General features: G+C 38.6%; 2 protein-coding genes, 1 long non-coding RNA gene and 1 pseudogene across 3 annotated transcripts; 3 read left to right on the top strand and 1 right to left on the bottom strand.

The window, feature by feature from the left end:
- Positions 1-19,960: 19,960 nt before the first annotated feature.
- On the bottom strand, positions 19,961-44,267 carry LOC128746111 (uncharacterized). The gene is made up of 7 exons (XM_053843163.1): positions 44,082-44,267; positions 23,375-23,830; positions 22,977-23,309; positions 22,694-22,912; positions 22,230-22,625; positions 21,820-22,158; positions 19,961-21,750 (listed from the first exon to the last, which is right to left on the bottom strand). The coding sequence occupies exons 1-7, from the start codon at positions 44,116-44,118 to the stop codon at positions 21,302-21,304; spliced, it is 2,229 nt and encodes a 742-aa protein (XP_053699138.1). The 5' UTR covers positions 44,119-44,267; the 3' UTR covers positions 19,961-21,301.
- A 6,309-nt stretch (positions 44,268-50,576) lies between these two features.
- Positions 50,577-51,196, top strand: LOC128745804 (uncharacterized; annotated as a pseudogene).
- Positions 51,197-66,026: 14,830 nt separating this feature from the next.
- On the top strand, positions 66,027-67,090 carry LOC128738811 (uncharacterized). The gene is made up of 3 exons (XR_008412128.1): positions 66,027-66,346; positions 66,420-66,560; positions 66,623-67,090. It is a non-coding gene; the product is annotated as an uncharacterized LOC128738811 (long non-coding RNA).
- Positions 67,091-67,632: 542 nt separating this feature from the next.
- LOC128738802 (protein SEC13 homolog) lies at positions 67,633-69,057 on the top strand. Its single transcript, XM_053834207.1, has 2 exons — positions 67,633-67,915; positions 67,992-69,057. Exon 2 carries the CDS (start codon positions 67,999-68,001, stop codon positions 68,971-68,973), a length of 975 nt encoding a protein of 324 aa, XP_053690182.1. The 5' UTR covers positions 67,633-67,915; positions 67,992-67,998; the 3' UTR covers positions 68,974-69,057.
- The last annotated feature ends 3,032 nt before the right edge of the window (positions 69,058-72,089 follow it).

Genomic DNA, 72,089 nt, shown 5'->3' with positions numbered 1-72,089 from the left:
CGGATTCTATAGAGCGTAAATTAAATACAATCAAAACCCATAGCTCATTTCGTATATATTTCTGTCATCTGTGCTAGGGAAGCATTGGCGTGGGAAGGCAAAAACATGAAATTAATGAAATAATGAATATAGTCTAATATTTTCTCAATTATTAAACGTCTGTTTGGAAAACATGGAATCTATTGTATTGTTATGGATTTTTTGAAAAATTTCCAATCGATTGATACCAATATCTCTAGAATCTGTTGACGGATGACTGAGTTATAAGCGTGCAAACCATAACCACTTTTCGTTACATGTTCCCTTTTCGTTTTTCTAAAGTGCACCCCAATATAGAAATCAAAGAAGTAGTCCTACTTCAAAAGTGATCGACTATCAAAAATTTGGATTTCTCAACCTTCCAAACCATTTTAACATTGATTAACATTGTTTAACATTGATATCATCATTACATCTATCACATTGTGTTTGATGCTGAACAGAGATTAGCGCTATTAACATTCATTTAAAAATAATCAAATTTTTTCAACCTGCAGTTAGTCTCAACAAACCCTGTAACGTATGCATTAAAAAAATGTACTTTTTTCGAATGGTGATAAAAAAAATACTAAAACAGCTAATTAACTACAAAAACTATTTTTATGCCAACGTAAGAACCGATAACACAATATTTAGTGAACGGGACATAACACTAATAGTTCTTACAAACGGATAGTTTACCTTTTAAACCGACCGGTTTTCCGGATAAACTGACACGACTAGTCAGAACTACATTGGAACGAGTGATGTGTTTCGCACGTCTCGGGGACACACTCGAGTCCCTTCGGGACGCGGCGAGTGTTAGGACAAGGTGACAGCTTATCCAGTATGCTGTTCAACATCACTCTTGAGGCGGCGTTCCGACCAGCGGGTATCGAAACGAGAGGCATGATTTCCATCAAGGGTAGAAGTATATGAATCACGACATACTTTCACTGCTTGAGAATCCCAGAGACTCTCATGTACATCTGACGAAAGTCGGTAAGCTACGGTGGGCCGGGCTTTTCAACAACCTCACCGGCACCGGAAACACGAAGACTCAATACGCAAGATGGCTTGACCAAGTCGAAAGTGATTTATGACTTTTGAGACGACTGGGAAATATGCGACGAATGGCCCAAGATCGCGTTGAATAGAGACGACTGCTTGAAACAGCACGAGCCACCCCGACTCTAGGCTACTGATGCGACAACGACGACATATTGTGTCACTCCCGTCTATCGTAGACAACTACTGACCATTAACTTTAATCCAACTGATTTTTCTAACGGGACGACGTAACTGTATCAGTAAGCATCAATGACTGCGAAACCTTACTGATACTTAGTGATATTATTGCTTACTGATAACTATCAGTAGTTAATGATAGTTTTCCCATCCCTATTTTTCATATTTAACGCTCTACCCAGATATTTTTTTCAATTCAGATATATTACAAAATTGAAGTAAAGCATGTAAATCACTCATAAAAAAACTAAGTTCAATAATTTTGCTCTAGATGACCTTTTTCTTCAAAAGTAAAAAAGGTAAAATTTACAGAACAATTTTTTCGCAAATTTTCTGAATTCTTGTTTTTAAAAAATGATAACTCTTGAACATATCAATTTCAAAACAAATTTCGTATGTGGCTCTTAGACTTCAAAACCGAAGGCTGTATACAGCCGCTAGAGCGTTAACGGAAACTTTGAAAACAAGGACACAGAGAACAGACATCCAAGCGAAAGGTCACCACTTGGATAAAACTTATGTCGAATTAGTTGGGAAACTATAGTGATGATGTCGCTAAAGGCGCATAAAATTCTACGCTAAACTCACAACAGCTAGCTTCTGGCGCTAGCATAACGCTTATAGTCCATATATACTAGCGCCAGAGGAGCCAAAGGTTGTCAGTGTGCAAATCAAAAGAATCAGTTAGTTGAGAAACTATAATGGTGGTGACGCTGACGAGATCTGAGATGCTTTTTTTCATTGAAGAATTCCTAGCAGCCAAATTTCCAACGTTTTTTCGTGCGACGAAGAAGAAAATGTCGACTAATCGTTTCAATTTCCGTCATTCATAAATTGAAAATAACTCACGCTACGCTTTGTTGTTATTCTGCAGCCGGGACAACTTGTATAACCTACAGAAATTTTGCAGAATAACGTTTGTCATGCTGTCCTACACAAATACATGCACACTAGCTTTCGTAAACATTATTGTGATTTTTAGTTCGGACAATGAAAAATTTTGATGGAGGGATTTTAAAACGGTACGACGAATTTAAGATATAAAGTCAGTTGCGTAATTTCAATCAAATGCTTTATTAATCGCTTTTTAGTGAATTCAAAGGGCACGGATCGGAAGGTAAGTGTGTTTGAGTCAAATCAGCAGCAAAGCTTTTGGAGTATTCATTAAATCCACCTAAGAAATGATGAAAATTAGAGCGGCTTTCCTTACTACGACGGTAATTAGAAATAAACCCTATTCCCGATTAAAAAAAAGTGAAAAACGATTTTTGTCTAAATCGCTCAACGCACTGTGCGGCGGGATACCGTTCTGGTAGCTTACTTACAAAAGCTTAGCTTACTTGCAAAAAAAAATCTACAGCTCAATCAGTCGAACTGTAACTGTGATGGCGAAAACAGTAAAGCTACCAGAACGGTATCCCGCCGCACAGTGCGTTGAGCGATTTAGACAAAAATCGTTTTTCACTTTTTTTTTAATCGGGAATAGGGTTTATTTCTAATTACCGTCGTAGTAAGGAAAGCCACTCTAATTTTCATCATTTCTTAGGTGGATTTAATGAATACTCCAAAAGCTTACTACAAAAGCTTAGCTTACTTGCAAAAAAAAATCTACAGCTCAATCAGTCGAACTGTAACTGTGATGGCGAAAACAGTAAAGCTACCAGAACGGTATCCCGCCGCACAGTGCGTTGAGCGATTTAGACAAAAATCGTTTTTCACTTTTTTTTAATCGGGAATAGGGTTTATTTCTAATTACCGTCGTAGTAAGGAAAGCCACTCTAATTTTCATCATTTCTTAGGTGGATTTAATGAATACTCCAAAAGCTTTGCTGCTGATTTGACTCAAACACACTTACCTTCCGATCCGTGCCCTTTGAATTCACTAAAAAGCGATTAATAAAGCATTTGATTGAAATTACGCAACTGACTTTATATCTTAAATTCGTCGTACCGTTTTAAAATCCCTCCATCAAAATTTTTCATTGTCCGAACTAAAAATCACAATAATGTTTCCGAAAGCTAGTGTGCATGTATTTGTGTAGGACAGCATGACAAACGTTATTCTGCAAAATTTCTGTAGGTTATATAAGTTGTCCTGGCTGCAGAATAACAACAAAGCGTAGCGTGAGTTATTTTCAATTTATGAATGACGGAAATTGAAACGATTAGTCGACATTTTCTTCTTCGTCGCACGAAAAAACGTTGGAAATTTGGCTGCTAGGAATTCTTCAATGAAAAAAAGCATCTCAGATCTCGTCAGCGTCACCACCATTATAGTTTCTCAACTAACTGATTCTTTTGATTTGCACACTGACAACCTTTGGCTCCTCTGGCGCTAGTATATATGGACTATAAGCGTTATGCTAGCGCCAGAAGCTAGCTGTTGTGAGTTTAGCGTAGAATTTTATGCGCCTTTAGCGACATCATCACTATAGTTTCCCAACTAATTCGACATAAGTTTTATCCAAGTGGTGACCTTTCACTTGGATGTCTGTTCTCTGTGTCCTTGTTTTCAAAGTTTCCGTTAACGCTCTAGCGGCTGTATACAGCCTTCGGTTTTGAAGTCTAAGAGCCACATACGAAATTTGTTTTGAAATTGATATGTTCAAGAGTTATCATTTTTTAAAAACAAGAATTCAGAAAATTTGCGAAAAAATTGTTCTGTAAATTTTACCTTTTTTACTTTTGAAGAAAAAGGTCATCTAGAGCAAAATTATTGAACTAAGTTTTTTTATGAGTGATTTACATGCTTTACTTCAATTTTGTAATATATCTGAATTGAAAAAAATATCTGGGTAGAGCGTTAAATATGAAAAATAGGGATGGGAAAACTATCATTAACTACTGATAGCTATCAGTAAGCAATAATATCACTAAGTATCAGTAAGGTTTCGCAGTCATTGATGCTTACTGATACAGTTACGTCGTCCCGTTAGAAAAATCAGTTGGATTAAAGTTAATGGTCAGTAGTTGTCTACGATAGACGAGAGTGACACAATATGTCGTCGTTGTCGCATCAGTAGCCTAGAGTCGGGGTGGCTCGTGCTGTTTCAAGCAGTCGTCTCTATTCAACGCGATCTTGGGCCATTCGTCGCATCCCAGATAACACAAAATCGTAATAGAAAGTTCACATTAAATCGTTTTCATGTCAATTTCACATTGGAATTGTATAATGATTAGAGTATGTCAAATCGAAGTGAACATTAAGTTGTTTTGCAGTCGTGCGTGTCCTCATATACAATTCATGACTGTGAATTATAAAGCAGTGTAGACAATTGCAATATTTGATTATATCTTAATCATATATTCAGGAGTATTTAGTTGCGTGTTATAAAAACTACGCAAAATAGAATTACAAATAGTTGTCAAAATTTTCGCACGTATATCGCCTCCACTTTGGTACATATATGTTCTTATATGGCGTGAAATATAACTTTTTCGTTCAAATATGATTTCGTACATCTCAGTTGCAATCGAGATATACAAACCAAATGGTTTACTGGGATATTTCCCAGTCGTCTCAAATAGTGATGTCCGATTACTTCTCGATTAATCGAACTAATCGATTAAGAGCTAAAATATTCGATTAATTTTTAATCGATTGCTTTATGTTCCGATTATTAAATAATCGATTAACTGGCCGATCGATTATGCCGGATTATTTAAAATTTTATTGTTTGACAATTCCTAACAAATTTAATTATTACAGTGGCAGGCGCTTACCTTCTAAATTAACCACACGCAATCAACCAGTTCGTTGGTTTCGAGGTACGATGCTGATCTAAGAAACCAGTAGTTATATGTTCAAATCTCAGCTAGGCGGTGCTCCTAGATAGAGTCAGTAGGATTGTTGCAATAGCCCCGTAACCCAGTAAACCATTTGGTTTGTATATCTCGATTGCAACTGGGGTATACGGGATCATATCTGAACGAAAAAGTTATATTTCACGCCATATAAGAACATATATGTACCAAAGTGGAGGCGATATACGTGAGAAAATTTTGACAACTATTTGTAATTTTATTTTGCGCAGTTTTTATAACACGCAACAAAATACTCCTGAATATATGATTAAGATGTAGAGGATGTGCCAGATAGTTAATATGACATTGAGAAATTCATGAAATCAGCCATCACGAATGATTTGCTTTACAAATTTATTTCAGTGGATTTTATACATAACATAAAGTTACACCGACTTCTGCTTGACCTTTTCCGAGAACCTCGAGCGAAAATAATGTATAGCGTGTAGAATATGAGGTTTCGTCTTACGTATGCGGAGATTAACCGTCAATATGAGGGCGTGTGCGTGTGTAGTCTGCTTGAAAATATGAGAGAACGAGAGAGTAAGAGAAACAGGTTGCTATGCAACATTGTGCAAACGTGTGCGTATGTGTGATGCAGACATGGTATTACGAGCGAGAGCCAGCAAAGAGCGACAGAGTGAGGTAAGCCAAAATGCTGTGCAAGACAGAATAATCAGTTTTTGGAGGACTGATGTAGAAACGATCGGTTGTGGTCGCGAGTAGGCGGCTTGTGAAAGCGCAAGGTTATTCAGTCAGTCACGACATACAGGGTGGCCACAGACTCGGGAAAAGCGGGAAATGCGGGAAAAAGTCGGGAATTGGAACCTGTCGGGAAAAAGTCGGGAATTTGGTGAAAATTGCTATAAATCGGGAATTCATTAATTTACGTAAAGATGTTCAAGTTGAACACCTTGATAGAATCTGGAAGACCATGTCGACACCCCTACAATTCTGAAACACATGAATCTTTAGACCTCAAACGAAATCTTCGTACCAGGAATTTTCTCCACCTGCAAAGACGAACTGAAAACCGTCTGTAACTGTGAGCGTATGGCACTCTCTGTATCAGCTTTTTCGTAATAGTGGTGTGTGGAGGGTACAGCCTTCCAGTTGGTTTCAAGGAACGTCGCTGGACTTGATCCCTTTGTTCTGCTGAACAACAAGCCAACGGATGAACACATCAGAAATTAAGTCATCAGCAACAAGATAAAAACGGGGAATATTACAATATTTAAAAATACTGGACGCAGTGGTTCAGTTCAGCAACAGAAGAAGAGAGCTCCATTTTTTGCTAACCGTCTCCTTTCAGTTGGCCTCTTGGTTATTAAAAAATTTTAATACTTCTTTCCGCACGTATAACAATTTTTACTGAATAACAATTTGTATAAGTTAAGCGCTTTATATTTTTACCTTAAAGTAGTCAGCTTTGATCTGTAGATTTTTTTACGAGAGATGTTTGAAATCAAAAAACGGGTAGCAAAAAGCAAACGTGCAAAGTACACCAACTGTGCCCACCTGGCTACAAGCAAGTGATCATTTGCTTGTGAGATCTTATGTGTGATTAGTGAAATGCCAGTGTCATGTCAGTTCGTCAGTGACTTGGCCTCCTAATGTTGTGTTTGATATGCTTTGTGGTCAACTGTTAGTGTGTAGCAAAATTGATAGGTTCGATCATACGACGACTGGCTTATTTGATCAGTATCGTACCACGAGACCAACTGGGAGGAGACGATTAGTAATAAATAGAGCTTTCTTCTTCTGTTGCGGAGCTGATCCACTGCGTCCAATATTTTGAATTATTGTAATATTCCCCGTTTTTATCTTGTTGCTGATGACTTAATTACTGATGTGTTCATGTCCGTTGGTTTCTGGTTCGGCAGAACAAAGGTATCAAGTCTGGTTGGTGGACGGTTATCTGCCATGGTTTTCTGCCATCTGCCACATGTCGCCAGGTGAGGTTCCAATAATAATCTGAATACAGTTAGCAAGACCACGCCGGCGCCGTCAGTAGCTTCTGGATCTGCTTCCTCTGCTCTCCTGTTGAGTGTCTTCCTGCCGATTTCGTTCGCCCCTCTTCTCAAAATATGTCAGATCCTTCTCCACTTACGCTTCCGAATCTCTGTTTCTATGTGGTGATATTGACGATAAGGTTCCTAATTGGAAATCCAACTGTGAGACCACGAATCCTGAATGATGCAGAACGAAGACCTGCAGTTGCCTCCACCGACACGGACCACGTCTAGCATGCAATCGAACGAATTTCACGTTTCAATTGAAAATTCGTATTAGGATCGGTACGGTAATCTGATTTGTGTGTCGAGCCCCAATTCCCAAATTCCTTAGTCCCAAATCCCTGGCCATCCTGATCTAACTTTGAAATTGGATGGATTAATAATTTTTAATCTCACTGACTTGGTCGACGCGACGTTGAATATGAGACCTACTATCTTGGAGTTGTCATCAAGGTTGTTCTGCACATCATATTGTCGTCAGCAGAGCAAGAGAATGTCGTCGGCCAAAGTCAAAAGCAAAGCAATAGCAAAGTCTTGGGCTTAAACCGTCTTTAGATATTATTCTTCTTTATCAACAGATTTCGCAGCGGGCCAGTGTAACAATCCTACTGACTCTATCTAGCAAGCACCGCCTAGCCGAGATTCGAACATACGACGACTGGCTTGTTAAACCAGCATCGTACCTCGAAGCTAACTGGGCGGAAAGTGAAAAGACCCCAGGGTAATCTTCGGTCTGGTTCACTATCAATGGTTCCAATTAAAATCTGGTCCATCACAACGAGGAGCAGTTGCGGTGACAGTATATATGTAGCCTTATGTCACTCCTGCAGTAACACTATAGGGACCGACAGGAGGCCATCGTGCAGTAATTTGCACTAAAACAATGAGATAGACTACTTTATCAGGAACTCATCTACGCCTTAGTACGCCCCAGGTGTTTTCATGTTTCGGTCGAATGCTTTCTCGAAATCAACAAGTACCAGAAGAAAACAGGTCATAATTTCGATGACTTGCTCCAACATAATACGGAAAGTCGTATTATATCGATTGGCAGGGAATCTAGTTTGCTATTGCCGGAGAGCGGCGTCGATTTTCTCTCGGATCCGGTTGAGGATTACCTTACAGAGTACTTTGAGAGTAATTTATTTATTTATTTATTTATTTATTTATTTATTTCAAAAAATCCATCTGACTGTTTGTCTTAATGAATAAAATAATTCTGGCTTCTATTGAAAACATTGACTAGTCGCTCTCGAAAGACATGAACTGGAACATTGAAGTCAAATAACTCAAACACTTCATTGAAACGTTGGCACATAATTCTGACAGGTTCATGAGCGCCAAATTGGCGGTTCCGCGGCTCTAGGTACAGGAAATTCCTTTGACGTAACTGCCTAACAGGAGCGTATATGTTCAACTGCTCCAGTAGCGAAGGACAGTCTACGTGGTTGGATAGAAGCTTCGCAGCGAAGACAGCTTGGGCAATTCGTCGTCTCAACTCCAAAGGCTGAATACCAAGAAGTCGGCAGCGATCTTCGTATGATGGCAAGTTCAGCGGGTCACTCCAAGGCAAATGGCGAAGCGCGTAGCGGATAAATTTCTTCTGCACCATTTCTATTCTGTTGCACCAGTTAGCGTGAAATGGGCACCAAACAACAGAATTAGTTTCTAGGATCGATCTCACAAGAGAGCAATAGAGCGATTTAAGGCAGAGAGGATCACGAAACTCATCGGCAATTTTGAAAATAAATCCAAGCTGGCGGTTAGCTCTTGAGATGATACTTTCATAGTGGCTCCTGAATGTTAACTCGTTATCTAGCAGCACTCCCAGGTCTTTGACACATTGCACACGGTGGAGACAGTGGCCCGAAATAGTGTAGTTATGTTCGATTGGCGCACGCTTCCGGTGAAACGAAATTATGTTGCACTTGTCTATACTTAAAGTTAGACAGTTTGTTGCACACCAGCTTACAAAAGAGTTCAGGTATTCCTGTAGTTCCACGCAGTCGCTTTGGCACGTGATGACTCTAAAGATTTTTGTATCGTCAGCATAAAACAACCGACAGTCCTGCGGAAGCAAAAGCGCGACATCGTTTATGAAAATCGAGAAAAGAAGCGGGCCCAGGTTGCTGCCTTGTGGAACTCCAGATCGATTGGAGAAGCAGTTGGAAACAGTAGATCCTACTTTGACACATAAATTTCGCTTCGTTAAGTAAGATCTAAACCAGCAGATGGCGTCCGTAGATACACCCAGTCGCTCCATTTTCCCTAGCAGTATTCCGTGGTCTACACGGTCAAAAGCAGCTTTCAGGTCTAGATAGATAGCATCAGTTTGCAGGCTAGAGTCCAAGCTTTGCATACAGCGGGAAACAAACTGCATCAAATTTGTGGTTACCGATCTTTTTGGAAAAAATCCATGCTGCTCAGCATCAATGTAGAATTTACAACAAGCAAACATAGCGTCATTAACAATTATCTCGAAAAGTTTTGAGCAAGCGCACAGGGACGTGATCCCGCGATAATTAGTTATGTCACGTTTATCGCCTTTTTTATGTATTGGAAAAAGATAAGATTTCCATCGGTCAGGGAATTTGCATTGCTGTATCGACATATGCAAAAGCTTGGCGATAGGAGAACTAAGTGCAGAACCGCATCGCTTCAATACCGCAGAATGCAGTAATGCAAAGCAACGTGATGCCACGCCAGTTACCGCATTCAGTTAGTTTCTTAGGGACTTTGACCAATATGCCCTGCATCCAGTCCATCGGAAAAGTTGCAGTTTCCTTATTGCTAACATATTGCTAAAAAGCTGATGCATCATCTGAGCTAACAAAGATGGGTTTGCCCAGGCTTCATTTTGCTCATCTTGTGCATACAGAGGCAGAGTAATCTGCTTCTCACAACGATCAAATTGCTTTCGTTTTCTGTTCAACCGTTTCCTCTCCCTTCGAACTATGCCTAAATACTGTTTACTCTTACGACCACTCATCTTGCGCAGAAGGCGGACAACGACAAGCAGAGCTAGTATTATCTTCGCACGCTGGAGACACGAGGCTATTTGCTCCGTGTCCCAAAGAGAATATGCGTTAGGTAATTATATGGACTGGAACGATTTGTCCCGTGACCTTGAGAACATGCATTCGGTAGCGCTCCGGCAGAAAAAGAAAGATGACACCAAACTGATGCTCACTCGCCGGCAGAGCAAAGCATTGCAAAAGCAAAACAAAACTCGACGAAGGTAACATTCGACTGAGAGAGAGCAAATCGATTCGTCTTCTGTGCTTTGCCAGGAAAACGCCGAGAATTGAGATATTTTGCAGAGCACGACAGAAGCCTGCGAAAATTTGCCACTAGCGGAAGGGTGTAAAAAGTAACGTCGTCATTCATCAGCTAGATATTTGACCCTGGCTCTCTAGTCCTGCTTACAAGACTTCTTAACAGCCCTCCCCAGGTTGGCGTATCATTGACGGACTGCTGTCTGAGCTGATCCTTGTTTCGCTAGGCTGTCAAGCTTATTACTCTCGTTTCCGTAGTGTCCAGGCACCCTGAATAATGAAACTTTATTTTGGCGGGAAAGTTCCCTTCGTTGTGCTGCACTGTTGTGCTCCATAAAGATACCTGATTTTCGGCTACTACATTATTTGAACTTCCACTTCTGTTTCGTGGCAGAATCGACGAGTACACTCCGTAGACTCACAGTAAAGTGATAGTTTCGATCCTTGAGCTCTGCTCTGCAAACTGCAATATACACAGCATATGTTACCTTTATTTTATAACGGAAAAATGAAGGAAGTTTCTGTCGGGAAAAACTTGAATCCGATCGGGAAAATATCGGGAAAAAGTCGGGAATTTTTTTTCAAGAAGTTCTGTGGCCACCCTGGATATACGATATAATCAAATATTGCAATTGTCTATCCTGCTTTATAATTCACAGTCATGAATTGTATATGAAGACACGCACGACTGCAAAACAACTTATTATTCATTTCGATTTGACATACTCTAATCATTATGCAATTCCAATGTTAAATTGACATGAAAACGTTTTAATGTGAACTTTCTATTACGATTTTGTGTTATCTGGGAACTGTCTTGTACTCTAATAGCTGGCTGTGAAGTCTGTCGATAAAGATGGGTCAAATCTTAGAAAGGATGTTTAACCCCAAGGCTTTGCATTTAATCATCCAGTTTGCACGCAGTAGGCCGGTTTAAATACCACGCTGAAGCCTAAAAACAAAACTAAACTTAATCTAGATATTAACCGTGCCACCGTCAAAAGATAATTCGAAATTTGTCAGTCTGTCAGACACGGAATTTTGTAAGCAATTTTTAGAAAACTGGGTAATACTCTTCGTCTTTTTCTATACAAAAACCAAAAAATGCGGTCTCCTCGATTTCTATGTAACTAGCCTAAGTCTGACTGCACATTCCAAAACACTCGTGGACAGTACTACGGGACGCAAAGCTATTTTTTTGTGTCGGGGACTGTAACGAGGTTACAAAATAAATAAAATAAATAAATAAATCACTAAAAGCCTGTTCGCGTTACCTGCCGTTATCCCCGAAAAAAGGTTAGGGTACCGCGACAGTAAACAAACCCTGCTAATGCCCACCGGATGGAACCTGGCGAAACTAACCGAAGCTGAATCGTCGGTCCCGTCGTAAAGTCCTGTGCTTGACAGGCACTTCAGTCTGGGGAATGAGTGATTTTAAACACAACCACCTAAGAGACGACACGCAAGATTGGAAAGAGCTAGAAGTTAGAAGACGCAAAGTGAGACATGAGAAGACGAAAAGTGAAGTAAACTAGTATTCGGAAAAGACACAATAAGTAGAAGTAAAGTGGAAAAAACACGGGTAGAAAATATAGGCGCTAAAGCAAGGTTAGATTACCTAGTGGAACAAAGCAAAAGATCACCAGCACCCTCCTTCAAACGGAGGTCTTCCCTTAGGGCTTGAGAGCGCGACCGTCGTCAGTCGGCCTCAACACGTGTCGACCATGAGTGCGTGATCCGATTCTCCGAGCAACACACCGAGCGAGCAGGCAGTTGCTACCATCGGTGGCCCTATACACCACCGATCATAGGAACCGATCGCCGAAGAGCCAACCGTATGCTATACCGACCACATAAGCAATCCTTACTGTCCGTAGATTACCACCGTTCGTACCGGCTACCGGATGTCGGACCCGGTCGAACTAAAAAATTCGTCCCACCATTTGCCACCCACCCCGTATCTGATGCGGGCTATCTGTAAGCGGTCTACGAAACTGCTATTCTAGCACAGTCACCTGTTCATCGGAACATCAGAGACCCTTCGTCGACAAGAAGCAGCAGGCCGTAAGAAAAACTGAAGAAAACTAACCACTAGATTAAGTCAAACGTGTAAATGAAGATCTGTTAGCCCTCGAAATGGTGTTTGCTACGATATGTGTCCTCGGAAAGTGTGAGTCCCCGAATGTGCTCCCCCCCCAGATCGGTTCGCGAGTTAGCCCCCGGTAGGTTAGTGTAGGATGCCTAGGGGACACTAGTCGATGGTTGCTCTTGTCCTCCTGTTGAGTCGGCCGAACGGATTCAACCGATTTTAGGTTCGTCGGCATTTCGTTCGTAAGTTTATAGTTGCGCGTTTGATGGACGTGCCCTGAGGTATTCTAGCCGGACCGGGATTGTATCGCTAAACACGCTCCTTCACGGCAAGTTAATCCTTGCCTGGCGCTTAAGTGAAGGTTGTCACTGCTCCCTACCCCAAAACCCATCCCGCCCCGTTACAGGCCGTAAAGGTTATAACCAATCGATTATGCAGCGCCGATTAATCGATGTCGATTATTGGCCGCCTAAAAAGTAATCGATTATTAACTAATCGATTAACTGAAAAAATCGGACATCACTAGTCTCAAAAGTAGCCGGTACGAACGGTGGTAATCTACGGACAGTAAGGATTGCTTATGTGGTCGGTATAGCATACGGTTGGCTCTTCGGCGATCGGTTCCTATGATCGGTGGTGTATAGGGCCACCGATGGTAGCAACTGCCTGCTCGCTCGGTGTGTTGCTCGGAGAATCGGATCACGCACTCATGGTCGACACGTGTTGAGGCCGACTGACGACGGTCGCGCTCTCAAGCCCTAAGGGAAGACCTCCGTTTGAAGGAGGGTGCTGGTGATCTTTTGCTTTGTTCCACTAGGTAATCTAACCTTGCTTTAGCGCCTATATTTTCTACCCGTGTTTTTTCCACTTTACTTCTACTTATTGTGTCTTTTCCGAATACTAGTTTACTTCACTTTTCGTCTTCTCATGTCTCACTTTGCGTCTTCTAACTTCTAGCTCTTTCCAATCTTGCGTGTCGTCTCTTAGGTGGTTGTCTTTAAAATCACTCATTCCCCAGACTGAAGTGCCTGTCAAGCACAGGACTTTACGACGGGACCGACGATTCAGCTTCGGTTAGTTTCGCCAGGTTCCATCCGGTGGGCATTAGCAGGGTTTGTTTACTGTCGCGGTACCCTAACCTTTTTTCGGGGATTACGGCAGGTAACGCGAACAGGCTTTTAGTGATTTATTTATTTATTTATTTATTTTATTTATTTTGTAACCTCGTTACTGTCCCCGACACAAAAAAATAGCTTTGCGTCCCGTAGTACTGTCCACGAGTGTTTTGGAATGTGCAGTCAGACTTAGGCTAGTTACATAGAAATCGAGGAGACCGCATTTTTTGGTTTTTGTATAGAAAAAGACGAAGAGTATTACCCAGTTTTCTAAAAATTGCTTACAAAATTCCGTGTCTGACAGACTGACAAATTTCGAATTATCTTTTGACGGTGGCACGGTTAATATCTAGATTAAGTTTAGTTTTGTTTTTAGGCTTCAGCGTGGTATTTAAACCGGCCTACTGCGTGCAAACTGGATGATTAAATGCAAAGCCTTGGGGTTAAACATCCTTTCTAAGATTTGACCCATCTTTATCGACAGACTTCACAGCCAGCTATTAGAGTACAAGACAGTTCCCAGATAACACAAAATCGTAATAGAAAGTTCACATTAAAACGTTTTCATGTCAATTTAACATTGGAATTGCATAATGATTAGAGTATGTCAAATCGAAATGAATAATAAGTTGTTTTGCAGTCGTGCGTGTCTTCATATACAATTCATGACTGTGAATTATAAAGCAGGATAGACAATTGCAATATTTGATTATATCGTATGTCGTGACTGACTGAATAACCTTGCGCTTTCACAAGCCGCCTACTCGCGACCACAACCGATCGTTTCTACATCAGCCCTCCAAAAACTGATTATTCTGTCTTGCACAGCATTTTGGCTTACCTCACTCTGTCGCTCTTTGCTGGCTCTCGCTCGTAATACCATGTCTGCATCACACATACGCACACGTTTGCACAATGTTGCATAGCAACCTGTTTCTCTTACTCTCTCGTTCTCTCATATTTTCAAGCAGACTACACACGCACACGCCCTCATATTGACGGTTAATCTCCGCATACGTAAGACGAATCCTCATATTCTACACGCTATACATTATTTTCGCTCGAGGTTCTCGGAAAAGGTCAAGCAGAAGTCGGTGTAACTTTATGTTATGTATAAAATCCACTGAAATAAATTTGTAAAGCAAATCATTCGTGATGGCTGATTTCATGAATTTCTCAATGTCATATTAACTATCTGGCACATCCTCTACATCTTAATCATATATTCAGGAGTATTTTGTTGCGTGTTATAAAAACTGCGCAAAATAAAATTACAAATAGTTGTCAAAATTTTCTCACGTATATCGCCTCCACTTTGGTACATATATGTTCTTATATGGCGTGAAATATAACTTTTTCGTTCAGATATGATCCCGTATACCCCAGTTGCAATCGAGATATACAAACCAAATGGTTTACTGGGTTACGGGGCTATTGCAACAATCCTACTGACTCTATCTAGGAGCACCGCCTAGCTGAGATTTGAACATATAACTACTGGTTTCTTAGATCAGCATCGTACCTCGAAACCAACGAACTGGTTGATTGCGTGTGGTTAATTTAGAAGGTAAGCGCCTGCCACTGTAATAATTAAATTTGTTAGGAATTGTCAAACAATAAAATTTTAAATAATCCGGCATAATCGATCGGCCAGTTAATCGATTATTTAATAATCGGAACATAAAGCAATCGATTAAAAATTAATCGAATATTTTAGCTCTTAATCGATTAGTTCGATTAATCGAGAAGTAATCGGACATCACTATCTCTGGGATTCTCAAGCAGTGAAAGTATGTCGTGATTCATATACTTCTACCCTTGATGGAAATCATGCCTCTCGTTTCGATACCCGCTGGTCGGAACGCCGCCTCAAGAGTGATGTTGAACAGCATACTGGATAAGCTGTCACCTTGTCCCAACACTCGCCGCGTCCCGAAGGGACTCGAGTGTGTCCCCGAGACGTGCGAAACACATCACTCGTTCCAATGTAGTTCTGATTAGTCGTGTCAGTTTATCCGGAAAACTGGTTTCGTGCATTATGTGCCATAGCTGGTCTCGATGGACTGTATCGTATGTTGCTTTGAAATCAATAAAGATGTGATCCGAGGACACGATGTACCCTCAACATTTCTGCAAAATCTGTCGGATGATAAAAATCTGGTTGGTAGTTGCGCGAGCCCCATGAAGTTCACCTGATAAATTACAATGTAAAATTACAATGAATAATGCGGTTATTATAATTTCCTATTTTTTTGCTACAATGCCGTGATGGGTAAAATTACTGATATTTACTGATAGGTATCAGTAACGTACTGAAACTACTGATAGTTATCAGAAACGATTTTTAATGATAGTTCCCATCCCTACTGAAGTGGCGAGATAAAAAAAATCTGAAAGGCCCCCTGAAGATTTTGATCAAAAAATGCAACTATTGAAAAAAAACTTGTCAGGAGGGTAGTTCCCGGTTTATTTATGAAATTCCCGGCTTTTTCCCGGTTTTTCCCGACTGTTAGTGATTCCAGGCAATCAAATTTGTAGCGTACAGTTCATAAAATCGCCTAAATGTTGAACTCGAAAAAATATTGTTGGAACTTTTTCTAGCAACATTGAACAGAGTCACGCACAACAATCATCGTTGAGCAAATTAGATTTAATGTTTACTAAAGAAACTGACTAGTTAAAGAAACTGACTAAAGAAAAGACACTGGAGCTCAGTCACTCGCGGCCTCCTGTCATCATTAAACCTGATTTGCTCAACGATGATTGTTGTGCGTGACTCTGTTCAAAGTTGCTAGGAAAAGTTCGAACAATATTTTTTCGAGTTCAACATTTAGGCGATTTTATGAACTGTACGATACAAATTTGATTGCCTGGTGTTTTCGTTAGGCAGCACGGATCGATTTCGTGATGATACGATGATATTTGTTGCCGGTCATTAGCAGTCATTAATTTCTCCCGCGTTGATCGACTGATACTTCGCAAGTTTTCGAGCAAAAGATTCAGAAGGTTTCATCGAGATTCATGCGCACTTGGTTTCGACGAAACGAAAATGAGTTACCTGTCACTTCTTTAGTCAGTTTCTTTATGACTAGTGACTAAAGAAATGACATCGGAGCTCAGTCACTCGCGGCCTCCTGTCATCATTAAACCTAATTTGCTCAACGATGATTGTTGTTCGTGACTCTGTTCAAAGTTGCTAGAAAAAGTTCCAACAATATTTTTTCGAGTTCAACATTTAGGCGATTTTATGAACGGTACGATACAAATTTGATTGCCTGGTGTTTTCGTTAGGCAGCACGGATCGATTTCCCAATGATACGATAATATTTGTTGCCGTTTGCTTGCAGTCAATATTTTTTGCCGCGTTCATCGACTGATACTCCACAAGTTTTCGAGCAAAATATTCAGAAGTTGTCGTCGAGATTCATGCGCACTTGGTTTCGACGAACCGAAAATGAGTTACCTGGCACGTAAAGAAACTGACTAAAGAAGTGACAGGTAACTCATTTTCGTTTCGTCGAAACCAAGTGCGCATGAATCTCGATGAAACCTTCTGAATCTTTTGCTCGAAAACTTGCGAAGTATCAGTCGATCAACGCGGGAGAAATTAATGACTGCTAATGACCGGCAACAAATATCATCGTATCATCACGAAATCGATCCGTGCTGCCTAACGAAAACACCAGGCAATCAAATTTGTATCGTACAGTTCATAAAATCGCCTAAATGTTGAACTCGAAAAAATATTGTTCGAACTTTTACTAGCAACTTTGAACAGAGTCACGCACAACAATCATCGTTGAGCAAATCAGGTTCAATGATGACAGGAGGCCGCGAGTGACTGAGCTCCAGTGTCTTTTCTTTAGTCAGTTTCTTTAATGATGACAGGTGGTCGTAAAGAAACTGACTAAAGAACTGACATAGGAACTCATATCCCATTCGTCGAAACCAAGTGCGCATGAATCTCGATGAAACCTTCTGAATCTTTTGCTCGAAAACTTGCGGAGTATCAGTCGATGAACGCGACTGAAAATAATGACTGTAAGCAAACGGCAACAAATAACATCGTAACATCACGAAATCGATCCGTGCTGCCTAACGAAAACACCAGGCAATCAAATTTGTATCGTACAGTTCATAAAATCGCCTAAATGTTGAACTCGAAAAAATATTGTTCGAACTTTTCCTAGCAACTTTGAACAGAGTCACGCACAACAATCATCGTTGAGCAAATCAGGTTTAATGATGACAGGAGGCCGTGAGTGACTGAGCTCCAGTGTCTTTTCTTTAGTCAGTTTCTTTAGGTGGTCGCGAGTGACTGAGCTCCAGTATCATTTGTCGACTAACATTTGAAAGGGGCGGATTAAAGAAACTGACTAAAGAAGTGACAGGTAACTCATTTTCGTTTCGTCGAAACCAAGTGCGCATGAATCTCGATGAAACCTTCTGAATCTTTTGCTCGAAAACTTGCGAAGTATCAGTCGATCAACGCGGGAGAAATTAATGACTGCTAATGACCGGCAACAAATATCATCGTATCATCACGAAATCGATCCGTGCTGCCTAACGAAAACACCAGGCAATCAAATTTGTATCGTACAGTTCATAAAATCGCCTAAATGTTGAACTCGAAAAAATATTGTTCGAACTTTTACTAGCAACTTTGAACAGAGTCACGCACAACAATCATCGTTGAGCAAATCAGGTTTAATGATGACAGGAGGCCGCGAGTGACTGAGCTCCAGTGTCTTTTCTTTAGTCAGTTTCTTTAATGATGACAGGTGGTCGTAAAGAAACTGACTAAAGAACTGACATAGGAACTCATATCCCATTCGTCGAAACCAAGTGCGCATGAATCTCGATGAAACCTTCTGAATCTTTTGCTCGAAAACTTGCGGAGTATCAGTCGATGAACGCGACTGAAAATAATGACTGTAAGCAAACGGCAACAAATAACATCGTAACATCACGAAATCGATCCGTGCTGCCTAACGAAAACACCAGGCAATCAAATTTGTATCGTACAGTTCATAAAATCGCCTAAATGTTGAACTCGAAAAAATATTGTTCGAACTTTTCCTAGCAACTTTGAACAGAGTCACGCACAACAATCATCGTTGAGCAAATCAGGTTTAATGATGACAGGAGGCCGTGAGTGACTGAGCTCCAGTGTCTTTTCTTTAGTCAGTTTCTTTAGGGCGGATAAGCCAACTGTCAAACAGAACGAGTGAGAGTTCATTTTCCTAAGCTGCTCTAGCAAAAAATAACTCTCACTCGTTCTGTTTGACAGTTGGCTTACAAATTTTGGTCGACATTTCTTTAGTCAGTTTCTTTAGGGTAGATTAGAGTGACTATATACAGATTGGCGACATGTCATACCAAAAGTATGCAATGCGTATTTTCTTTCTCTTTCCTGCATACGCGTTGGATTGGTCGTCTGTTCGATTGGAATGACACTGATAGATAATTATCATTCCAAATTTTGACATTGTCGCCACTCTATATATAATAGTTACTCTAGGGTAGGTGTGTAATAGGATAGCTTATCACTTTCCCAAGCCTTTTTATATAGCACACTGTTCTGTCCGACACTTTTACCGACCGAACTAGGTATCTCTCTTACGCTTGCTCCGGCGCACAATAAAACGACAACGGCTGAGCGATTATTTTCTTGTTTCGACATCTTTCAGTTTAACACCCACCATTTTTTCATAAGCATGAGAAATTGTTATTTGAAATTTACTGCAAAAAATCGTCACGCTAACATCAAATATTCAGCTCAACCAATTTTCCATTTGTCACATTCAGCATTTAGGGCCCGGGAGGGTATTTTCAGCCCATTAAGCGATGGCATCTATTTTTTCGGCCTAGTTCTAGTGGAAGAACAGGTGGTTTTGACGATCTTTGAATAAAAAATTATAGGTTACTGACCGTCTTGGAAGGATAGTTATAACATATTATAATTTTATGTCGGCAAACTATTTTTATTGGCGAAAGAAAAGGCAAATAGGCTGAATTTGGCAACCTGCTGAAAATACCCTCCCGTACCCTACTCTTATATGTATATGTAATATGTTCCATGTCGATAAAAAGTAAGAAAATATGTTTTTACATCAAACTGTTTCCATGTTTGAGCCCGAAAATTTTTTTTTTTTTGAAAATTTGAAGACAAGGACGTAGCGTTATTGCTGGGATTGATGAATCGGTAAAAAACTTTGGGAAATTGGTTGTGGGGCGGAATGAACAATTATGCCAATTTTGGTAGAAATCGCTAATGCTCAAGTGCTATTTTTTCGATTTTCTTGGTGAATTGAGATGGAATGACCCATATGGCATTTAGGAAATCGAGATATGATTAAAAATGGCTTAATAGAAAGTCATTCGATACGTTCAGCACTATTTTATTTTATTTTCTACTGATTTTACGTTACCACACTAAAATTATGCTTCCATTTAATATTAAAGCGTTGCCATACCATTCGGTATCAAACGTTTGTTCACCGTGTTTCGTGGGCACATTTTTATGTCTATTGAACTTGCACTTCTTTTAGCATTTTGCTTCCAAAATACAGTCAGACCTTGAATTGCGGTCGGTCTAGATAGAAGCAGCTAGAAGCATAGATTGTGCTGCCAAAAGTACATAAGTTTGCCCAGGCATTCTTGCACGCGTGGAATTACCTTTAAATTAACCAAATTACGAAACCCTATAGAACTTTCAAACCTCACTGGTCGCCATTTATGCCCTATGGGAGCTTTCTACAAAGATGTGTAATAAAAAAAAAGCAGGAAAGAAAATTCCAACTTTTACTGTTATACTATCCAAATAAGGAAAAAGTAAAAACTAGTAAAATGAAAAGAAACGAAAAGTAACTATTCCTACGAGTTTTTGCACCACGTTGCTGCCACCTCTCATAAAATTGATCCATATAATCATTTGACTTATTTTTCCCGAAAAACTTTCCTCTTTTTAAGGAGGCGCAACATTGCTTGCTTTTTACTCCAGTTGACAGCTACGCTCTGTTGATGCGGAAGTGTCCACTATTTCGTGCTATTTTCGTAATTTTTCAAGATGCAAAATACAAACTCTCATAATATAATTAGATACGATATTGTTTATATATAATCTTTCCATTCAAAACTGTTGGGGATCTTAGAGAAATACAAACGCACACAATTGTGAACAGTTATTTTAAAAATGTTTGTCAATACCCACCGCGAATTTTTCAATGTTCTTACATTTGTCGTTTTCCGGTAGAATGATTAAAGTACTAATATATTATTATTTAGCGCAGTTTTCAATATAGGTGTCAGCATTTTCAAGTTTAAATATATTTATGAATTTCATGCTGCTTCCATTGAATTGTATTTTGGTGCGATTAAATAGAATCAACGTTTAGATTTAGTTACAATCATAAAACTAGTAATGCATGAAAATACAATGTATTGTTTATGTTTTTAATTTTCATACACATCAAAATCAAGTGTTTTAAAATTCATTGAATCGTTAAAATATTTTATCTTCAATATTTTTTATCATCATCAAATCGTACAGATGTATTCAAAACGTAGTGATTTTACTCATCTTTCCACGCTGCATATATTTTCGGTCACAGTGTTTGTTGTAATGCACTCTGCCTACTGGAACGATGTGTCAATTTCGGGCTTCGTTTTTTTTTCAAAGAGTTTATAGTTCCAGCGCAGTAATCTTTGCAGCAAGTAAACCTTCTGTAAAATACTTTAGAAGCGCCTGTTGGGATTTCCTCCACTACCACCGCGGTTTTGGTTTTGGTTATTTCGGGATTGCTGTTGGTTATTTTGAGATCCATCAAACCGTTTCTGGCCACCGAAATTACCACCGCTGTTCATATTCCGATTGCTTTGAGTCTGTCCGCCGAAATTGTTGCGTCCGCCAGAATTTTGACCAAAATTGCGGTTGCCAGAATTGTTTCCAAAATTACCATTACCTGAAGCTACACCGAAGCTTCGACCACTAAATCCGTTGGCGAGGTTAAGGTTGGATAACGCTGAATCAGAATTATTGAAAGGATTGTTATTACCACTGGCAAGACCTTCGCCTAGATTCTTGCCAGAAATAAATGCTAAACGCAAAAGGTCTTGAATAACTTGTGGATTACTAAAATCGTTGTTGCCATTATTTGAACCAAAATCATTACGGTTGCCGAAGTCTGGAAAAATAACGTGATACTGTTCAGTAAAGTAAATGGAAATAACATATTAATCATTAGTGTAATTACTTTGATCAGGACCGTTAAAGCGGCCACGTTTCAATGGTGGAGGACCACTAAATCTATTGGACTGGACATTTTCCAATACTGCCGGATTTTTATCTATAATTTCCTGCATAGCCAATGAGATTTTTTCGTCATTTTCCTTAAAAATTTTGCGATTCACTTTTGTCGTCAATGGTTCAATACCACAGCGGACAGGCTTTTCATTATCAGGCAACTGAAGTACTTTGTCGCACACTTCTTTGTCGCGGAATTCTATAAGAGCAGTATTTCTATTTCGTTTCACAACGCATTCAATAAAGCCAAACTTCCGGAATTTTTCAAACAATTTCTCTTCACTGACACCTGTATAGTAAAATAAGTATTTAGTTAACACCAATAAAAGCAATGATTAGTTTTTACCTTGATTCACTTACCAATAGTCAGACGAACTAATCGAACTGAAGTTTCTGGATTAAAATATGTATCCTTTCGTCCTGGAAATACATGAAGGCAGCGATTCTGAAAGTGCTTGCCATTAAATGCTTTAATTGCATCAGTGGCCTGCTCACGACGAGCATAATAAATCAAAGCCGCCATTACCATTGATGTTTGACTGGTCTTATAGGCTGGAATATTTGGTGAAAACATAAACTTAATGTGTCCACCGACGCTTGAGAAATAATCTCGCATATCACGTTTATCAGCGGTATATGGAAGATTCGATACATATATCGGCCATAATTTAGCCAATGGTAGTGGTGGTGGTCGCATTTTGGATTCTTCACCATCTTCGAGCAATTTTTTAACGTGAGATGGCTTTAAGTCGATGACTGGGAACATGAAAAGTAAAAACATAAAACACACATACATATCCGATCATATAACATATAGAACTTACTCAATGGGCCATTGTAACGCTTGACGGCAATACTTCGATCCTCGGTTTCATCGCTATCTGTTTTTGGGACTGGAAGAGTTTTACATTCCAGCGCTGATTCTACAGAGCTATTATGCTTGAAACAGATTATTGCATGCTCGTCAGCACACTTACGACGACTAACGAACTCAATTTCGCCGAATTGTTCAAAATAGTCATAAATAGTTTCTTCGGAAACGGCTAAAATGATATAATTTAGATGGTAGTAATATTCACAAATATTTAACAATCATGAAATACTTACATTTTTCTAATGACGTAAGGTACACACTTGTTTTATAGTTTGGAATAAGAGCAGCCGTAACATGAAGTGCATGAATACGCTTTCCTTCAAATATCTGCTGATTGAGAGATAAAGCGGCGTTTCTAGCTGTTTCTTCATCTTCATAAAAGAGCTGTGCTACAGAACCATGACTATTGTTAATTACTTTCACTTCCGTCAATGTTCCACTGCCCTCTACTGCTTTCTTGAGTTCTTCTTGGTTAGATACCCAACTCTCAGGTAAATTAATTAGTGAAACACGTGTCAAATTGCGGAAGAATAACTTGGCCGCCCTCCAAATTTCAATGTGATGATCTAGCATTAAATTGCAGAAATCATTGACCAAACTATATACATTAGCATTACACATTGTTACTTACTTTGATCATGACCTGTCACCTCGTAAACTGTAATCTCTTCTGCATTGAGTTCCTTGATCGCAGCCTCTTTTTGTTCCTGAGATTTACAGGAAATATAGGCCAACGGATGGAATATTAATACCCCGGTAATTTCGGTTACATCTTTGAATTTATCATAGACCTGCTCCTCGGTCGTATCCTCATCCACCACATACACAAAAACATTTTTCTTTATATTCCAAATGGCGATATACTCTATATGCATGCGCAGACGATGAGCGCGGAACATCGAGCCATCCTTTGCTTTAAGCGCCTTAGTTGCAGTGTCTTTATCTTTGAACAGCAATAACGCTATAGTATATTTTAGGTAATGAAATATCTCGACATTTTCCACAGTGAACTCCTTAAAGTGTTCTTTTAACTCTTTTTCCGTGACATCGGAAGGCAAGTTACCGACATTTAATTTTTTGCCATTATCTGAAATATAATATAGGTTTATTAAAATTTACTTATTTCAGTCAGTGACTGTGAAGGTTTACTTATTTTGGGTTCTGGGAACCCAGGGACGGAAGAACTTTTCAAGAAGAAACCGAAAATGGCTAACATTTTATGTTAATGCGACAGACACTGTTCTGTGCATCTCAGGTGTCCGTTAAGAACCGAAGGATTTATCTGCATAATGCATAATATTTGTCAAATATCAAAGTAAATTCCCAACAAACATTTTTGTTTAAGAGTAGCTTGTTCAACTGTTGTATAGCCAACACCCGTGAAACAAGCGCTTGATAAACTATTGTACAACAAAAATGTTCCTATATATCAATTTACTTTGGTCAAATAGATCAAATAGCGGAGGTTGTAATCATTAACGCAGCTGATTCGCAGCGAACTAACGACTAACGACATGCCGAAAATTGGTTCGTTTCTTTATCTACCCGGAAAAAATAACCATAATACGAGGAAAAAAATTATAAACCGTGTAAAAAAAGTACTTGAGTGTATAACAGTAGGATACAAAATAGTAAAAACATTAAAATTTATCGTTATAAAAATACAAAAATTTTCGTATACAGTAAATAAGTAAACTCAAAATAATTTTCACGTCGAAATTATAGGAAAAGTTATGTGAATATTTTTCATCCAACTTTTCCTGTACTATTTATGTTGAATTCATAGTTCGCACACATACTAATGAGTTAAGGGGAAACCGAAAGCGGCTCAAAGATGGCTGGGTAAATGGCTACCATTCGAAGCATGTATTGTTTTGCACCTTAAAAATGCATCTGTATTGGTAGAGTACGCTTTCGCCACGTAATCAGTGCTTCCAGCGCTGTTATATTTTCCTAAAACTTGTAATTCAAGTTATCGATCTGCTATGTATCAATAAACGCCCAGCAAAACATAATTGCTAATGGAAAATAAATTTAACTGATCATATCGATCATTACGTGTTCATAAAAGCGACCAATGTATAATTTGGAATTAGTTAATAGATATTTGGTTGCGCACATATTTCGTTGAACTAGCGATTTCCGAAAAAGCAGCAACACAGTATCAAACTTTCGTCACATCAATGAGCTTTTAAAGAGTTTTCAACTTTCGCCGCATCGATGAGCTTAGAGTGAGGTAAACAAACAAAACGCAAACGCAGGAATCAAAAACGCAATCCGATGCAAGCGGATTAATTAAACATCCTAGTGATCCTACACATTATTCAGTTGCTGCTGTTAATTTTGATTGAATCGGAATGCCTTGATAAAGAAAACAAACCCTTTTTCGGGATGTTTGTAGTCAGTGCGGTTGGCTGCGGATCAGCTGTTTATGTTTGCAAGCTCCGCTATTTGACATATATTACCAATACTAATGCAATATTCGAATAAACGTTTAGGTTTTTAACGAACACATGAGCTGTACAGTACAGTGTTTGTCGCACTAACACAATAACGTTAGCCACTTTCGGTTCCGCCTTAATGTGAAAATTAGTAATAGATATTATTTTTTGACGTAGGACTACGTCTTTGTTGACTATACCGGATAGGGTAGCACTTTGTGAAAATGAAAATAGAAGTATAACGCTTGAATGAAAGATTTCAAATGCTTTTAACTTCTATACTACTAAACGGAACGTAACTGTTAATATGTCGTTGGAAAGATAAAATGTCCAGCAATTTTATAATAATTACTTATAATAAACTTTCTTACGCTTAATAATGAAAATATATGTAAAAACAAGTTCAAATTTCGTTAACATGGAAGGCTAGCGGTAAGTACGAATTTCTATTGAACTTTTGAGTTTAAACATTTCAACCAACTGTCAGTCGGCCCAATTAGCGAATCAGTTGAAGTGCATTTGTGACCTAATTAACGAATTCAGGTTGTACTCCAATTCTGGCACTGGTAAAAATATTTGTTTTTAGCATCACAAATTACACAAAATACATTCCAAAAATATGATACAATTATTTAGCACTATGATTTACTTAACGCTATTTTACACCACACATATGTCAATATGGTGTGAAAGACAAGTCACGGTTTCTTCGCAAAAACCCGCCTAACGTAGTTCTACGCCAGCTATGAGGTTGTGTCTGGAATACAACCTTGCTGATTTTTTTTTCAAAATTTTGGGAACAAACATAACATTACTATTTGAAATATTGAAAGAATGAACAATTTAAAGATGATTCCCAGGCTTATCTCAAAAGTGGTGAAACATCACATGGGACTGTTATACGTTTATGGGCGGTAATGGTAGTTATCATCAACACATATGCATGTGTATGTAATACATATACTGATAAATTTGTAGAAAATTTGAAATCAATCAAAAAATCGTGTGCATAGTTCTTGGGTAGGATTGATATTTAATGGGGGACTGGAAAGTCGAAAAACTTGTTTGTTTTGAATTTTCAGGAGCCTTTTACCTTCAGAAATGTTGAGTCCAAAGTATTTTTCGGTACGTGGTCTCGTTGAGAATTGACAGCAAAATTGTGGGATCGCTTGAAGGGAAGTGCAGTGCTGTACAATAGTTTGAACGCGCTCTCCTCGAAACCATATGTTTTAAGCGACGGTGCGTGTATCTCAGTTTCTAGAGGACCGATTTGGCTGAATTTTTTTGAAGTGTAAAAATGAATTATGTAAATTGTGACGTGGCCGCTCTTCGATATCTCAATTTTCGCTGAATTTTAAAAAAATCGTTACATTTCGCAACCAGTAAGAGATAGATAGTTACTATGTACAGCAAAGCTGCTTATTTTATTGTGTTCTACAAAATTTGTAGACACTGTACTTTTTTGGACGCATTTAAAAAAACAAAAACTTGTATCTCCCTAACAGGTAGATTTACGGTCACCTTAATAGTGTAAAAAGTTGCGCCATATTTTTTAATAAACTTTTCCAAACACACCACCTGGAAAATTAAGCATTTTTACGCTAGAGCACAAGATCGCGTTGTTATATTATAACAAAGGTTTAAAAATTTGGTCGAAAAACACAAAGTTGACCCGAGGCCCGGAGGGCCGAGTCACATATACCAATCGATAAGGTTCGACGAATTGAGCAATGTCTGTGTGTGTGTGTGTGTGTGTGTGTGTGTGTGTGTGTGTGTGTGTGTGTGTGTGTGTGTGTGTGTGTGTGTGTGTGTGTGTGTGTGTGTGTGTGTGTGTGTGTGTGTGTGTGTGTGTGTGTGTGTGTGTGTGTGTGTGTGTGTGTGTGTGTGTGTGTGTGTGTGTGTGTGTGTGTGTGTGTGTGTGTGTGTGTGTGTGTGTGTGTGTGTGTGTGTGTGTGTGTGTGTGTGTGTGTGTGTGTGTGTGTGTGTGTGTGTGTGTGTGTGTGTGTGTGTGTGTGTGTGTGTGTGTGTGTGTGTGTGTGTGTGTGTGTGTGTGTGTGTGTGTGTGTGTGTGTGTGTGTGTGTGTGTGTGTGTGTGTGTGTGTGTGTGTGTGTGTGTGTGTGTGTGTGTGTGTGTGTGTGTGTGTGTGTGTGTGTGTGTGTGTGTGTGTGTGTGTGTGTGTGTGTGTGTGTGTGTGTGTGTGTGTGTGTGTGTGTGTGTGTGTGTGTGTGTGTGTGTGTGTGTGTGTGTGTGTGTGTGTGTGTGTGTGTGTGTGTGTGTGTGTGTGTGTGTGTGTGTGTGTGTGTGTGTGTGTGTGTGTGTGTGTGTGTGTGTGTGTGTGTGTGTGTGTGTGTGTGTGTGTGTGTGATTTTCTTCGGAACCGCTCAACCGATTTCAACAATTTCAGTATCAAATGAAGGCTCTTGCTACTGCAAATTTTTGGGAGTTTTATCGAAAACAATCAAGCGGTTAAAAATGTGCTTTTTCAAGGTGTCAATTAGTCGAACGTTTCTCAGAGATGGCCAAACCGAATTATGCGCTGTTAGTCTCATTTGGTAGGTAATATAGCCTCATAGATCACTATTGATTTGTTTTTTGATTGGATGTTTAATTTGAAAGTTATGAGCAGTCGTGTTCTGCATAATAAAATTTACAATTATTCATAACGATTTTAACCAGATAATTAATCAGATTTCAGTTATATTAGTATCAAACGAGAGGCCTTAACGCTGTGAACATATCTGCCAAATCTTATTAGAGTTGGCCTTACCAGTCAAAAGTTGTTTGAAAAACATTGATGAAATTATTTAAGCCGACTTTACTGATGGACCAACTAGAAAAAAACGCGATCATGTAGGGGAGTGTCGTCGTGGTTGGGCCACGTTTTGGAATTCGCCCATAACTTTCGTTTCAAAAGGAATTTTGGAAATCTAGATACATCGTTACAAAGGTCTAAATATAAGGTATATTTCCGGAAAGTTTTGAACTGATTGCTTGAAAAATAAAAAAGTTATCGGCATTTACGTGAAGACAAAAAATGTCATAGTCGAGCGATATTGTACAACTTGCGCCACCGCAGAAAATCTAAGACATACGTATTGAAATTCTATATAGAGACATGAAAAGAATGAATTCCGTGAACAACGGCTCACATAGGTACAAAGACCCTATTTTTAATTGCATATTTGCGAAATTTTGGCGATCTTGTAAAATCAATATTGCTACAATCGCCTTTTCCGAAGTGTACAACTACAATGAAAAAACAACAAAAATCTAGGTTTTTATCCTATTATTTTGCTTTATTTCATCACATTTTACGTGACTGACATTCTCTAGCCATTATTGCGCTTCTGCGCTTAAAATTATGGTGACCCAGCCATGACTACTCAAGTGGCCCGACCTTCACAAATAGCACTTTTCTAGTATTTCACCTTAGCCTTTCCAAACACCTTACTGGAGGGGATTTTTCTATAGTCTTCGTGTGCAGCACAACACACTTCATATATTTTCAAAATTTATCTCGATAATTGCATTTCATGAATCATTTCTTGAAGAAAAGTTCATCGCGCGAGGAAAACTTTTTTTGGAAGATTTAGCAATATTGTGAAAAGTTAGCTATCACAGTAAGAAGTTTTACAATGATAGTATCATAGATATCATGAGTTACTAAAACTGTAAAATCGTGACGGCCCGACCATAACAGTGGCTCGACGATAACGACAATACCCTACTCTAGCGTAAGAATGCTTAACTTTCCAGGTGGTGTGTCTTTGGAAAAGTTTATTAAAAAATATGGCGCAACTTTTTACACTATTAGGGTGACCGTAAATCTACCTATTAGGGTGTTACAAATTTTTGTTTTTTTTAATGCGTCCAAAAAAGTACAGTGTCTCCACAAAAGTTGTAGAACATAGTAAAATAAGCAACTTTGCTGTACATAGTAACTATCTATCACTTACTGGTTGCGAAGTGTAACGATTTTTTTAAAATGCAGCGAAAATTGAAAAATTGAGATATCGAAAAGCGGCTACATCATAATTTAGATAATTAATTTTTACTCGTCAAAAAAAATCAGCCAAAACGGTCCTTTAGATACTGAGATACACGCAACCGTCGCTGAAAACATATGGTTTCGAGGAGAGCGCGTCTAAACTATTGTACAGCACTGCACTTTCCTTTAGGTGATCCCACAGTTTTACTGTAAATTCTCAAAGAGACCACGTACCGAAAAATATTTTGGGCTCCACATTTCTGAAGGTAAAAGGCTCCTGAAAATGCAAAACAAACAAGTTTTTCGACTAACAGCTTCTCCCAGTCGAGATTCGAACATACGACGACTCGCTTATTAGTCCAGCGTCATACCTCGAAGCGAACTATATCAGTCACAAGTTACAAATAAACGCATAACAGTCTCAGTAGTGAAAATATAACAATAAACATCTGCTTTTAGGAAATGCCTGGGCCGAAGTTTGAATCAGAACGGTACATAGTCTACGCTTAATTTCTATTTTTTTTCTTATATTCCGGCACTTCTTCATATTTCAAATTATTAGTGTAAGTAAGAGCTATTAGGCCGGTATGAATAAAACAGTTTGCTTTGCTTTTCCTATGTAAATCTTATTTGGGTAAATCTTGAAATAAAATTCAATATAAAATTCAGAATCAAAAGAAAAAAATTTTATTAAATTTTGTTATCTTGACCAAACCAATATATTCTACACATTGCAATAAATATTTGCTGAATTTAGCGACCTACACAATTGTGTAGGTTCGGCCTTATCTTATACCAACCTTATACCACAGGCTAACCTATGTAACTGCGATGCATAATAAAATCGAATAGTAAGTGTGTAATTATTGATGTGCCAGTGACATTCACCTAAAACTCGAAACTGCTTGGGATTGTATTTATTTATTAAAAAGTGACAAAGTTAATTATACATAACCTTTGTTAAACCTTGATTAAACATAAAATATGATGATGAGCTACAATTTTACAGTCTATTTTTGTAAATCTCACCCGATATGAGAATTATAATTTGTGATAGTACATGGACAGGACACGTCAATGTACTTTTTCCTGTTAGACTATTTTTTTTACAACGCATTTTCACTGAAGTTCAGAATGTTGCCATGTGGATATTATGACAACTCTAATTGAATCTATCCATTCAACGATGACAATGATTTCGTTTTTAGAAACATGTTCCACTTTTTCTCCCCGTTTCTATTTTGCGTACTAAATACTACGAACTCTGTTGATCGTGATCGTTCCGGTCGTTTCGAGGCTCATAGACTTCAGTTCCAGAACCAGCGGAACGGTCGTGAAGTGGCTATGGAAGTACTTGCAACTTTTTACAGGCAAAGTTTTTACTAACCTTAACACAACAGATATTCTGGAATGTCCAGTTTGGCGCAACATAGATCCAAATGTTTATCCAAGAGTTTGTCTCAGAAAATCCCGTGGTTGGATATCACATTTGCCATATTTCTTTATTATTTTACAATTTATAAACTACCAGTTTTAGGCTCTGGTAGTACTCTAAACGGGAGTTTCGTAGTGTGGAGCATGAACCAGTGCTCTACAGTATAGTGTGGTATAATGCATTCATTCTTACTGACCCAGAATGAGATGGCAGCAGCAGATTTCGTTTTATCTGAAACTTATGACATACACACTTATCTGATCTGAAACTTATGACGTGAAAAAATAATCCCACTGCGATCTGGAATATCTCCGGGAAAATGGTTCCAAAATTTGCTAATGTATTTTTTCATTGAAGGTCAATCTAAGGTGATTCTTTTAAGACAAGTTGTATACTCCAAAAATAGTAGAGATAGAGCCAAAAGTGTAACGGCTAGTACACACAATGTACCACAATTTTTGAAGTCGCGAGGGGAACGTAAAGGTTAAAGTAAGTATACAATAAGGCCGAACCTACACAATTGTAACAGAAACGATGTGCATAAGTAAGTTGTAAAAGTTATTTTCCGTAAATTTTCAATTACATCAATTAGAAATACTTATCGCCAATAATTTTTGCCTTTCTACTATATAAATATATAGTATAAAGGTATAGAAATCACTTAAAAAACCGGAAATGGAAAGAAGGTCCTGCGGGCCAAATGTCATATACCATTCGACTCAGTTTTGAAAACTGAGCATTTTCTGTGTGTGTATGTATGTATGTATGTGTGTGTGTGTGTATGTATGTGTGTGTATGTATGTGTGTGTGTGTGTGTGTGTGTGTGTGTGTGTGTGTGTGTGTGTGTGTGTGTGTGTGTGTGTGTGTGTGTGTGTGTGTGTATGTATGTAACGCTTTCAATCTCACTCACTTTTCTCGGAGATGGCTGGACCGATTTTAATGTTCTTAGTGTCAAATGAAAGGTCTAGGTGTCCCATAAGTTGCTATTGAATTTCATTTTGATCGGATTTTTAGTTCAAAAGTTATGTATAAAAATACGAAAAATATGAAGTCTCATTATCTTACAGGTCCCTTAACCGATTTGAACAAAATTGATTGCATATGAAAGAGGAGTCTTGCAAACCCTTAACTTTCAAATTTCATGGCGATTGGACTTGTAGTTTGAAAGTTACATAAAGAAATGTGAAAAAATAGTATTTAAAACATATTTTTGTAACATATAAGCATATAAATACATCACGCATTTTATTATTATTTGAAAATTACTGCTGAGATCTATCAAACGAAACCGAGTTATTTAAAATCGGACAGTTCATTCAAAAGTTATTTAATCTTTAACACTTAAGCACCGTATATTAAACCGTTAAAACGTTTGAAATCAAAACATATCAATCAAATGTTGATTGTATTCAATGTGTGTGATGTATGTGTGTATATATGTATGTATGTATGTATGTATGTATGTATGTATGTATGTATGTATGTATGTATGTATGTATGTATGTATGTATGTATGTATGTGTGTAGGTATGTATGTATGTGTGTATGTATGTATGTGTGTATGTATGTGTGTATGTGATGACAATTTGCAATTTTTAAATTTGCATTGAAATTCAAGAGAAGTGAGAAACATGCAAATTGTCTGAAGTTCTTGAAGCCTCTTAGTGGAATACGAACTCTGAATTCAAGGAAAAGATAAAACTTTAACCGACTAAATTCCACTATTTAATATTTATTCGCGACAGATACGTATACTTTTTGAAATAAGACACTGATGAAGCCTGCACGTCGTAGGCGAACTACGTGTCTGTTGCAAATAAATAATAAATAGTGGAATTTAGTCGGTAAAAGTTTTATTTTTTCTTTGATTTCAGATTTCAATTGTCATTTTCTTCACTTGTTGTTACTCACAATAGTACAAGAAAAGCAAAAAGCGAAAAAAAGCAGTTAATTTAAGCATGTAGGTATAGTGGTGTATAGGATTAAAAATACTAGTGGGTTGATTTTTCCAAATAAATTTATACAAATTTCAAACAAATTTTGCACATCAATGAATGCTCTTTTCAATCAATAGATACTAGAGCTTAGAAATGTTATATGAAAAATAGGAAGTAAACGTTGCGCGGTAGTAGTTTTGTAAGATTTGTTTTCGTTAGTGACATTTTAAAGGACAATACATTGTCATGTATTATGTTTTAATAAATAAATCAAAAATGACAAGCACTGGAAATCATATCGATTATATTTCCCATTCTCGAGCATGTTTGTGGCGCAGCTTTTGCACTATTTTTCGACCTCGTCTTGTTTTCCTAACCCACTAACATTGTAAAAACGATGCGATCAAGCTAATGACTATCTTTTCATGAAATGCATTCAAAAGAAGCTTAAGTTTTGATTTCCATGCAAAAATAATTATCTGAAGGAGCGCCAGCTAAGAAAAAGTTCAATTTCTCTTTTTCATATCTAATGCTCTATTCAGTTATTTTTTCTGATTCAGATATATTGCACAATTGAAGCCAAGTAAACTAATGGTAAAATTTTGAGATTATTCATTTTGTTGTCGATATCCTTTTTCTTCAAAAGTGAAGTATATAATATTTTTTCTGAACTCTTGTTTTTCAAAGATGCTAACTTTTGAACGCATGGTATTAATATCAAAATATAAAAAAATCTGCTATGAACACATATTTCATATTGTCAATTCAAAACAAGTTTCGTATGTGGCTCTGAAGCCCGAAAGTTAAGGCCGACCGATTATAAAACTAAATAATCAAGTAACATAAATGACGCTTACAAGTATTTACGCACCCAAGGAAAGAAAATATAATTATTCTACGCAATATGTTGTGAATTTTACTGGTAAACAAGGATTTTGTGGAATACGGAACGGATATTTAAAAATATAGTCAAGTTAATTATAGATGTTCCTGAGTAATTAAATAATGATGATTGTGGCAGTAGAAAGGCTAGGTCACGCCGCTAGGTGGATTAATTCGGGTTTTTATCTAAGCAATTTCCAAATACGGATCCAATAAGAAAATACGACAGATAAAACTTTTTGCTGTTTTCACAAGATTACGAATATTAGATGATAATCAATCCAAGCACAAAAAAACTTATTTTCAGCTAGTTTTTATTTTTTCTACGAGTTACGATGTTTACACAAAAGATTAGTGCTATATAGGTACAAGTTTGACGTATAGGGAGCAAAGGAAAAAAATTTAAAAGCAGTCATGTCTCACCTACACAATTGTGTGGGCTCGGGCTTAAAGGGTTAAGAAAGAATATTCTAAGCGGCGTAAAAAACAAATCCGTCAAAATGGGCGTCTGAACCAGGAGAATTGAAAAAATATGAATCCTTTAAACCAGTGCACTATGAGCAAAAATGAGAGAAAAACGGATGCTATTAAGATACGACCTGCAGGCTGATAAAATATACGTGACCCTAAGTAAAATTTTCCGGAGAATCGCGTGGTACCGACCCTTTTCCTGTTTATCATCGAGAAGTGCCCCATTTTGCTCATTTTCCCCTATTTTAAATATGTTTCACCCTTATTGGACTGTTCCAAGCAAGGCTTTGAGAAAACAAAACTTAAAAACCTAATAATTTTGTGTAAAAAAGTCCGCAGAATCGAATAGGGATTATCTAATTTAGTTTAAAGCACATTATTTTTTTTTTTGGTTGAGCTCCCGTTATCAAACCGACCATGCCAAACGGGAATTCAACCAAACAAATTAATGTGCTCTAAAATAAATGAGATAAACCCTCTTCGATTCTGCGGACTTTTTCACACAAAATTAGTAGATTTTTGCGGTTTGTTTTCTCAAATCCTTGCTTAGAATAATCCAAAATGAAAAATGTTAAAAATAGGGGAAAAGGTGCAAAATAGGGCACTTCCCGATGACAAACAGGAAAGGGGTGGGCACCACGCAACTCTCCGGAAAATTTTACATAGGATCACCTACATTTTATAACCCTGCAGGCCGTATCTTAATTGCGTTCGTTTTTTCTCTCGTTTTTGCCCATAGTGCAGTGGTGGTAATAAACATAATGTGGGCAGGGCTGATAGCGAGTCAATTTTTAGTGACTCGGTCACTTTTTTAGTGCTGGTCACATTATTATTTCTTACTGAATTCATTTTCAAATTTCAATTTAAATTAAGCTTTTCATGTGAAATTTCTATACGCGAAGTTGAAACTTATTGGAAGGTAAAAATTTCAAATAAAATAATACTCATTGAAATTCATGAATTGATCCAAAAGAAAATGGCAAGATACCTTTTCGAAAGAACATGAAAATAGCTTATTTGTTTGATCACGTGTTCATGAATGGACATAAATCGCATTCACACATTTAACTATGCAAAACAGTAAGCAAGTTGGTCTTTAGTTTAGAACATAATTTGAAAAAAATTTCTGATCCAAACTCCAATTTTTCCGGACACCACGATTTGTTATCAAAATACGACGCAATATTTGTTCTTCAGAATAAAAATTCTTGAAGTTAGACTACTAACGTTTGTTTCTTTGTTAGACTACTATCGTACCTCGAGCTTGAGCGAGATAAATTAAACGTGAGAAATTATTGTATTGCAATTATTTTAGTAAAAATTTCGAATGCTGAAGCGGTCTGTCCTTCGAAAATGGATTAAACATAGGGTTTCACTAGTGATCGATATCAGAATAAAAATCTGGATGCTAAGTTTGCCAGTTTTAAGCGGCGGTGTTTTTCTAAATATCAACTTTCACAACCAACTGAATACTTGTTCTTAGAACATAGCAGATTGGTTTAATGATCTGGCTATATTGACCACTGAGACAGTATTCTTCCAGCAATAGTCTTTTAAGCAAAGTAAAGCAAAGCCTAGTAACGGAATGTAGCACTCCGTTATCGAAACTTGACCTTCTGTTTTAGTTCAACAGACTTCGCAGCCTTCCTATTGGCCTTGCCAGCGTTGAAAGAGATTTCGTAGGCTGCTCGCACTTACAGGAAATCTCGTGCCGAACTGTCAACGCGTGAGTGTTGACAAAAGCAAAAATACTTCCCTTTCTTTTTTTCTCACGCAAAACCCTGAACAATATCAGCAACGCTGGCAAGGCCAATTGGCTCTAACAGACTCTTCCAGCTGAAATTCATACAAACATACGACGACTGGGGTTAGTTTGTAGTCATTGTTGCAGTCACCGGCAGAGTTTCAGATGAAACCTGCGGGATGATCACTGAAGCATTGCATGCATCGAGCGGGCACGAACCAGAGCGGCTAAGACAGCAGCGCGTCAACGATACGACCTAGTAAAAATTCTTGTATGCGAGATAAGAGGGAGAAAAAACAGCCGCTAATGGACCAATACAAAGATGCTTCTCAAGCTAGCTAGTTACTGAGTAACAGTAACTCAAGCTAGCTAGTTACTGAGTAACAATGCTCATTTTAATCATAAATAGACAAAGAAACCTGCTTCTCACAGCGAACAAGTGTTTCGATTTTTGTTCAAACATTTCCGGGTCACCGAATAATACCAAATACTGTTTTCTCTTATAACATCTTATCTTGCACAGGAGGAGCACAACTAGCAGAGCTAATTTTTTCTTCACACACTGGAGACTAAAGACTGTTTGCTACGTATCCCAAAGAGAATATCGGACGGGCATTTAGACGGACTGAAACGATATGCTTCGTTATCTTGAAAGCATGAATCCTGAAGTACTCCGGCAGAAAAAGAAAGATGAAACAAAATTTTTTGCTCATTGGGCTGCTTAGCAAAATATTCTAAAAGAAAAATTTCTGGAATTTTTGCGCTTTGCAATAAAATTATTGAGAATTGAGATTATTTTTAGAGCATAGCATAAACCTGAGCAACCGTACGGATCAGTTTAACTATTTGGGTGAACAATTTGAATACTCGCAGTACGTTGTATCAACCGTGTCAACTCTTAGCCGTCATCAGCTAAAACCAGACTTCATTTTCGGTTTTTTGCTCAGTGGATGCGCATCAGACTACAGCGCCGCATCGAAACAGAATTGGAAAGAGTAATGTAACTGGCAATTGTAGAGTTTATTATAGAGTTTATTTATTGCCAGTTACATTACTCTTTCCAATTCTGTTTCGATGAGGCGCTGTAGTCTGATGAGCATCTACTGAGCAAAAAACCGAAAATGAAGCCTGGCTAAAACTGAAGTAGCAATCCAACGTCTGAAGTCCAGCAAACCACAAAAATAGACTATATCACAAAGTTCCATATTAAAAAATCGCAACTGCGATTTGATATGCAGAGCAAGCTTAATGATCGCTCTGATTGCTCCAAGACAGCAGGTCTCTGAGTCGAAAAATCGATAGTAACAACCCCTCCAATTTCATAGTAGCTGTACAACTGATTGAGGAGGGGGAAGTTTACCAAGACACACAATACATGGACAGAAAGGTTAAGATAGGAATATTTATTTATTTATTTATTTATTTATTTTAGTTGATTTTATACATACAAATTAAGGTTGTGACCTTTTTTAATTGCTGCATTCGGAAAACTTTTTCGATTTAATCACGCTTAAATCGACTACTACTATTTAACTACTAAAAGTGTCTGAGTTCACTTTAACCTAACTACTTACAAGTAACTGTCTGTCTCTATCTGTTATGCCATACCATACATTCGTTACGAAATTTTGGTAAGGACGAAATTTCCTTAATATTGTTAGGAAGAAGGTTTAACATTGCAATGCCTCGTACAAAAAATGTATTGCCATAATGAGATGTATTGAATGGTACTATAATAAAATTTTGCACTCGACTACTTCGAAAAGGTTGAATCTTTTGTGATAAGTAATTTGGTCGCGATGCGTTGACTATTTGAAACAGCGTCATACAAATACGTACTTTCAAAAAATCTGAGAAGGGGCAGCCAAGCAGTTTAGGTTGAAGATGTGTAACATGTGAATATCTCGACAATCCAAACACCCAGCGTACACAACTGTTTAGGGCAACTCGCATTCTGCCAATTGCTCTGACAGAAGCATTTAATAATAGTTCTGATCCATACATTAAATGAGGCAATAAAAGCGTTTTAAAAAGCTTAATTTTACCGTTAATTGGAAGAAACGATGAACTTATTTTTAAAAGACATAGACCCGTGTAGATTTTTCCGGATTGTTGACTAATGTGGCTATCCCATTCAAGATCGCTCTGAAATACTACTAGGTTTGAAATTTTATCAACGTAACTTATTGAATTAGTTCCAAGAATGACTTTCGGTGGGTTATCGACTCATCTGTTCCTTCTGAACAATATAGCTTAAGTTTTAGTAATATTTATAGGAAGAATATTTCGTTCTGACCAAGCCAAAACGTTCATTAGATCCTGGTTCAAAAGTCGAGTCATTTCGTTTATGCTTAGCACATTACTACAAATATAAATCTGTACATCATCGGCGAACATGTGAATTTGGCAGACTTTAAGCATTGACGGTAGATCGTTACACCAGATGAAACAGCTAAGGAAGGTGAAAAATCAGAGGGGTTGTGTACAAGACACGACCGCATAGGTGACGCAGGACTACGTAAGTCTCTTTGTAGTGATAGTAGCATGTATCCACGCATGTAATAATACATTTCTTCATGTACATAATGCTAAATGCAGCATTTGTTGAGACTAACTGCAGGTTGAGAAAATTCGATTGTTTTTAAATACAGTTGGACTTCGAATTTGGTAACAAATGCGTGTCGCCTATGTTGCCAAAATCGAAACCGTGTCAAAATCGAGACCCTTTTTTTGATATGAAAAAATTGAATGTAAATGTGTTAGAAATTCAGTAAATATTATTAATCAACGATGGCAATCATTTTATGCTTGAAAAGTCCGCCAAGAGTCATCCGTCCGGTGCAAGTAAGTTTTTCGCAACCAGCGGTAAGACGTAGTCCTACGGCAATAAAAATATTATTGTTCGAAACATTCTATAACAGCAAACTTTTGTTCATGAACACACTGAGGGCATCATTTTTGCGTCATTCAAAGCATGTATGCGGAAACTGACTGATATTCAAGCATATTTTTGTAAGGGAAATATTTTATGTTGCCAAAATCGAGGCATGCCAAAATCGAACCATGCCAAATTCAAAACCCTACTGTATATGTTAATAGCGCCTCAAATCTTACTTCAACATCAAACACTATTTACAGATATATGTATTTTGATGACATCAAAAAATCGTTATGTTAAAATGGCTTGACTGTGCTGTAGGTTGAGAAATTCAAATGTTTGCAAGTCGATAATTTTTTACATGTTTTTACTCATTTTTAATCATACAGGGATATCTCGATATAAGACAATTTATAATTTCAAAAAGTTGTCTTATATCGAAATTGTCTTATATCGAAACATGATTTTTTCACAAAAATTTGGCATTAGCAGTCACCAATTTTACTCTGTGTTGTGTGTTTATGTTTTTTGAACTATTTAATATTGTTTGAGCTATTAGTTGTTGACAATTTTTAGGATTATTTTGAAATAATGAACAAATTTATGGTGCCGCTTTTGGAATGAAAAATGTGCTCAGATGTCGTTAGCAACTATGTCAAAGGGATTTGTCTTATATCGAGGTTATTTAAGCCATGCTGAAACTTTCTTCAAAGTAAAATGTTCGAAACTTTTGTTAATGCTATCAGAGATGAGGTCCTAGATCTCACTCTATGCAGCACTTCTATAGCTGAGAAGGTCAAAAACTGGCATGTCTCTGACGAACCAAGTTTATCAGACCACAGGCAAATCGTTTTTGATATTGAAACAAACTCTCTCAGGAGAAAACAATACGGAAATCCGAAGAAAACCAACTGGAGTTCATTCAGAGAACATCTGGGAAACTCTCGGAATTCCTGTCATATTAATATACGCACACCAGCTGAGCTGGACGCTGAAGCCAATGACCTACAAAGTAGGATTATTGATAGACTAATCTCAAGTTTTTAGTCTTGACCTTGAAATGCGGTCATACATATATATTAATATTTTTTGAAACGATGGTTCTACAATTGATGAAGGGACGGTAGGGAAAGAAATGAAAATTTTTGGTGAAGGTGGGGAAGAGCGGAAAGGAAGGGGGGGGGGGGGGGTATTGGTAGCTATGCTTGACAAGTAGTCATTTTGACTCCTACCTTTTGTCCAATACTGGAAGGTGCATGAGTCGAACCAAGCTGTAATCTGAGATTACAACCGGATTCGAACCCACAACACCCGCCAGGGCATCGGCCAGGGTCGTCCTAAAAGTAAACAGTAGTTAGATTAAAACTTTTCGCTCGGTGGTAATCTGCAATTGATGTAGGAAGCGGCACAATATGTGTCGATAACCCAACCTAACGCGTCGCTATCCTTGAGAAGTGGATTTTGCGGTCTCCTTTTGTCCAGCGCCTCTATGGTTCAAAGGTACAAGTACCAGCGAACCACATGCCCTGGCGGGTGTTGTGGGTTCGAATCCGGTTGTAATCTCAGATTACAGCTTGGTTCGACTCATGCACCTTCCAGTATTGGACAAAAGGTAGGAGTCAAAATGACTACTTGTCAAGCATAGCTACCAATACCCCCCCTTCCTTTCCGCTCTTCCCCACCTTCACCAAAAATTTTCATTTCTTTCCCTACCGTCCCTTCATCAATTGTAGAACCATCGTTTCAAAATTAGGATTATTGATGCTTATACTGCAAACTGTCCGTTAATCGCGCGGATAGTCTACCGTGACGTGCCCTGGTGGAATGAATCGCTCAGCAACCTTCTTCGGGAGGCTAGGCGTTTATTCAACAGGGCAAAAATCACGTCTAATTGGGAGGCCTACAGGGCATCTCTCACCATATACAACGCAGAGCTTCGCAAAGCCAAAAGAAAGTCCAGAGTCCAGAGTTATCCCCCATCGAATAAAAGATACAATGAATACCTAAAAGAGTATTACATGGCACTGCAAGAGCGAGAAATCAGTTACCTTCAATAATAGCGAATGAATATAACAAACTTTCAATATGATACACAATTCATTGATATCATTCATATCTGTAACAATATCACTCAATTAAAGCGTTGTAGTATTTCAGTCAAAGACGGCATCCCAACGTTAGCAATAGCAACCCGAAAACAGCAACAGCAGCACCAGCATCCACAGCATCAGCAACAGTGTTAATTCCAGAATCAGCATCAACAAAGGCAGGATAGAAAGTTGGGTAATAGATACTGATTTCCTAGTTCTCCGACGTACACTTATAACTTTCAGGAAGAAAGAATACACGGACATCATGTGGAATAGAATCAAGGATTAACTTGGGAAGGAAATAGAGCGTATAGCATGGAAAGCAATTGAATATATGTTTTAAACTTTTAGTAGCGGAATAATCAGAGGAATTATCAGTGGACGGATTCATGGGAATAAAATAACGGAAGGAAAGTGATAATCAAGGAAAGGTATTGTATTTTACTACTGTGTTACCTGACTCACTGCGAATATGCGTTGTATTCGCGGGATCGTGTTGGTTCGAAAGGTTTCGAAAAATATCGCCCTTGTATCGAAAAGATCGTTAATTTTGGTCACTAAAAGTAACGTACTTAAACGTTATATTTCATGTGCCAGTAGTACGCAATAATTGTATTGTGAAACTGAATTGTTATTTACCATCAGGGAAAATAATCCAGATTTAGCTGCCAGGCACAATAACTTTTGTAATTGTAATAACACGTATGCTGCTACATCCTACAGCTGTCGTGTGTTAATTGCACGTTCTTAGGTGCACCGTCCTTTAGTTTAAAATTAATTCGCATAAAAGTTAGTTCTAATCTGAGAGAGAGGAGCCAGCTGGTCAAAGTAAATTGATATACCAGGTATGTGACTATCGAGGGTTGCATTAGTGTGTGTAGAAAGAAGAAGACATAGTTCTGAAATATGGTGGAACTTGCATGAAAATTAAAACTAAATTAATTGTAATTAATGAATGCAGCTATATTATTCCAGAGAAATATTTGAACATTTACAATGAAATGTAAGGAATATATTTTAAAGTCATTTGCACTTGTAGCCTTCTTTAATTATACGTAAAAAATTTGAGAACATGGATGACTAACTATTTCGATGTGCAATTGAAAAATGAATTAATGTTTCTAATACTTCACGATCAATACGGTATACGGTTGCTTTAATTAAAACACGTTCCGTCCAACATTTTGCATGCATGATGCTCTTGAATATCTGCCTCTGATGTCTTCTTTTAAAAAATAGTTTTATTCGAATAGATGCTTGTGCTACTGCTTGAAAATCCTTAAGTTGAAGTCACTGTTCCAAGATGATACCTTTTTATCATAAATTTGCCCGCTCACATTGTTTGATATATATGCTCTTGTCTCAACACTACGTAGAAAACCTTAAAAAGTAATCTTAGATTGCTACAAAACAGTCTTAGATGATAATTAACACTTTAAAAGCTTATCAGAAATCAGACGAAAAATATTGCGGGCGGATTACAATGTTGCTCATGCTGCTTATTGAACAATCATGTCCGAGCATTTTAAAGAATTTCTTTTTTGTTTTACTACTTGTAGGAAAGCGGTATAAGGACATTTCTTTGAGACATCTTGATACCGCTTTGACGAAAAAATTTCCGCTTGCGATTTGGAATGTTGCACTTCATTGTATTCATGAAAATACATACTAGAAATAATGTTCTAAGCATAAACATAAAAGCTGTAAGAAAAAAAAAGACAAATCTTGCGTATCCAACGATCTTTTTAAAAAATTAACTAATTTTCCATACAAAATGCTCGAATTCTCAGAACTAGTGTAGATGTCTTAGTGCAAAGTGTATATGACAGCTCGCATTGTCATATACCTGGTATATATCAATTTACTTTGCCAGCTGGTATTGTTTTTGTGCACCGTACTGTCAGCGGGAACCGGTCATGAACTGTCACTGCGAACCGGGCAAGCTTGATTGAATAAAACAGGGGAATAATTTTTTTGCGATGAAATTTCAAACCCCTCACAAACCCGAGTATGCTAACTCGATTTAAATGGTACCATTTGAATTTTTTGCATCAAAAATAAGAAGAAAACGAATTCAATCAATCTGTCACTGCACTGGCTTATTTCTCTCAGGTTCTAATGTTGCTTTTTCGCCTATATGTCGACGAAGTAGACAAAGGCCCACTATAGACGAGCCCATCCAGCACCCTATATTATTATTAAAATTAGTATTTAATATGAAAAGGAATTACCCTACCGATAATGTATAAGTGCAGTTAGCTGGCAATCTCGTATTGATTGTTCCGCAAAATAAAACAAGTCAAGCACTAAAGGGTCTATTATAGGTATTGATAATGTTTACTAAATGTTGAAAACCCTGCGTATGTTTACTGAATGTTTAGTAAAATTTAACATTTACCCACAGAGAACAGACATCCATTCAGGAACAAATTTTTCGGGAATTCTTGGATAAAATTTCAAATTAAAATCACCTAATATGCTAGCGTCACCACCACTATAGTTTCTCAACTAAATGATTCTTTTGATTTGCATACTGACAACCTTTGGCTCCTCTGGCGCTAGTATATATGGACTGTAAGCGTTATACTAGCGCCAGAAGCTAGCTATTGTGAGTTTAGTGTAGAATTTTATGCGCCTTTAGGGACATCATCACTATAGTTTCCCAACTAATTTGACATAAGTTTTATCCAAGTGAGGACCACTCGCGTGGATGTCTGTTCTCTGTGATTTACCTTATTTAAAAAATAAATTGAGCAAATCAATCTGTCACCATTGGTTCAAATTAAAAAAAATTGTTCTAATTGGGGTAACTCAAAAGGATATTAAGTCTTAATGCTTAACTAAAAATCTTTGCAAAGAGGCGAACCAGCCGCAAGCTGAAAACCTCTGAAATAAAAAACAAAAAATCTTTGCTGGGCCAAATCCTTAAGAAGAAAAGCGCAAACGGACTCATGTTTTAAAACAAACACAACATGAAAATTTCCCCCGCTACTGATACTCATCAACTAATAAAAACAGGTTTTAAGCCTGAATAGAAAAAAATTAATTAGACACGACTAGTATCTTATACCTGAGGCCATGTCTCGTATTTGTTAAATCCACATATATGACATTCAAAGCTAAAACATGTCAACAAAACTGTTTTGTATTTGTTTCATAAATCTCTGCTCAAATGCTGGCTTTTCATAAAAATCATAAACAAACCCATACAAGATTACAAAAAGAAAATATGTGCCTTTTACTATGTTAATTCTAAAGTGTAGCTTATACGAAGCATCATAATACATTAAATATATAATGCATCAATTAAAAACAAACCAAAAAAGTACAAATTGAACGCTTTATTGTGATGTGAAAAATTTGACTAAACTTTGAATCTTGTTTTTATTTCACTTTTGTAATTTCCGAAAATTTTCATAATGGCGTTTTCTCCGGCCATTCACTTTACACTACACATAATGCGCCACTTACCTGCAGCCTTATTAGATGTATTTTCAGCGGTAGCCATTTTTTGAACAGTAAACAGTTGGAGTTACTATTGAAATAATTTTCCAGAAAAGACTATATTTATCAATATTTCACAGTATTTGACCGACACGCTACGCTTGAAACTTTCTATATTCTTTTAAACAAGAACGTGAAAAAGTATGTACGCGTTTTTTGACACCTACAGCCCGGCATAACTTTCCGTAAACGCCGCAACGCACCACGTTATTATGTGTTACGTTATGGTGTTACCATACCACGAAATATTAAATAACGAAAGTAATGCCTATGCCAACCACGGGAATGTCACTTTCTATATCAACCAGCTAACTGGCATCTTTATCTCATTTGCTTTGCGTTGACGAGAGCTAACATCAGGCGGGCTCAGGAGTCGTGGGCCCCACTGACAGCTGAAGAGCTAACCTGTGTGAAGAGTGGCGAATATATGATTTCTCGTTTACGCTAACGCTAACATGTTGGCTTCGAAAACATGGCTGCCTGCCAGCTACTTGATATCAACCTATACATAGAGCGAGCCCAAGCTGACAACTTCATAAAAGGGCTCAAGCTGACAACCACGTCGGATGTCTTGAATTGTTAAATTTTGTTTGTCTTGATTAGACATTAGCACCACAAAGTCAATACCAGCCACGCAGTTGATGCGGAATTGTAAAAATAATTAGTCAATTTTGTTTTATGAACTCATTTCTCGTTTGGCGCTTTTTTTATGTTTTAGCGACGAAAATCTGACGTCATTTCAGCGCCCTGATCCCAACAATCTAATAGCGAATTCATAAATTAACCTGGCTCAGGTCGATTAGCACTCAGTTTTAATCGAAGTGCTGTCAAAGCGTTCATAAATTAACCGAGATTGCATTTCGGTTAAACTGACAGCATTCAGTTTGAAGCGCAGGTTAAAACTGTCTAGCATTACGGTTTATGGGTCGATCTGTCAAACTGCCCGTATCGTTCATAAATTTCGGGTTCGAGTTAACACGAATCCAGGTTAATTTATGAATTCGCTATAAGGGTAACTATGTTTTCGTCGCCTACATCTCGTGTGTGCGAAAATGAAATAGCATTTCACCACTGCGTTTCACCCAACTGCCAGCAGTCTGATTTATAGCGAATTCATAAATTAACCTGGGTTCGTGCTAACTCGAACCCGAAATTTATGAACGATACGGGCAGTTTGACAGATCGACCCGTAAACCGTAATGCTAGACAGTTTTAACCTGCGCTTCAAACTGAATGCTGTCAGTTTAACCGAGATGCAATCTCGGTTAATTTGTGAACGCTTTGACAGCACTTCGATTAAAACTGAGTGTTAATCGACCTGAGGCAGGTTTATTTATGAATTCGCTATTAGGCACCACATCGGCAGGCAACCATGTTTTCGCCGCCAGCATCTCGTGTGTGCGAAAATGAGATAGCATGTCAGCACTAGGATTGGGCGATACCGTATCGATACCCGCGATATCGATACTCGAAGGCCGATATTTCGATATATTTCATCGATACTTACGACGTCGATATTATGATAAATCGATAATTTCATCCCGATACTGTTTTGATAAAGCGGGATATGCAGCTGAAAAAATATAGACTAAAACTAGGCCAGGAAAGGCTGAAAAAAACAATTTTTTAGGGTTTTTTCTCGTGCTGTTTTCTTTTCAGGTAACTACTAAGCTTAAGCGGGGTACGCTGCTGAACAGAAAACAGCTCAAGAAAAAATCTTGCTATTTACCGAAGAAATTTTGACAACTCCAATGCAAGCAACCACCTGTCATTTTTTCTTGTGGTAATAATTGCGCCGGATATTATTCCGTACGGAAAAGTGACGTTTTAATTCACCTGCATGTAAAACTGCGCCATCTGAACGTGAAATAATATTTCTTATGAAGTGCGTACTGCTAGGCGAATTCGAGCAAAACTAAGAGCAACCGTTCGCTACCTGGTTGTGATTATTGGAACTACAAAAAAAGTGCAATTCCCAAAATGCTTGCTGGCACCTATATGGAACTCGACTTTAAATGTAATATTTTATTGAATTACCAACAGTGGGAATGGTGAAAATGGATAATAAAGGTAAGAAAAAACATTACCTTTCATTTGATATATATTGTTTCTGCTTCGGGAGATTATTAGAGCTTCGCAAGTGTATTTATGGTTACGAACTGTTAGGTTATATGTTTGGTTCTTGGCGCAGATGATGCTAATCAAGAAAATAAATCCGTTAGCATTTGAAAACACATTGGAAAACGTTGAAGACTGAAAATAATTGGTGATTCTCTATCCAGGATATGTAAACTTTACAGCTGACTCTATGTACTTTTGTTTCATGCGGTACAAAACCAAACATTAACATTTTTCTGCCATAAAGTTAATTAATTCGAATATTTTCACTTACCTTAACGTAGATAAACAAATTTCTTCCAATATTTCGCTATCTAAAATCCTGACAATTGAAAGGGTTAATCAAAAACTGCATTTTATTTCAGTTTTTTTCAAAAATGTATGGAGTTTGACAGCGATTTTACTTTTCATCACTTTTTTTATGCAGCGCCTCTAAGCGGGCGATAGCTTGTCAAAAACGCCTCTTAAGAAATCGTAAACGAAATCGATTTCTTGAGCATTTCTTGTCCTATCTTTTTACCCATTACTTTTCAGCAGCGTACCCCGCTTTAATTCTCAAATTTACTTTATTGGAAACTAGCTGACCCGACAAACTTCGTATTGCCGCAAATTAACCTGTGTTGTCAAGGGGTCGGACACTCAGCACATAGTGCCCCGGCACTGCAGAGATATTAAACGGCACACCTCTAAAGCCTTATAAAAATAACATTTATAGGGCTTTATACACCTCCGGTTCAATTTTACATATGAAATGGGAGCACTGCCAGTTGTCAAAATCATCTCGCACGGTTGCCAGATCTATCAGATTTTAACGAATTTAACAAATCTTGCAGTTCGGCACTTTCGGTACAGCACTGGCACAGTTCGGTTCGTTTCAAGTCGCCTAACATAAAAACGGCTGTGCCGAGTGACCGACCCCTTGTGTGTTGTACATAAATCATGAATCACGGATGATCTTTGTCACAATCTCGAGTTTTGCAAGCCCCCCAGTGGAAGGCGCTTCCGACGGCGGGTCACCGGCAACACTCGCGACCGTCTCGTCCTGAATGATCTAGTGTTACTATAGATAGTTTTTGTGGTCTTGTATTGACTAATGTTTTATGGAAGAGTCTCGAATTTCTCGAGTTCGATTAGTTTTTGAGTTTCGCAAAAATTTCTGTTTTATTTGTATGAGAGTCCATATCCCCCTACCACAGGGGTGAGAGGTCTCTAACTATCGTAAAATAAATTCAAGACTCCAAAATCTCCCACATGCCAAATTTGGTTCCATTTGATTGATTAGTTCCCGAGATAAGAGGAAATTTGCATTTCATTTGTATGGAAGCCCACCCTCTTAAAGAGGAGATGGGCCATAACTCGCTTTCTAAAGAAGAGAGGGGTCTCAATTCACCATAGAAAAAAATCTTGCGTCCAAAACCACTTAAATGTAAAATTTGGTTCCATTTGCTTGATTAGTTCTCGAGTTATGAGGAAATTTGTTTTTCATTTGTATAGGAGCCCCCCCCTCTTAAAGTGGGGAAATCCATAGAAAATATACCCACAGAGAACAGACATCCAAACGAAAGGTCCCCACTTGGATAAAACTTATGTCAAATTAGTTGGGAAACTATAGTGGTGATGTCGCTGAAGGCGCAGAAAATTCTACACTAAACTCACAACAGCTAGCTTCTGGCGCTAGCATAACGCATATAGTCCATATATACTAGCGCCAGAGGAGCCAAAAGTTGTCAGTGTGCAAATCAAAAGAATCATTTAGTTGGGAAACTATAGTGGTGGTGACACTAGCATATTAGGTGATTTCAATTTGAAATTTTATCCAAGAATTCCTGAAAAATTTGTTCCTAAATGGATGTCTGTTCTCTGTGATATACCATAGAAAATATTCTTGCCTACAAAAACACCCACATGATAAATTTGGTTCCATTTGCTTGATTAGTTCTAGAGTTATGAGGAAATTTGTTTTTCATTTGTATAGGAGCCCCCCCCCCTCTTAAAGTGGGGAAATCCATAGAAAATATACCATAGAAATTATTCTTGCCTACAAAAACACCCACATGATAAATTTGGTTCCATTTGCTTGATTAGTTCTAGAGTTATGAGGAAATTTGTATTTCGTTTGTATAGGAGCCCCCCCTCTTAAAGTGGGGAGGGGTCCTTATTCACCATAGAAAATATTCTTGCCCTCAAAAACTTTCACATGCCAAATTTTGTTCCATTTGCTTGATTAGTTCTTCAGTTATGAGGAAATTTGTATTTCATTTGTATAGGATCCCCCCCTCCTAAAACGGGGAGGGGTCCCAATTCATCATAGAAAAAAATTTTGTCTCCAAAAACACCCACATGCCAAATTTGGTTCCATTTGCTTAATTACTTCTCGAGTTATGAGGAAAATTGTGTTTCTTTGGTGCAGGAGCCCCAACTCTTAAAGTGAGGAGGGGTCCTAATGTACTATAGAAAATATTCTTGCCCTAGAAAACTTTCACCTGCCAAATTTGGTTTCATTTGCTTGATTAGTTCTCGAGTTATGAGGAAATTTGTATGGAAGCCCCCCCTTTTAAAGAGGAGAGGAATTATAATTCCCCTTATAAAGAGGGGAGGGGTCTCAATTTACCATAGAATAAATTCTTGTCACCGAAAACACCCACATGCCAAATTTTGTTCTATTTGCTTGATTAGTTGTCGAGTTATACAGAAATTTGTGTTTCATTTGTATGGGAGCCCCCCTCTTAGTGGGGGGAGGGGTTTCTAACCATCACTAAAACCTTTCCTGGCCCCAAAAAACCTCTAGATGCATACTTTCATGCCGATTGGTTCAGTAGTTTTCGATTCTATAAGGAACATACAGACAGACAGACAGAAATCCTTCTTTATAGGTATAGATGACCTCGGCACAGCCGTTTTTATGTTAGACGACTTGAAACGAGCCAAACTATGCCGATTTCGGTACAAGTGCCGAACTGCAAGATTTGTTAAATTCGTTATAATCTTATCGATCTGGCAACCGTGCGAGATGATTTTGACACCTGGCGGTGCTCCCATTTCATATGTAAAATTGAACCGGAGATGTGCCGCTTGATATCTTTGAAGTGCCACGGCACAATGTGCTGAATGTCCGACGCCTTGGAATTGACTCTTAGGTAAAACCTTGAACAATGTCACTTACATGTTTAACGCTTATTGAACAGTAAGTGCGTACGATATGCGATTTTCAGCAATTCAAAACTGACCAGAGAGCACATAGAGTAGTATTGGGCGTTGAAGGCATTAACAAAGACTTTCCAGCTTTTTACGCGCCATAATAGCGGTGAAAGTGGCAGAGGTGGGACAGAGATCGAGCAGAGCTAGAACCGGAAAGGAGCAACTCCCGGTGGAACTCTGCAGGAATGGCCAAGAACCGCCAGCAACGACACATCACTGGATGGTTTCAGGGGTTTGGGAGAGAGCTGCCGGATGAGTGGATTAAGGGTGTGGTTTGTCCCATCTACAGAAAGGGCGATCGGATAGATTGCTGTAATTCCCGCAGCATAACGCTGGTCAAAACCACCAACAGATTTTGTTACGTCGTCTATCCCCGGTGGCTGGAGAGTTCGTAGGGTAGTACCAGGTGGGCTTTTGAAGGCCCGTGCTACTACGGATCAAATTTTTACTCTTCGGCATGTCATCTAGATGTGTCGGGAGTACAACCTATCATATTTTTGTGGATTCCGGGGCAGCGTACGATTCAGTCGAGCGTGAACAGCTGTGGTGCGGTTTTTCATACAAAGCGACGTGTCCGAAATAGAGATGTACTAGAGCGAGTGATGTGTTGCGTGCGTGTTTTGGGGGCACTCTCTTTGCTCAACATGTTTTTTATTGATTAATTTTTATGAATCCCTTTTTTGAGTAGCATTTCCTAATTCCAGAATGCCGCCTTAAATAGTATCGATAAATCTAATATCGATGCTTCACGAGCGATATATCGACGGTATCGATAAAGCGGCGGATTTGATATTGATATTCAATTATCGATACTTTCGGGAATTTTGCCCAATCCTAAGCATGTCAGCACTGTGTTTCACTCAACTGCCAGCAGTCTGATTTGGGCCCGCTGTCAAATTTTGAGCCCCGGACATGCTGTCGCTGACGTTTACTGCAGCTCGATGCTCGATATAGAGATGTCAATGGGGTGGATTTAGGCAAGGTCATGGTGTATTGCTATCTCATTCTCATGTGAAGAGAGCAACTTTCAAATGGTCCTCGGCTAGGGGTTTCCAGTAAGACGTATAAGTGCGTAGTAATCAGAGATTACTTCTGTAATCATTTACGAATTAATTAGGTAATCAATGGTAATCAGTAGAGTAATCAATGATAATCTTAAGTAAGAATATTATTAGACAGACTTGTCAGATTATTTATGAGGAGCTAGCAAAAACAGAATTCATGACTTACACGTTAGAAAACTGGACAAGGGTGGCAGAGCAATTTAAACAAAAATGGAATATGCCCAATTGTCTTGGTTCGCTGGATGGCAAACATATTCGTATCAAACGTCCTGCAAATGCTGGATCTTTGTACTATAATTACAAGGTAATTTAATGTATATTTTTTCGACACGAATTAAACACTTATTTCAAATTTTCAGCGGTACCATAGTATCATATTGATGGCGGCAAGTGATGCTAATGATCTGTTCACTTATATCGACGTTGGATCTCCTGGTGCGGACGGCGATGTTAATGTTTTTTCTAGAACTAATTTTGGAAAAAGCATCCTAGAGGATAATACCCTTTTGAATCTACCAGCTGATGCTCCCGTCAACGATGAGGATATGCCTTTTTTCTTCATCGGAGACGATGCCTTTCCTTTGTCTCATCGAATTATTAAACCATATGGGACCAATAATCCTTTATCAAATAATCAAAGAGTTTTTAACTACAGACTCTCACGTGCACGTCGCACTGTGGAAAATGCATTCGGTATTTTGACCATGCGTTGGGGATGTCTACGTTCAGAGTTTTTTTGTTTTCCGGATAAAGTTAAAATTATCGTCGCTGCGTGTTGTGCTCTTCATAATTTCTTACTGAATAGAAATTCTACATACGGAAAAATGGCAGATCGTTACGACAGAGAAGGGCAATTTGTCGCGGGTGAATGGCGTACAATGCAACAGTTAGATCAGATCGTTGGACAAAAACGTGGACGTCCCAACGAGTCAGGGAGCTTTATTCGTCGTAAATTAACTGAATATTTCAACAATATTGACATTTTACCATTTCAAAACGAGCGTGCTCATTGCATTTAAAATGCATAGTACTATAGCAAAGCGTTCAGTACAATCGTAACATGAGCATTGCTCATTTATTTCATATAGATAAGATTTTTTGACGTAGGACTACGTCTTACGGCAAGTTTTGAGATAGGGTGTCATTCCAAAAAATCGAAAAATGCGAGCGTCACGAAAAATGAAAGGTTTTGAGCGCTAATAACTCAGCGGTTTTCCGATCGATTTTCAATATTCTTACACCAATAGATCGGAAAATCTTCTAAGAATTGACTGAAATGAAGAAAAGTATGGATTCTTGATGTTGAACTATTGAAAAATTGAAAATAATAAACCTATGTTTTGCCAGAATTCTCGCTTCGTGATTGGTTGGAAGATTCTTTACGATGATCTAACCCTATACCAATTTGATATCTGTGCTTGGGAAGTAAGCCAAAACAAGTGACAAAGTTTCCTCATTTCAACAAGATTTCTCAACACCGCGGTTCAACCTAGACCATTTTGATGTCCTTGCTTGGGAAGTACGCCAGAGAGAGTGACAAAGCCCCCTCGAGCGAACAGATCTCTTACGAACGCTATTAAACCTAGTCCAATCTGATGTCTGTGTTAGGGAAGTGTGCCAGAACAAATGACACAAGTTCGTTGTCCCAACAGATCGCAAATTCTTTACTGCGAGACGATTAAACCTCGGCGAGTTTGATATCTGTGTTGGAAAAATGTGCTACAGTTGTAGTGTTCGGTTATAATACGGCTCTGTATGAATACGCATGCTTGCCGTTTCATTAGAAGTGTAGTGAAAAGATGCGCTGTTGATAAAATAGGATTGAATTAGTAAAATCCCTTCAACGTGTGAAACCATGGATAATAAAAACAATCTTTAATTTCAGTAAGGTAGCAGGAATGTAATAGTTTGTGTTCTTGATTTTGTTAAATTGTTTTCAAATTCACAATCTTTTGAGAATTGAACGTATTCAATGTTACTACTTTGATAAACGTTACATACAACGCATGTAGCATGTATATATGTTGCATATAGCATGTATACATGAAGAATCGAATGATTACAATGATTACATTACGTAGTCCTGCGTCACCTATATATGCGGTCGTGTCTTGTACACAACCTCTCTGATTTTTTCTCATTAATATCTTCTTTTAAGTATTTATAACTGTTCTAATCTAATGCTCTAATGTAATAGTTGCCTTCACGGTACAATGCTGTTTTAAATAATAAACCACATATGTATATGAATGTCGGCAGCGAGCGACTGTTGGACTGTTAGTAGAATTGTAACAATAACCCTGCAAATATCTGTCGAATAATGCACATGTAGCACCAACAGTTTGTTTTCTTAGTAAGAATTTATTATGAACGATGACTTTTTTTTCATTTTGGCGACAGAACATACATGTTCCTTGGTATCAGGGAAACAGCATACAGGTGTTGGCAGAAGGGATTTAGCCTTGGCGCGTAACAAAGAGCGGGAGTACCATTAAGGAAAATGTTTTATATTGTATAATAGAAATTTCCGGAACAAAAACAGATGCCAAATGGCTGAGAGAAAATGCAGGATGAGTGGATAATGGATTGAGTGGAAGCTGTAGTGAGCGGGTGGTTGATGAGTAACTGTAATAAAGTAAATGAGCAGATGATGGGGCACGCTGATAGGTAGATGGTTGGGTAGTGAGCGGTTGGTTATTTTAGGAAAAGGAGAAGAGACGTGACAACTCGTAGTAGATTTTTAGACCACATTAGACAAACCGCTGATTGTCTGAATTAGAGGTTTGGAAGATCCAGAAAGGACCGTTTTACCAGAGCAGTAGCACTACCAACGAACAGGAAACGGGCTTTGTAGTGTTGAGCAGAATGCAGGATTACGAATAGATTGGAAGCAGATCAACGAGAGAATATGTCTATTGAGGATAAAGGACCATTTCTTCAATTACAGCATCATCAACGTGCACTACCCGCACAAAGGTAGACCCGACGATGAGAAGGAAATGTTTTAAGCAAAACTGGAGGCAACGTACGCATTTTTGTTGTATAATAACGTATCAAGCACTTGTTTCACAGAAATTAGCTATACAATAATTGAATAAGCTCTTATTAACTCTCCGTTATTAGCGTTGTTGTATTTCGTACAATGCCTGTAAACCGTTAAGTTTATCTCGGTATATCTCGGGATCCCAGCAATAAAGAAAATTACTGTTTTCAGCAAAGTTGATCCGCAGACCAAGATCTTTCAAACTATGGACAAAGTTTCATAAGTTTTTCGCCAAGTGACATTAGTATTCGAGTGAATTCTGTTAGGTTTTAGCATACTTATAAATCGAAGATGGCGCGAGTAACGAAAGGTTAAACAAAAATGTTTGTTGGGATCGTTATCGGAGATATAAATGCCCAGGTAGATACACGAACGAAAACGGCCCACAATGTATAAATTTCGCAGCTTCCTGAGGCCTGGTGATCCCCAAGTAACCAATAAGCATTAGTATAAGCAGTAAATCAATCGTTTATTAGCATCCCTGGCGTTTTATACTGCAGGTTGCTGTTTATCTGCATTTTGATTGCATAACTGTTGCAAATTGGCATCCACAATTCTATTTAAATTCTTCTTGTTGGTAACTAGCTGCAAATAAGCATTGTCAGCACTATAAGATGGCTAGCAGTAAAGTAGCCGCATATTTTGCCAAAATAGCATTTAGATAGCATTTAAGGCAACTTAAATGCTTATTGGCTTGCATTTAAATTGCATTGGAAATGCTTATTGGTTACCTGGGTCGCCTTCGGCCCAATATTAGGCAGCTAGAACCACGCGCGGACACTGAAGGCACTGCCTTCTTCCGAGGAGTTAGGTGCTGGAAAATGGCAACAAACGAACGAGAGAAAGAAAATTTTACTTACATACTTACTTACTTATGTGTCCATCCCAACAAACATTATCGTTCAATAGTACCCAGGTAACCTATCAGCGTTACCAATGCTATTTACATGCAAGCCAATAAGCATTTAAGTCACCTTAATTGCTACTTAATTACTACCTTGGGAAAATATACAGCTACTTTACTGCTAACCCTCTTATAATGCTGACAAGTCTTGTTACCAGCTGATTACCGAAAAGAAGATTTAAAATAGAATTTTGCACGCTAATTTACAACAGCTACGCATTCAAAAAGCTAATATACAGCAGCGTGCTGTATAAAACGCCAGTTAAGCTAATAAGCGATTGATTTACTGCTTATGGTAATGCTTATTGGTTACCTGGGTAGCTTATTCAACTATTATAAAGCTAATATCGATGGAGCAAGCTGTTATGCAACCAAAATGTTCTTTGGGATGTCCGTCAGCCCGGCAGAACAAAGGGATGAAATCAGAGATCACTGCCGACGGTTACCCGCCATGACTTTTACCTGTCGCCAGGACAGGTTCTCGTCTACAGCCCAGATGTCGTTGGCTAAGTTGCGTCGCCATGAGCCCCTGGGTCTGCCTCTTCTACGCTGTCCTTGTGGATTCCAGTCGGGTGTTTCTCTGCAGATCTCGTTCGCTCCTTTGCTCAAAGTGTGTCCGATCTACTTCCACCTACGTTCACGAATTTCTGTTGCTATCGGCCGTTGATAACATCGACGATGGAGTTCCCCGTTGGATAACCAGTTGTCAGGCCACCAGGCACGAATGATATATCGCAAGCATCGGTTAATAAATACCTGCAGTTTTTGCGTTGTCTCCGCTGAGACGCACCACGTTTCGCAGGCATACAGCAGTACGGATTTAACGTTTGAATTGAATATTAGGGTTTTCGTACGTAGAGTGATCCTGTTTGAGCGCCCAATGTTTTGCAGACCTGCAAAGGCACCCCCGACCTCCCTGATCCGTGTGGCTATATCAGTCATGGTACACCATCGGGCGATATTTGGTTACAAAGTTATTGAAAAGCGCTCAACCGGTTGTCCCGGTACTGTGAAGTTGATGCGATTGTCAGTGTTCCCCACCATACAGCAACTATCTTAGCCGATTTGGTTCTCGCTCGCTCAAAGCCGGCTTTCGCCGCTCTCTGATCATGTGTAGATCATAGCACAACGCTCCGCATTATATTGGAGCAGATCAACGAATTCCAGGACTCTCTTCTGCTGGTGTTCGTTGACTTCGAAAAGGCGTTCGATCGACTCAATCATGAAAACATCTGGGGCGCACTTAGGTGTAGAGGAGTTCCAGATAAGCTAGTCCATCTCATCGAGGCTCAGTACGAGGCGTTCTCGTGCAAGGTTTTACACGACGGCGTCTTGTGCGGCCCCTATAAGGGTTACTGCTGTCGTGTGAGAGGGCTGCATTTTATCACCGCTTCTGTTTCTCATCGTTATGGATGAGATATTAGTTGGAGCAATTGACAGTAGACCAAATCGAGGATTGCCTTGGTTTTCTGTTCGGCCGTCGCGGGAAACCCACATGGCTTTATATGCTGATCTATGGGGAAAGAGCGATCCACTAATGACCATATTGTTATTACCACAGAATTCTGTAAACAGCTCCCCGTTTTCGCTCATCTCGCCTAGGCCATGGCGGCCTATGACGCTCTCTTTATCGGTTTTCACTTAATCAGGCCCGCATGTGCCTCTGGGGTTACGGCAAGGGGATGGACTGTCCAGTATGTTATTTAATATTGCTATTGAAGATGTGATTCAGTGAGCGGGCATCGAAACGAGAGGAACGATCTTCAGCAAGAGTAGCCAACTCCTAGCCTTTGCAGACGACCCCGACATCATTACTATAAACCATGGGACGGCGAAGGCAATCTATGCCAGACTAAAAACGGAGGCTAGCAGGATAGGGCTACAAATTAATGCGTCGAAAACCAAATATATGGTAGGAAGAGCCTCCCGAGAAAGTAACGTTTACCTCCCACGGACAGTGACTATTGACGGCGATGAACTGGAAATTGTTGATGAGTTCGTATATTTGGGATCTCTGGTCACCGCCGACAATCGCAAGACGTTACGACCAAGGAGCATACGCCGCCGCACAAAGCTGACGATGTACAAAACGCTAATCAGACCGGCAGTCCTCTACGGACTTGAGATAGTAGCTTTACTTACGGAAGACATACGTGCACTTGCCGTTTTTGAACGAAAGGTGTTGCGGATTATTTTTGGCGGAGTACAAACGGAAAGCGGAGAGTGGTAGAGATGTATGAATCACGAGCTGCATGTACTCCTTGGAAAGATATCCATCGTACATCTTGCGAAAGTTGGGAGACTACGGTGGACCGGCCACGTCGCAAGGATGCCGGACGATTGTGTAGTGAAATCCGTTTTCTTCAAGAACCCCATCGGCACCAGAAATAGAGGGGCTCAACGTGCTAGATGGCTCGACCAGATTGAAGCCGACATGCGTGTGTCGAGACGCGCAACGATTTGGTGAGTTGCCCAGGACCGCGTACAATGGAGAGGAATTCTTGATACGGCAAGAGCCACCCCGGCTCTCGGCTGAATAAGTAAGTAATGTGCCCCTGGGCTCAGTAGGACTCAAACTCTCCTATCCCGATAGCATTTTCACCTCATATGCCAGAGTAGAGCAAGACTGGCCCGGATGATGTCTTGTGTTCACCAATACCCGGCCAGCGAACCTCGCTCAGCCCCATGATTTCAAGCTTCAGGCGGCCAGCTTCTCTTGCAAGTTGAGCCAGCTTCCCCAAGGAACAAAACGGCAGCACCTAAACAAGCAGGTGTGGAATAAGAGTTGTGTGGTAGCATTCGGTGCTGAACAAGCGAATTTGCTAAATTGTCTGTTGTTTAAACGTCATACCCTACATTTTTTCTAGCTTCTAATCAACATCTATACATTGTTATATAAGTGCGGAATAAGAGTCGAATAAACATTATGCAAACGTATCGGCAGTACGGCTAAGAGCAGGTGTGGAATAATGGTCGCTTAAAAGCTACCATGAAAATGCATGTCGAATAGACGTTGTGCAAACGAGTCAGTCAAGAACAATTGTGGAGTAAAAGTGGAATAAGAGTGGAATGAGCATTGCGCAAACGTATCAACAGCATTACGAAGATCAAGTGTGGAATAATAGTGGAATAAGTGTGGAATGAGCGTTGCGCAAACGTATCAGCAGCATTGCTGAGAGCAAGTGCAGAATAGAAGTGGAATAACAGTGGAATAAATGTTGTACAAACGAATTTGCAGAATTGCTGAGAGCAAGTGTGGAATAACAGTGGAATAAATGTTGCGCAGCATTGCTGCGAGAAAGTGTGGAATAAAAGTGGAATAAGTGTGGAATGAGCGTTGCGCAAACGTATCAGCAGCATTGCTAAGAGGAGTTGTGGAATATGTGTCGAATAATCGTCGTACAAACATATCAGTAGCACCAACAAGAGCAGGTGTGGAATAAAAGGTGCTTGATGGCAGCCAACAACACCAATAACTTGAATGACACTTTATATTTTACACTTTATAATTTATGCTTTAAACACTTTATTTTTTTGATACAGCCGCCGCAAATCTTTGCTGGTCGTGGAAATCCTTTCATGTGTTGTTGCCTGTACGGTGTGTATCTCTTCCCTCGGCGTGTCGTTATCCCTCGTCGTACCGATAAATTAAATAAACTTATATCCTAAGACAGCTGGCTGCTTGACGGTTTGCGAGTTACTCATAATCGATTTGCACAGCGAGATGAATTCCGTCGGGCTAAAACCGCCAGAATTGTTATGATCGGGCGGCATAGTGGCGATGACCAACTTCCGCTGCCGGTGCGCGAAAACACCACTGCTTCTCGTGCCATCCGCTGCTCTTTTTTGTTTTTTGGACGAAAAAAACTAAATCAGAGCCGATGACAAATAGATGTGCACAGACAGCGAGCGACTTAAAGCAGCAATAAGCTCTGGACTATCTGCGTACACTAATGACGGGATGACAAAAGTACAAAAGTTCTCTGCGGTACTAGCACGAATCACTCCTGCTGTTAACTAATCACTGCTGCTGTTAATCACATCACTGCTAACTAAATGAACAATCACTAGCCGAACATTCTGGATTCCAATGAATTTTATTAAGTACCACCGCTCACCGTCGTCAATATTCAAAAGAAAAAAGTCTTCTGCGTTGTGACTGTGTTATGTTGCTGGTGGTACAAGCGAAATGCTTTATTTTATTATAAATAGTTTATTAAATGTTTAACATGTGCGGAATAAATACTTCTAAAGTAATCTTGTACAGCAGATGCCAAACATGATTTAAGAAACTACTCTTCAGCGCTTAAATACATTTTAACCAATTTTTGTTCCACGCTTGACAAACTTAAGCTGGTAAATCTACATCGGCTAAAAACTCGGCGCCTGTCATATGTCAGATTATCTCAGATGTGTTCGTTGACGGCTTCCGACCGACAGGATGTAAGTTCGAACCCAGGTGAATTAAAAAAGTATATGGCAGGCTTGATGAATTTCGAGTCAACCAATGATTTCCTACTAAGTCTCTTATTATAAATTATAATATAGGCATACAAAAATGACCATGAAAATAACGAAACCCACAAAATAAAATAAAAATACTTCCTGCATATTTTTTTTCTTTTTGCTTGTCTAAATGTTGAACTGCTGTGGAATAAACGTAGCTTAAGTATCATCAGCAGAAGTTTAATAAACATATATACACGTACTAAATAAACGTTTTACTATACGTTGCATAACAGTCATACAAACGCATCTTCCACGCCCATATTCAGCACTGTGCTGTTTAAATTCTCCAAAACCAACTGTATAAGCATTGAACAGAGGTGTTTAGACATACTTGAAAAGCAGCTATACAGCATGTGCTGAATAAAAGCTGTCGGTTAAACGTTTAATAAGCAAAAATTGTTCCTTGGGTCCCCACTGGACAACGGTCGGTATATTCTATATTCCAATTCTTGTCCGTGTTTTCATGCTAAAGGTCGTTGCCAATAATCCAGAAAGATTTTTTCTTTCATTTTCATTAACTTTCTTGTTTTTGGGTAAAGTAGGATGTTAACCTAAGGTCCCTATCTCGCTGATGGGGCTGCCGTCTTAGTTTGGTTGGGAACCACTGAACCCGCTTCCCTGTTAGCGTACACTCAAGTACCTTTTTTACACGGTTTGTTTTTTCGAATATTGAGAACGGGGCTATTTAGGGACCATTCGTTTATTTCTCAATATACGTTTGGGAGAGGCCCGACATTCGTCACGTATTTTGTAAATGGTCCCTAAATTGCACCGTTTTTGAGTAATCGAAAAAAACAAACCGTGTAAAAAAAGACTCGAGTCTTCTTGCAATCACTTATGAGCGCATCTCAATCTTTGTCGATTTTTTTGTTTATCTATTCCACCACTGACATTTCAGCACGATCCCGACCACCCCATCGACATCTCTATATCGAGCTGCAGTAAACGTCAGCGACAGCATGTCCGGGGCTCAAAATTTGACAGCGGGCCCAAATCAGACTGCTGGCAGTTGAGTGAAACGCAGTGCTGAATTGCTATCTCATTTTCGCACACACGAGATGTTGGCGGCGAGAACATGGTTGTCTGCCATGGGCTTGATCCCGACGCACGCCGGCGGCACGTCAAGCGAACAATATTGTGAGTTTCATTGAAAATTATCCACCGCGCAACTCAAAAATGAAATGCTCTTTCATAGTTGCCGGGTCGATTTTGAAATTCTTGGAAGAAATTACACAGAAATCATAAAGTTTTAGTTACTTTTGACGACCCAGTTAGGTGAACAACATGCCTGTTTACAGCATTCTGGCAACAGTTCTAGCGCGGTGTTTGCTTCAAGCGCGGTGTTTCCCTTAGACCGCGTTTAACTTTGGGCAAAGCACCCAATAGTGGCATACGCAAGGTGCGTACTATCGCTGCAGTTTGATGTATTGGTGCGACGCAACGAAAGGTTGCGACACTCGTAATTTGATAAATGCAAGGATGTTTTCGAATTTCTTCGCAAAGAGCAAGCTTTGTATCCAGCTCCACTTCTCTTTTTTTAGCACGTTTCTTTTTTTTTTTGCTGCACCTCTGAGGATTCTTGCGTAATTTCATGTTCCTGGGTCAACCAGGTACAATCACTGAGAGAATCACTATCATTTTCACCGAAAAAATCGCGTAACATTTTAATAACGATGCAAACACTCGGCAAACAGAACTCTAGCTAGACACAAGTTCAACTTTTCCGCTCGGAAAAAATTTCGAATGTATTTATCCCGCTGGAATAAGAGTGTGTAGAGTTGCTTTATTCCGAGAGAGCAAATTCCGCTGTTGAGTTCACTTCTGGAAAACTGTCATTTTGATGTAGACTTCATTTCCCGTCACGGGAATTGAAATCCCGGTGCCCATTTAAAATACACAGGAGCCAAAATCCCGGAGTCAGTTTTCCGAACTGTAAACCAGCCTTGCTAGAGTGATTATATACAGTCAATTCCCAGCAATTTTTTTGGTTACTGTCAAAATTAACAGTTTAGTACCAACGGGATGGCAAGGTTGTCATCTCCCATATATTTGGTGCGTAACCGACATCACTGGCACTGGCACCCGAAAAATAGCCTGTTTACCCTAAAGCAATGTTAATTCGGGTAACGAACCTTACTATTTGCTGTACCTAATGATGGCAGTTCAAGTAAATTTAAGCAGTTTAATGCAATTTATTGAATATTTTTACGGTTTTGTAACGTATTATAGATCGTATAAAATTTTTCTGTTGAATAAATGAAAATACGGAAATATAAATACACAGTTTCGGTGTAAGCGGAATGAAAATAGATGTTCGCTACGCTGAAATCCTAGCGTGCCATCCCGTTGTTTGGTACCTATTAGAAATAGAAATACTCACAGTAAGAGATACACGGAAACTAAAGCCAACGATTTGGCATCAGTGTACAAAAACTGCCAGCATTTGCTGCGGAGCAAAATGCTGTAACAGTGTGACTAGATTGTTTTCAACATGATCCGCTTCTGTTTTGTATATTGCAGATTGCATCAAAAACGCGAAATACAAGGAACTTGCAGACAAAATGCAAGTAAAATCCTAGCAGCGAGCTGTCATTGATTCATGTCAAATTTTTGCGAGCCGTCAAATTGGTGATTACTAAACAGTAGACGCAGAAGAAGAGTGAGATAATAGATACGTTTTGGGATCGTTTGATGGTTATTTCGAAATATACAACTGCAAATAATTCAACATATGGTGCAAAGTGACCTAAATTTAACAAGACATAAATTCATGTTACGAAAATTCGGTGCCACTATGTTTGTTTACCAAAAGCTGTCAGAGCTGTTGTGCTCGTATCCAGTGATGCTAAAGTTTCGAAAAACTTTGGAATAAAAAATTGCATTAATGTAACAAACATGCTCGCAGCATAACATGTGATGTTTTTAGATTCTATCACACAATTTTTGTTAAAAATATTCTGAAAATAGAAAATAGCATGGAAACAATTTGATTGATATTGTTTGAAGAAGAAAAACGACTGATAATATTGTCTATTATGAAGCACTGCAATGGCAATTTAGATCGCAGCACTGATTGCAGATCTTTGGCTGTTTCCTTGCAGTTGCTGTGCATTTAGTTGTTTCACTGCAACCTGCAATACATCAATTTTGCACAATAGAGCGATATATCTTTCAACTTAATCAGTGTAAAATGCATTGCAAAGCTTTATAGGAAAACTGTGGGCAAAATGAACAGGGGAGGTAAAATGAACAGGCAGCCAAATTCCCAGTAAACCGATTAAAATCTGTTCCAGATCAATAGGTATCTTCTCCTAGAAGTATTACAAGCTGTTTGAAACAATATGTGGTGATCATAAGTTTTACAATGTGAAAAAATGGAAAAAGTAAAAAATATTTGCAGAAATCTGACGCCGATGGTAATTTCCACTATTACCGTGGACCCCCGTTCGTTTGACCGCTTTTAATCTGAACACTTTTTGATTTGAACCCCGTTGGTTTGCACGACGTGCAAATTAAAAATGGTTCAAATGTCATTCTCAACATGGCATCATTTGTTTTTACAGACAATGCATATGAACATGATTTGTTTGTACTGATCTAGCGTATTTAATCAGTTTCACATTTCGTTTCCCAAGAACGACGATAGAAATCCGATCGAAGAATAAAATATTCGCTACTTGCAACTGCCAACTATATAAACCACCAAAACAATAACAAAGAGCAGTGCGGCCAGCTCATACAAGTTTCAGCATATTTAGGGTTGCTAGTTGTTCAAATTAAAAACTAACCCCGTTAGTTTGCATGAGGAATCGTTCAAACGAACGGGAATCCGCTGTAGTAAATAAGCTATTTTGGTGAAACTAATTAAATTTCGACTATTGGTATCATTTAGTGTTGTTTGCTTATCACTATCTGTCGAAAATTCCAAATATTTTTATCAACTGTTTGTTTATAATAAACACTTGAAAACAATTTGTGTTTAGGGGGTAAAATGAACACTTCACTATGGGGGCAAAATGAACAGTGTGTATCATGATGTTTTACTTTCCATTTATCAGCAGCTACGAAATAATTGCAATTCAAGCAACAAAAATGATCGAGTCTCTCGAAAAATGACGGAAAATGACCGAGTGCTGGAAAATCCTGCGAACTAAAAGTCAAGCATTGTATGAACGTGGCGAAGATACATTATGTTAACTTTGTGGAGTCCCATTTTAATTCCAACAGCCCTGTTGAATACCTACGGCTTATGTAAAACAATGATAATGTAAAATATTATTTAATTTATCCAAACTGCATGTTAACTTTAGTTTTCTATGACATGTTCATTTTGCCGTCACTGCATGTTCATTTTACCCACATGAAAAAAATCAGGCTCGAATGTGACGCTTTCGAAGAAAAGGAATATTTCATGACAAATAGTCTTTTTTAAACATCTTTATATATTGCTACGTGAAATATGAATCCAACTTTCAATTCATATAGTGCGATCAGCATTTGGTTGGTTCCTGGAGGAGAAAATGGCGAAATTGCTAAGGGTGTTCATTTTCCCCCCAGTTCCCCTACACACTGTGTTCGAGTATAATATTCAAGGTGCGTGACAATAGCTTAAGTAGATTTCATAACTATTTCAATACTTGTTAATCAAACATTTAAGCAAACAGTATGCGTGTTCGATTGGCTCCCTTTTGACAACTCTCACTGCTCGATGGTTTGCACGACGTGCAAATTAAAAATAGGGCTTTTGCTACACACACATGCAAGACATCTGTTGGGCACACATTTCATATTTTCCTATTCGATGCAGCAAAAACGCGCTGGATAAAATCATCATTTTTTCTAAAATTATTCATCATTTTAAAGCAACTAATAATCAAAATAACCGACAAATGTTCCCTGAAATATATGCTGACTTTTGGTAACTAGGGTTTCGGTGAATTCGCGTTAAATCGGTGTTCCAAATATATACTGTTTTTGAACCATCAGTATACGGCATACACTCTTAAATGATTCTACCTGTAAATAGGTCGGATTTAGTTAAAGTTAGGTTGAAACTACTCAAAATGCCCTTAAAGTGTACAATCTCAAACTTTGGGTAAAAATTTCAACCAATTTTGGCTACTTGCTACCGATAATTGAATTATTCTCTATGACAAACAACGCAATTTTAAATTCCTACTACCAATTTTTTGGTTGAAAAACTACTCAAAATCTGAGTTTGTACACTTTAAGGGCATTTTGAGTAGTTTCAACCTAACTTTAACTAAATCCGACCAATTTACAGGTAGAATCATTTAAGAGTGTAGGCCAAGTTGAAAGTAACGGAATATAAAATTGGTTTTAGCATAATAAATTGCTTTCTTAGCCGAAAGCAACTACTGGCTATTGATATTTGTTTAGTTTTATCCCGCTAACATAGGTCATAGTTACATTTTTGATCATTGCTACCGCGTCTTAGCTTATTTGTTGAAAATATTTTTTTATTTAGTAAACAGACATATTACCTTGCCATATGTATGAAGCAATTTAAAAATTTTGAAGCATTTAAAAAATTTTGCTCTTCCCAACCCGTGTGTTTTATATGGAGCTGTCACTTTTGCCTGCCTAACAGATCTCCAATACATATGCACTCTGCAAACACCCTATGGTTCAAATGCCATTCTCAATATGACATCATTTGCTTATGCAGGCAACTGGCAATGCACATAAACAAGTTTGTTTGTACTGATCTACACTCTTAAATGATTCTACCTGTAAATTGGTCGGATTTAGTTAAAGTTAGGTTGAAACTACTCAAAATGTCCTTAAAGTGTACAAACTCAGATTTTGAGTAGTTTTTCAACCAAAAAATTGGTAGTAGGAACTTAAAATTGCGTTATTTGTCATAGAGAATAATTCAATTATCGGTAGCAAGTAGCCAAAATTGGTTGAAATTTTTACCCAAAGTTTGAGTTTGTACACTTTAAGGGCATTTTGAGCAGTTTCAACCTAGCTTTAACTAAATCCGAACTATTTACAGGTAGAATCTTTTAAGAGTGTAGCGTGTTTAATCTGTTCACATTGCGTTTTCCCAAGGATTAGTGAATAAATCCAATCGGAGAATGAAATATTCACTGCTTGCAACCACCGACGAACCGACATGCCATCCCATACATTTTCCATAGAAACTTTTGACCAAAATTTCAAATTAAAATACGTTAAAACAGTAACGCCATCTGTACAACGGATCGCCCCTTATTATCAATAAGGCTGAAGAAAGGTGAAAAAACTTTATTGTTTGAAATGAACCCGAATGATAAAAAATATTAGTAGCACTTCACACATCATCACAAGCGTAATATAACTGGGATAATAAATGTGATTATCAGAAAATTTCATTTTCCCTGGTTACAGCGAGATATTAATGGTCAAATTTATACAAACGCAATGTCTAGCAATATATTTACTTACCGCACCTTTTTTTTAGCTTTATTGGTTACGTAAATCAGCGGCCTGCATGTAAACAAGCAAAACTTTCATCAGAGTGGAGAAAAGTAAATCGGAGAAACGTTTCCAAGCTCCAGTTGATTTTTTGCACTTCGGATGCTGGTTTCAGATATTGCACTCTTTCGATTTCGCCCAGATCCCCAATTATTAGCAGTTGATGTCCATCAGTGCCATTAATTTGATAACGAAGCAACAGCAGCAGCTGCTGCTACTGGAGGTGATGTAGACTGATCTCCGTACTGACTCTGTTGCTCGTGTGCATTTGTTGTTGATGACAGTGATTATGTTGCTGGGGCTGAGGGTGCTCGTTACATTTTTGCTGTTGCTACTGATAATTTAGTAAATTGCTCGTCGGTGATGGACATACTTTCTGCTTGTAAGGCTAGTAATAACATAAATCACCCGAATCACCATCTTGCGAGACAGCGGCCGAATCAGCTGACACTATTGACAGAAAAAAAGTCATCTAGCGAGTTGTCAGTTTGAATTTTTGACATAAGCGATCGCTTGCTATTTGAAGCGACGGTTATGTGTCGGTCAAAAATGTGTTGCTTGTGTCATGTCAGTTCGTCAGTGTTGCAACTGCCAACTGAATCAAACCATCAAAACAATAGCAAAGAACAAGGCACCCACCACCCAGTTCACACAAGTTCCAGAATATTTACACTCAAAATAATATTCACGTTAAAGTTACGTGAAAAATCCCGTGAATTGGTTTTCACGAAGCTATAACGTTTTCCACGTGACTACGGTAAATTTTAAATGAATATCCCCTTAATTTTATGTGTTCGTCACATAGCATGTACGTGATGGCGATAAACGTCAAAGAAAGTTACGTGAATTTCACGTGTGAAAATTTGCAATAACAAAATGGCAGAACGATCGTGTGGGGTGTGCTGCATGCAGTTAGGTAAGAATATATAAATATATTGTGAGAATTAATAATTTGTTCTTATTCCTCTGAACATTGGTTAATTTTTCAGGTGGATGCAAAAACCGGTAGCTTACAAGCTACTTCAAATATTGCTCATTGCCGTAGAATCTAGCAAGGAAACACGATTACTTACAGGCGAAACGTTTGTGGCATGAGCGTCTATCAAAGCCAGACGACGATAAACCTGCTGGTACGTACTAGGCCGAAAAATATTAAATTAATTCACTTTTATATCAATGTCTTACTTTTTAGCTGTCAAGTTCGAAATCGGGGGAGATCGTGTTACCAAAATTCCAACAAATGAGGAAATGCCACATTGCATCACCTGTTCACCCAAAGGGTCGGACTCTCAGCACATAGTGCCCCGGCACTGCAGAGATATCAAGCGGCACTCCTCTAAAGCCTTATAAAAATAACATTTATAGGGCTTTACACACCGGTTCAATTTTACATATGAAATGGGAGCACTGCCAGTTGTCAAAATCATCTCGCACGGTTGCCAGATCTATCAGATTTTAACGAATTTAACTAATCTTGCAGTTCGGCACTTTCGGTACAGCACCGGCACAGTTCGGCTCGTTTCAAGTCGCCTAACATAAAAACGGCTGTGCCGAGTGACCGACCCCTTGCTTAGAACATTGTTGCAGGCTCAATTTAGGGAACAGCTTGCCTCATTGATTACAATTGCGGTACAATCATTTCACAGTTCATGGCACACTGTGGCCCACCTTTTTGACATTTAAAATTTGAAATGTTAGACATTGGCAGCCCTGCCAATGTTTGTTATTGTCAAAACGATCAAAACAGTCTGGCTGGGCGCAGGCGAATTTGACAGGTTTCACACGATCAGCACCTCAGCGGCACAGTAAGGCACAGACTGAACAAAGTTTCTATGAATGAGGTGAGGCGTATAATAGTGTTTTACACAAGGGGTCGGTCACTCAGCACAGCCGTTTTTATGTTAGGCGACTTGAAACAAGCCGAACTGTGCCGATGCTGTACCAAAAGTGCCGAACTGCAAGATTTGTTAAATTCGTTGTAATCTGATAGATCTGGCAACCGTGCGAGATGATTTTGACAACTGGCAGTGCTCCCATTTTATCTGTAACATTGAACCGGAGGTGTGTAAAGCCATATAAATGTTATTTTTATAGGGCTTTAGAGGTGTGCCGCTTGATATCTCTGGAGTGATGCCTGGGCACAATGTGCTGAGTGTCCGACCCCTTGGTTTTACACTTGTTATTCACGTGCTTTGTCTTTTGAAATTTGTGCAGCAAACCACGTGTATTGTAATACTTCTGCAATAAGTGCGAATTCACGTGCATTCACATATGCAACGTGTAAAATTTTATCAGTGTAGTGTTCTGGCTAATTGTGAGGTACGAGAATTTTTGTTGATTTTTCTTCCAAGAGTTATATCTGTTTGTCTGTGACTTTACCAAGTATACCAACATCGCTATCGCCACACCTCTATGTATCACATTGAATGCGTACCACGTCAATGGTCAATCATTTTTTCGTGTTTCGTTGATTTGTTGCTTTAGGGTGAGTTATTAAGTAAATTTTAATATGTAGACTGACTATATACATTTGCATACTATTTTTTGGTTCAAATTTCCAGAACAATTATGGTGTCGGTTTTAAATACGGTGGATACCGGGCATGAAGACATGATCCATGGAGCAGAAGTGGATTATTACGGGTTGCGTTTGGCGACATGTTCATCTGACAACACAGTAAAAATATTTGATATTAAGGGTGGAGCTCAAACGCTAGCTGCAGATTTAAAAGGACATGGTGGTCCGGTATGGCAGGTATCTTGGGCTCACCCACGCTATGGTAATGTAATTGCGTCATGTTCGTACGATCGTAAAGTAATAATTTGGAAGGAAGCCGGATCTGGTAATTGGAGCAAGTGGTTTGAATACAGTAATCATGATTCATCCGTAAATTCTGTTGCCTGGGCTCCGGCAGAATATGGCTTAATTTTAGCATGTGGTAGTTCTGATGGATCTGTTTCAATTCTGACAGCGAATATAGAGGCGGATGCATGGGATTCAAAAAAAATTCCAAATGCTCATAGTATTGGATGTAATACCGTTAGCTGGTGTCCTGCTACAACACCTGAGCCGGCCTTTGATCAAAGATTGTCTAAAACCAGTACATCAGTCAAACGCCTTGTAACAGGAGGATGTGATAATTCCGTTAAAATTTGGAGAGAAGAAGGAGAACGCTGGGAAGAGGAGAAACGTTTGGAATTGCATTCCGATTGGGTACGGGATGTGGCGTGGGCTCCAAATGTTGGACTTCCTCGTCACCAAATTGCAAGCTGCTCTCAGGATCGTCGAGTTATCATCTGGAGCAGCGATGATTTGCAAAACTGGCAGTCAACAATTTTGAATAATTTTGATGATGTTGTTTGGAATGTGAGCTGGTCATTGACAGGAAATATCTTAGCTGTATCAGGTGGAGACAACAAAATCAGTTTGTGGAAGGAAAGCAATGAAGGACAATGGTTATGTATAAGCGAAGATACTAATACAGCTCAGTCGCATTCGGTTAACCAAGCTCAGAATTTTGTGAATGAACAAAGGACATTGTAATATCCAATTATCAATCCTTTTTCTCATTTCTATATTAATAAAATTACACGAGTAATACAAGCTCATACTGTATTTAGGCATAGGAATCCAAGGTTCTCCGCTTTTTGGTAGATACAGAGATGCCAGTAGTGAAGACATGTCTTCATTTTGAAGACATTTTTGTTACAAAAAAGTGAAATGTCTTCGCTTGAGGACATGTGAAGACATGTCTTCACCATGCAATTTAAATGGGTGGAAAGACAAATGAAGACCTTTCTCCTTGATTCGTGAAGACTTTTCCAAAAATCACCCCAACTGTTGAGTTTAGTGCTGAATTTTATGCGCCTTTAGCGACATCATGTATATAGTCACTCTACATCACTATAGTTTCCCAACTAATTTGACATAAGTTTTATCCAAGTGGGGACCTTTCGCTTGGATGTCTGTTCTCTGTGTTATTATTATATGTAGCATCGAGAAACTCGAAATCTTTAATTTAAATCGCTGGTTCTCAAAAGTATTAGCAATAACAGATAGTAGCATAACTATTTACGGTACGACCATTAACTGTGGTATTATCATGAAAAGGAATTACATATCCAGATTTTATAAAAGTTATTTATTCCAAATGTCTGTTGATCACAGAATAATCTGTGCGTGCGGCAACACTGACATACGCAGCTGCATTCCCGCTTAAGGTACTATTACACTAGCATATAAATATGGTCGATGGTGCCATATGAAATATGGCTCATATATCAATATGACACACAAGGTATGGCAAGAGCTATTACACTATATGCACAGAACAGAAGTGGAAGTCCGAACGATTCGGCGATCAAAACTGGTAACAGAGACTTTTTTGTTTTTCTTTTTCTTTGGGAAGGTTTTCGCATAGAAGCGAATAACAGCAATATAAGCAGAACGCTCGCTGCCAATCGCATAGCAGCTTTCACATGCTTTCGTGTGCATTCGTATGCGTTCGTGTGTTTTCGTGGAAAAAAGTGACTCGCTACCGCCAGATTCGCTAGTATCTGTAGAAAGTAGCATGTACGTGTTTGGATTTCTACTTCCACTTCTGTTCTGTGCTATATGCCATAACTGCTTTAGTGATTGTATTTTTTTTTTTTTTTTTTTTTTTTATTTAATATTTAACTTGTTCCTATATGTAGAATTTGTCCAATAATTGTTCGTAAATTAGTCTTAAGAAAGGGTAACGGGCTCATAGCCTATATTCAAATACAAATACAAATATAAATTTGGCCAATTTATATGACAGGAAGCCTTGTCAGTTTATATGTTTTCATATATATGGCAAGGTAAAATATGGCCATTACACCAGTATGACCAACAAAGACATATGAAACAATGACCAGCATATATTGACATATATTGCAATCTTATTACACCGGGACATATATATTTGAGCTTTTGCGGCGTGATTCACTTTTTGTCCAAAAAAACGCTATAATTTGGGTAACAGAAATTTTAAAGTTAATAAAAAAAGTTTTGTTACGTATATTTGTATTTGATTTAAAAGTAAAGTGACAACAAGAGTTTTTCGATTATTTAGAAAATATGTTTTTCGACCAATTCGAAAATTCACGTGCATAATATGATAAAAGCAAGTAGCGAAAAGCCACTGGTTCCGGAACGATTATGTTGGGGTCATAATCATTGTTGTTGTTCAGGATAAAGCCGGTGTGGTTCGTCCTGTTTTGTCTTCATTATACTCTTCCTGGATCACTCACGGCCAATTTCCCAAGTGTCTCAGAAGTCGCCTTCGACTTGGTAGGGCTATTGGGTCCTTCTGTTCCTACTGCCGATGCGGGTCTTGAAGAGAACGGTTTTCGGAAGGCTCACAATCACTATGCGTATTTTTCTAAACAAAACTCGTCAGCAGCTTAGAACCGGAATGGTTCGTCTTGTTTTAAGCTCCATTCAACTCTTTGGCTATTCGCCCAGGCGTTTCTGAAGTCGCAGTTTCTATATTTAAAAAATAAAAAATAAAAAAATGTCGCTTTAGACCTGGACGAGCCATCTCACACGTTAAGGGGAGGGGGGGAACTCTGGAATGCCGAAAAATAAGGGATGTTTCGTATGTTGGAATTATAGTTAAGTGTTGGTGTAATTTGGTTATAGAGTGAGGTATATTCGAACGTGTATTATGTTTTTTGAATGCCAAAATAGTGATTATTATGCTGGCGTCAGCAGGGCGCGTGGATGCTCTCTAGAAAATAGTAAAATAGCAGGCGGTACGTGCTGGGAAGCAACGAAGTATCTATAAAAGGATTTCAAGGATGATTTTGAAGCTTTAAGTCAATACCTAAATTGTTACGCAGCGGTTTTTGAAAATTCGAAAGGTTACCAAAATGGCAGCAATTTTTCCACAAGAAAGGTGTTTTTTCATTAAAAAATGGCCAATTGCGAGCTCATAAAAACTGAAAAATTAAGATATCAAAAAACGGTTACGTAACAATTTAGATAATTCATTTTTACATGCTGAAAAAAAATTTCAGCCATATCGGACCACGAGATTCTGAGATACACGTACCGCCAGCTGAAAAAACATGGTTTCGAGAAAAACGTGTTTAAAGTTTCGTACAGCGATGTACTTCCCTAAGGGTGACCCCACAGTTTTCGCTGTAACTTTCCAACGACATCAGATATTAAAAAGTCCTTCTGGCATGACTTTTCTGAAGTTATAAGCTTCTCGAAAATGCAAAAAAAATAATACTCGATTTTTCCGACTTTCCAGAGCAGTAGTCCCTCTTTTCTTGGAGCTGATGTAGGTTGCACGTTGGTAATCTCCTCAACTAGTGTCTGTTGCTCTTGGTTCTTGCTCTGCTACTTTTTGCTTGGAGCTTGTACCACAGAGAACAGACTACCAGGCAATCGCCAAAAAGTGTGTAAAAGGTTTTTATGTAATCTGCGTGTAATCCTTCAATAGAGGACCCCTCGAGCAGTAAGTGGCAAACTATATCTTGATGTCGCTGCCATCGCTGCTATCTAACTCCAGCACAAAGAAATATTGATAAAGGTACATGGATATTTTTTGATGCGTTTGGCAAACTATTTCTGGAGGGCGCTACCGACAGATTTTACACACAAAAAATCGATTATTTCCTTCGAGCCTG

This window comes from Sabethes cyaneus, chromosome 1, assembly GCF_943734655.1.
Source record: "Sabethes cyaneus chromosome 1, idSabCyanKW18_F2, whole genome shotgun sequence".
NCBI lineage: Eukaryota > Metazoa > Arthropoda > Insecta > Diptera > Culicidae > Sabethes > Sabethes cyaneus.
This window is presented reverse-complemented; position numbering and strand designations above follow the sequence as displayed.

Excerpts from the sequence above, each read along its gene's own strand:
- LOC128738802 (XM_053834207.1), top strand. The coding sequence starts at position 67,999 with ATGGTGTCGGTTTTAAATACGGTGGATACCGGGCATGAAGACATGATC.
- LOC128746111 (XM_053843163.1), bottom strand. The coding sequence starts at position 44,118 with ATGGCTACCGCTGAAAATACATCTAATAAGGCTGCAG. Across the intron at positions 22,626-22,693 it reads GCGTTACAATGGCCCATTGA|TCATCGACTTAAAGCCATCT; the intron begins GTAAGTTCTATA and ends TCATGTTCCCAG. Across the intron at positions 21,751-21,819 it reads CTTTAACGGTCCTGATCAAA|ACTTCGGCAACCGTAATGAT; the intron begins GTAATTACACTA and ends TTATTTTTCCAG.